General features: G+C 40.5%; 1 protein-coding gene across 1 annotated transcript; it reads right to left on the reverse strand.

The window, feature by feature from the left end:
- Positions 1–1,475: 1,475 nt before the first annotated feature.
- Positions 1,476–52,030, reverse strand: LOC126463915 (uncharacterized). The gene is made up of 4 exons (XM_050096195.1): positions 51,758–52,030; positions 38,823–38,997; positions 18,946–19,127; positions 1,476–2,806 (listed from the first exon to the last, which is right to left on the reverse strand). The coding sequence occupies exons 1-4, from the start codon at positions 51,902–51,904 to the stop codon at positions 2,627–2,629; spliced, it is 684 nt and encodes a 227-aa protein (XP_049952152.1). The 5' UTR covers positions 51,905–52,030; the 3' UTR covers positions 1,476–2,626.
- Positions 52,031–72,089: the final 20,059 nt, after the last annotated feature.

Below are 72,089 nucleotides of genomic sequence, written 5' to 3' on the forward strand. Positions count from 1 at the left end.
CCAAGGACATGCTTGTCCAAGTATGGGAGGAATTTGAGTATTGATGTGACATTGTTCGTGTTACTGATGGAGGGCACACTGAACATCTGTAATCTGAACTTGAGAGATTCATAAATGTGTGTGCAAAGTTTCATATTTGTATGTCTTAATGTTTAATAAATATATGCATTTGAAATACGTATATTCTTTTTTAAACACCCTGTGCTACTAATTTTAGTCACAGATAGACCAATCAATGACTATGCCGCTGCAAGTGATGTTTAATACGGGTGCTTGTATACAGAGAAAGTAACATACATTACGACAGCTACCTTTTTATTGTTGTTGTTGTCTTCAGCCCACAAGACTTGTTTGATGCAGCTCACTATACTACTGTATCCTGTGAAAGCTTCATCATCTCTGAAAAACTACTGCAACTACATCTTTCTGAATCTGCTTAATGTATTCATCACTTTTTCTCCCTCTACAATTTTTGCAGCCCCCCCCCCTTTCCCTCTACTACTAAATTAGTGGCCCCTTGATGTCTCAGAATGTTTTAATCTAGTCAGGTCAGGCCACAGCTTTCTTTTCTCCCCAATTCTGTTCAGTACCTCGTCATTAGTCACGTGATCTACCGATCTACCTTTTTAATATTAAATGAAACACAGGAAATTAAATGCTAAATCACATAAACAAAAATATATCTCTTCCTATAAGAGGGAGAAGTAGTTGGTACAGATTTCTCACTCTAAAAGACCTAATGCAATTATGAATCATCATACTTCCAAACAAATCACTAAGTGACAAATTTCATTATGGTTTTGTAACGATACCTTTCTCCGAGTCCATTAACTGACTAGAATTGTCTTGAACTTGCAAATGGAATTAAATAAGAACATGCACAATACTGAGCAAACTTCCCGTAATTACATTCTCATACGGTAGCAAGTGACATTTCCACTATAAATCTAGCATTTATTGATGCCCTCTCAATGACTTCACTACCACGATTGTGCACTGAAGTATTTTTTAGTAATTTTTTATATAGTTAGTTCTTAGTAATTTCAATTCTGACATATTAATGGGTGAATTTACCAATAAATTCTAATTTTGAAATGTTTAAGTGAAAATGCAGAATAATGTGAACAAAGCTGCAGGAGCAACACCAAGATGAAGTGTTTATTGCTCCTTACATGGATGTCATGGAAAGAAGGAAGGGGATGGAAAGGAAGAGGATCTTAAAATTTGAGTCACAACATCAATAGTTATAGTTACAACTTTATCTTTGGATAGTTTTTCACAAGATAATGTTTGTCTGCAAATAATGATCTACGAAATCAAAGCTGGTTAAAATGCTGCAATCTATTAGCTCAACCTTTGAGATCTGTCACAAAGGCATATGATAGTGGACTGGTGTAATGTGATAAAATTTATATAGAAAGTAACTAAAAGCATTGAGTTTATGTTGAACATTTTCAGATATATAAAACACACAATACAGTAAATGCATTAGTTTTTATTATAATGATATACATTTACAAAATTAATAAATAGATATTTTAGATTAAATATAAGAGACTGCCTGTTACCAGACATAAGGCAAGAAGGTACTGATAGAATACCTCAGGTAGTTTAATAAAAATTTCAAAGTACTGAGACAGGCAGTCAAGAATGTTACATCAAGTCATGTTTACAGGACCGGTAATTCTCAGTCTCATCATCAGTTTCTTTCTCTATTATATATTTACAAAAACTGAGATTCAGTAGGCCTATTACACAAAGAACTGCAGAATTGGTTTGAGAGACCCAAGCTGCTGGCACAGACTGAATTATTGGAACTGAACTTAAGACTCGTAAATTCTGTGAAAGTCACTTGAAATTAAGAGATTCGATAAAATGGATTTAACACATAGAAATGAATATTCTAAAAAAGGAGTACAAGAATTGACAAAGAAAACTATAAATTTAATTCATCAAGCTCAGATTTTACTCCGTCTCTCTCATTCATAGCTACAACACTTTTTCCTTATTTTATTTTACTTGGTCTTTCCTTATTTTTTTCTTAAAATTCAAAAGTTATTTGTTGAAATAATCAGTTTTAAACATTAGCACAACTAATTTTATTCATCTTGTGCATACTTATATTTTGGCTGTGGCAACATAAAGGAAAACAATCACCATGTTTCATTTTGCACCAGCAGATAATAGAGACACAGCAGATAATTCCAAAGCACTTTTATTATTCTGAGCCTCAGTTGATGACAAAATGATTCTGTAAAACGAAGTCTTACTCTGACAGAATCCTAGGCCAAGAATTGCTCATACAGTGACATATTTACCAATCAAAATCCTGTCATTACCAAAATCACACATGTCCATAGTATACATTTGCACACTTCAGACACCCCGTGGAATGTAATCTAAATAATCAGCCTTGAAATTTCAGTTTTACACACACAAGAAAGTACAATAAATCTCATTTGAAAGAGTGGCAAATGCAATAGCACAAATGTCCTATTTCCAATAATACGAAATCATTATGTATAAAACATCTAGTCTACACATAAAAAAGAACAGCAGGATACTGTGAAATACTGTCTCACAATCAACCCATTTATTTTAAATATACAAAAGAAATTTATTTTACTTAGACATTTGTCATGCTGAAAAGAGCTTGTTGCACTTCCAAAATTGAAGGATGCCTCGCTATTTCAGTTGAAGGTATGGCTGTAGTACCCACAACACGAACTTTATGTTTTGAAGCAGGAATGCTGTTCAGGTCTAAAATGTCTGCAATCTCCTCACTGTTTTTTGCATTGGGGAGATCCTGCAACACAGATAAGAACCAGTTATTTTGTACATATTAGGACATGGTGCCAAGGACCTGTAAACATGTTTTTCCTCTTTCTTTTCAACCCCAGTTACACAAATTAGTTGACACCATGGGCTTGGTATTTGTCACACATCTTTTGCTGCATATTTTTTTCGTATTTGTCCATATCATGTCTTTCTTTATCATTCAAACTAATTCTGCCTCGCAAGCACTGCCCTTTTGCTTCATAATAACATGCCTGTCTTTTCTTATATACATCTACATACATAATCTGCAAGCTACCATATGGTGCATGGTGGAAAGTACCTTGACCACTATTAGGCATTCCCTTTCCCGTTCCACTCGCAAATCGAGCAAGGGAAAAGTGATTGTCTAAACATTTCCCTATGAGCCCTAATTTTTCTAACTTTGTCTTCATGGCCGTTAACACAGAATGTACAATGGTGACAGTATAATCTTTCTGCAGCCAGCCACAAATGCCGGTGCTCTAAATTTTCTCAATAATGTTTTGCAAAAAGAATATCATCTTCCCTCTACGGACTCCAACTGAGTTCACAAAGTGTTATACTCGCAACCTGTTTGAACCTACCAGTAGCTAATCTACCAGATATGATTACCTCCACTACTGCAATTATTTACTGCCTTTGATTTTATGTATTTATCTGAACTATTAATTTACTGACAGCACCAAAGCCCTTTCACTATGCACTTCTTTAAGGTGAACAAAATTCCCTTGCTTGAGGTAACTGTGATGAATACAGATAGAAAAAATTAAATGTAGATGATGATATTTTGATAACAACTCAATGTAGTTCAGGGTGTATACGTGGACAACAAAAAAATATTCCTGGATTTTTCCCGGATTTCCTGGTTAAAAATACACATTAAATTTGAATTCCATCAGACACCGCATGTTACTTTCTGAAGCATTGAAATAGAGAATGCGAGGCACTTTGTAAACCAGTCACAGCTCATGTCACGTGATCTCGCCAGCCAATGACAGTGGATATTCAGAGTACAGGACACGTGATGTAGTCAGCCAATAGCAAAATCATTGTTAAGTAGCAAGAAAAACTGTAACAGGGAAAGTTAATGGTTTAAATTAATATGCACAGTGTTGCTACAAGAAAAGCAAATTTCTCACGTATAATATTTGTCTCGGTAGATTAATAAGCTGGAAGAGAAGCTAAGCTTTCACTTATATTGTTCACCTTTTTTGCGCGTGTTAACACTTTAAGATACATCACACAAATGTGCCGGTAAAATTGTTTTAATACCAACAAAAATCTCTGATATTCTGGGCTCAAAATTCTTCTAAATAGCTTGACATCAAAGAGCTGATTCTTAAATGAGAGTCAAATGCTCTATGATTTAAGAAATTCATCGTACATTCACGCACATAGTTCATCTTGTGGAAAAAGATCTTACATTATGCCATTTTTTGAAACAAGACATCAGAGGATACTCCAAGAGCGTCGGAATTTCGTGAACCATATTAAAATGCATAATTCAGCTTCAAGTGCACATTCGTATGTCCAGACTCCCAATTAAGTAGGCCTCGACCTGATATTAAGCGTTTCAGTGCGGTTTTCGGGATGTAAATTTTCTTAGAGTACCAGTACTGTATTAACTCATGTTTGGTTCTTCATTATGACATAATACCATACATGCTAGAAGATGAAAATATGCACTTGAAATGAAGAGGATGGTTGAAACTAGCCAATAGTTAGGCAAACTGACAAATATAACTTCATTGCCCTGCAAGGCATCTATGCTTGACTGTCAGGGAGTTGGAAATAAAATAAAATCTGAAACAAATATCATATTTTAGCCTTCCATAATTATGTGACTGTTTTAATTCACCTGATAGCTCCCAGCCACAGAAATCCGTTTTGTTTTCCTTTGATGTGAGAGCAGTAAACAAAGAGGAAACAGCAAAACCACCAAATGTAAATACAGATCACATGAAGACTACCCCCCTTCCCCCTCCCCCTCCCCCACTATAACTCAAGACTGCTCTGCGCATCAGCCCCGGATCTACGATCTTTCCGGGCAATACTAGATAGTGCCCCCCCCCCCCCCTTTCCCTCCTCACTTGAACGTTTGAGATAGGACATCAAAAATTTGAAAGGAAACGACTTTACAAAAATACGTTCATTTTGTAGTGCACATCTTTCTGAAGAGTCTGATACATAAAACATATATGAGGGTTGGAACTTTAATAGTGGAAACTATTTATTTACAGCTCGTACAAAATAAGTACATGTTTCAAAGTTTTATTGTCCACAAAGTAGTCCCAGCATTGTGTATAACCCGTTGCCAGCAATGTGGAAGTCGTAGGATACTCTTAGCAGTGCCAGTTGTGTTGACAGTTCGAGCAGCGCGATCTATTGCCTGACGAATTTGTAGTAGTTCTAAAGCGACTGCCGTGAAATGTTTCCTTCAGTTTAGAAATTGAGTTGAGCTCACGAGGGCTTAAGGCAGGGGAGTGCAGTAGGTGGTATAGCACTTAGCAGTCCCATCAGTCAAACAAATCAGTAACAGCTTGCACTGTACATGCTTGAGCATTGTCCTGCAAAATCATGGCCAGGTCCTGCAGAAACTGTCATCACTTCTGTCTCTATGGTGTTCATTTTTGGAACACAACCATACAGTGCAAACTGTTACTGATTTGTTTGACCGATGTGGTTGCTAAGTGCTATACTATCTACTGCATTCCACTGGCTTAAGCCCTCGTGTGTTCATCTTGATTTCTAAACTGAAGGAAACACTTTAGGGCATCTGCTTCAGAACTGCTCCAAATTCGTCGTGCAATAGACCGCGCCACTTGAACTGTCAACACATCTGGCACTGCTAAGAGTATCCTACGACTTCCACATCGCTGGCAATGGGTTATACACAATGCTTGTGACTACTTTGAAGGCCAATAAAGCTTTGAAGCACATACCTATTTTGTACAAGCTGTAAATAAATAGTTGCCACTATTAAAGTTCCAACCCTTGCATCTTCGAGGAAATGTAAGACATGTTATTTGGTATTAAGTTAGCCAAGATGCAGTGCCATGCTCTTCACACAGCATTCTTCAATCGCACATCAGTGTATTTCACTCTGTGGAACTCAAACGTGTATATTTAGCAATGGATACCATCAAGCTACATTCAGGACAGTGGAAGTTAAAATGTCCTGTGGTGTCTCTCCTGCTCCCAGTTGGCTGGTTTGACATTCTGCCCCTCTTTAAAAAAATCTCGCAGTTAACACTGGATTGGATTATTTGTAACCAGGAGAACAAGAACTCTTCAGAAAATTTGCACTCTTTATTGCCTATTAGCTAATAACTTAACCAGTAAAACAAGAGACTAGCAAGACATCAAACATTTCTTCAACCCTTAGGTCCTAGCGTTTTCTTCTCTCTTATCTGGCTACAGCTTTAGATGGTGCGCTTTCCTTTGTGCGAAAAAATCTATTAGCTCACTAAAATTTGTCAAACTTTTGCTACATGAAAAATTGAAATGTCATTGTCTAATACCGGAAAAGCTGTTAATACAAATAGTACCCAAGACTGGTATGGTTTCTCAATCTGACTACATCTATTTCGTCACAGTCTGCTAGAAAAAACAAAATAGGCTTTTCTAATATTTCAGCAACTGTAACACACACCAAATAAGCGAGACTATTTTGGCAATAATGGTAATTTTGATAACACGACAGAATATAATTCACGAAGTACCAATATGAAATGCTTATTTGGTCTATTATAAGCAAAATGCTTTATGTTAGGAAACAGTTTCACATTTAATTCATACACTCCAGTTTCTCAGGCATGAGATCAAAAAGTAGTAGCATGAGATTTTTGTATAAATTTGGAATCGTCATATTCTTCCATAATTTGTGTGAAGTCCCCATTTCTCCGGGTAGAATGTGGCTGCTTACACAGCCAACAGCCACATTACTGTAGCCAGAGGCAGGTGAAGGTACTACTCACACACGACTCAACTGCGCATGCACACGAGGGCGCTTGCAACTGCTGAAATGAATCTAATGTAAACAGTTGTAACGTCAACTCATCAGAGGCAATTTGTTGTTATAAAGCATTGCATTGTCTTCCTAAAGCCTTTGACACATTTTGCTGTTGGCAGACACTTGTATGAGCATGGTTTTTTTTATATGGCGCATGTCATTTGCAATTTAAGTTTATTTTCATTTATTTTCTCGTCCATGTTTTATTGCTGCAGTATTATTCTGCAGTAGCAGGACACAGTAATATCCTTTGTTAGAGTATTGGTTCTTACCAGTCAACATTACAAAAATTTAGCTAAAACAATGAAAAATTCCCGGAATTCTGAAAAATTCTCGGGCTTTTCTCGGTTTTCTCCTGGATGAAAAAATTCCTGGGTTTTTCCCAGATCTCCCGATTGTCCTGGGTCATATACACACTGTAGTTAAACAAATGAAAATTGTGTGTAGAGCATGACCAAAAAATTAATGATTTTCTGAAGATAATTTTATTTAGAATAATGTGCATAAAGTGAAAAGATTGTTGAAAACAGTGGCATATCACACCTTAGAGAAAATAGGCAGAGCCATTAGCAGGGTAAGGAATGAACATTAATTCCCAATAAGTACTTACAATGGCTTACAGTATTAGGAGATGACTGAAATGACATCTCTGGCCTGATAAATATACTACCACAGCATAAAATTAAATAAAGGGAGCAATAAAGCAATACTGTAATTAGTGAAAAAGCAAAACCAGGGAAAAGATTACCCAAAAGTAATAAAAACTAAATAACTACACAATGAGAAAGTTTTGTGTGTGTGTAAGGGTCAGGGAAAGGGGGCAGGGGGGGGGGGGGGGGGGGGGGGACGGCGGCACGCACATGCATGTGTAATGCGCTTGATGATCAAAGTACTGTCTTCGAAGAATGCGTATGCACTATTAATGGCCACTTGGGTGGCACAGCATGAATGAAGTATACATGTTCTGTTTTAAAATTAGGTAAAACTACACAATAAAATAATGCCATTTGAAGACCGAATCACTGAAACTGATCAAAGAATACAGATGGAGGAAAACATGCTGAAGCAACTGTAATTAACTGTCAAATAGTTTACAGAAAAGTCCCAGAACTCTACACTCTCTAAGGAAACTGTTGTGCTCGCATAAAACTATGAACTGAATTGGCTCAAACCAGAGGCAGAAATTGGGAATATCACCCGGGAAGACAGGTTAGACTCTTCATGAAGCTGAGTGTTTACAACAACAAACAGCAAATATTAGGCCCAACCGATATCAGTGTACATGGACATTTCTATTAGCCACCATATTCCACCATATCAGTATTACAAAGACAGTCAAAATTCAAAAGTAATGAATATCCCAAACATATGGTAGCTGTAGAGTGTCACTAACTCAACAGGTAATCTCCATAGTCTAGCAGTTAAACATTACTGACCACTGTTACATAGGTCTTTTGTTACGCTTGTGGGGATTATTTCATATTTTTCTGTCTTGCTAATACCAAGAAAGGGATCCACTGAACCACATGAATCCAAGGGAGAAGCTTGGATTAATAACCTACACAAAAAATCGAAATCAATGGCTGGCATCAGCCTGGACACCGCACAACCCTACCACAAAAGGGAATTTACAAAAACTGATGAAACTCAATTACAACTTATGCATGTTATTGTTAAGAAGGCTCTGAGTGAAGCCTACAACAATTTATATGTTCAAATCTTCACAAAAATCTTTCATAAAATCCTAAGAAGTTGTAATTCTTTATTAAGGTCAATGGATGGATTAAATCCACACCACGAGTACCACTGATCATTTTGGTGTGGGAAACTAAAGACAAGAGGCAAAAATCTCTTGTTTAAAAATACTATCATACTGAAGAGCCTACTAACATAAATACACCATACAAAAAATTAAGTCAACCCCAGAAAACATCAAACTAAAACTATAACATCAGCCTCAATGACCACAATTCGGTGAAGAAGAGTGTCACTTCGGGTATGCCATATCGATCCTGATATTACAAGTCGATGATTATATTCCACAGATTCAACAACGAGAAACGTTGATTGCTACATTCCACCCACTGTTCCGAATAAACCCTAGTATTTTCTATGTGGTTAAGATCGGATGATTAGTGGTTGAGATGATGAAAGACATTCATGACATCCTGTAGAAGTAAATCTCTAGACAACCTCCTTTGTGAGATATTGGTACAATATATGCGGATGGGAGAATGTCTTAACTCATCGCATCTACAAGGTGGGGTAGCAAGTGAGCATTTCCACGTGCTGTCCGGGGCCACATGTTCCTTGGTGTCATTATTTGAAGGTGTTTCGCCGAAAAGGAGAAAAAGAGAGGGCCATGGCTACAATGAATGCCATGAAAACTGACATACTTCTTGTCCATATCTTACCCAAGCTACATCAGTTTTAAAACGGCCTGTCAACCTACCTTGTACATAAGGTTGTATATTGAGACACAATGCTTTTGTTAGAGAAAGTATTAATACAGAATGCTTAAAGATCAGTAGTTTACATCATTTAAGAGAACTGACTTGGAAGACAACTGACACTCTCTTGCAGCATCCATACAAGTAAAAGTATACTAAGTCCTGTGAAGACTACTGCAACATTGTTAGGTGGAACTAGTATCAAAAATTGTGACCAAGATAAATTTTGCTAAGTAGATCTTCTGACATTGAACACAGGAGAGTTACAGAATGCATACAGGAAATGCACCATTGATACCAACTATTTTGCATTTCACTATGTTGACTGTGATGGGACTCCAATAGTGGTTCTAAATTTAAAAGGGAATTAAAGATTAAATATTTTGGCCCATTGCAACATGGATGACGGCAGTAAATACAACCATGTTCGAGTCAAATAGGACACAGGAATACAAAAAGATTTCACTGTTTGTCTAAGATGATTTCCCGTCTTGGGCCAGAGGGCTACAACCGATTTGGCTGTCCATGACACCACTACAACTGCTGTTGATCGACGCGATGGCAGCTCATCTACAGTCAATGTCCACAGGTGCAGCAAGCTGTTTCCATCATCCAGTGAGCTATACTCAGTACATAACTGAGATTTCTTATGCTTTGTCTGAGTTTAAAACTCCCAAAGAATTGAAATGGTGTAGACATAAATAAGAAGTGACATTTAAGTACTGTTAAATCTGCATATTTATTTATAATATGCAAAGTGTGGATTTGTAATTTGGCTAAGGAGTTACAGACTGAAGTAAATAAACAGTGTGACCTAGCAAGAAACAAAATGAATGTCCAGTAGAAATAGGTATATGATTGACTTAAAGACATTAAATGATCAGATCTTAGATAAAGAAGTGTTAGAGCGGGGTCAGAATTTAATGAAACACCAAATGTTCAGAAAACACTGACTATTTTGGACGAATGCTGCGGCAATGTGAGCAAATGCTGTTACTGTCAGAAGCAAGCTGGAACAGTAGGGGAAGGCGCTTTATTATGTAGGTGAAGAGCTATAAAGCTTCTTCAAAATACTACCCATTATCGAGCCCTTGTGAGCAAGCAATGAAGGAATTTAGGCGTTTGTGCAGAACATACTGTTCTGCAAACATACTACATAGGCTCAGATGATTTCGGAGTGTCAAATAATCAGAAATGAACTACTGCACACATCTACAGGACTATCTCTCGTTGATGTGGTAATGAAAAATTTTAATGGTGAAATCCTATTAAAATTATTTAAATGGCCAGCTGTAAGAAAGACAGAAACAGAAGAACTACAGAAAATAGTGGCTAATAGTTTTCACCAGCAAGCAGAAATCAGAGTTAAGAGATACAATGAGAATGTGAATACAACAATATTCCATATCGATGAGCTACAACTGATTTAGCATCATCACCACAGTCCAAATATAAAGAAAGAGACTCGCAATTCCCCCCCCCCCCCCCCCCCTCCCCCAAGATGGTGTGGACAATTTACAATAGTGGGTATTCCACATCCGTATGCAGTATTCTTAGTAGACCCCAAAATGGAGTAAGAAAAACGTTTATATGCCGTTGATATGGTGAAGAAGTAAAGTCCTCAGGGGACCTTCATTCTACGTGGGTTCGGCAGTTTGATGTCTGTTGGGTTTACAGAGTTAACTGTTTCAGTATTTCCCGTTCAGTTTTTCCTTGAAACAGTTTCTTCACCTTTTGCTGTTCTGTTGCCTTTCAATTTTACCTTTTACTGTCCCTGCTGTCGAGACATCTTCGCGGGTACGGGGCGCGGTTGGGCTACCCTCTCCCCAAGGAGAGTGGCAGGTTCAGCGGCGTTCGCGGCGCACGAGGCGGAGGGAAAATGTGGACGCTGGCCGTGTGGCATGGCCCGCTCTGCCTGTGAGTGGACATGTGGCTGCTCTTTCAGCAAGGTCCAAGCAGGCACACGGGGGGAGGGGTTTATTGGCTATTGGGAGCTCCAACGTTAGGCGGGTGATGGAGCCCCTTAGGGAAATAGCGGAAAGGTCGGGGAAGAAGACCAGTGTTCACTCTGTCTGCTTCCCGGGGGGGTCTCATCCGAGATGTGGAGGAGGCCCTGCCGGCGGCGATAGAGACCACTGGGTGCACCCGACTGCAAATTGTTGCTCATGTCGGCACCAATGATTCCTGCCGTCTGGGTTCAGAGGTCATCCTCAGTTCGTACAGGCGGTTGGCGGAATTGGTGAAGGTGGAAAGCCTCGCTCATGGGGTGGAATCTGAGCTAACTATTTGTAGTATCGTTCCCAGAACCGATCGCGGTCCTCTGGTTTGGAGCCGAGTGGAAGGCTTAAACCAGAGGCTCAGACGATTCTGCGTAGATCTGGGGTGCAAATTTCTCGACCTCCGCTATCGGGTGGAGAAATGTAGAGTCCCCCGGAATAGGTCAGGCGTGCACTACACGCCGGAAGCGGCTACAAGGGTAGCGGAGTACGTGTGGAGTCCACATGGGGGTTTTTTAGGTTAGAGAATTCCCTCCTTAGGCCCAACAAGATGCCTCCTGAGACGCGGCAAGGTAGGAGTAGGCAAAATGCAACAGGGAATAACAATATTAATGTGCTAATAGTAAACTGCAGGAGCGTCTATAGAAAGGTCCCAGAACTGCTCTCATTAATAAACGGTCACAACGACCATATAACACTAGGGACAGAAAGTTGGCTGAAACCAGACGTAAACAGTAATGAAATCCTAAACTCAGACTGGAATGTATACCGCAGAGACAGGCTGGACTGTGAAGGGGGAGGCGTGTTTATAGCGATAAGAAGTGCAATAGTATCGAAGGAAATTGACGGAGATCTGAAATGTGAAATAATTTGGGTGAAGGTCACGGTTAAAGCAGGCTCAGGCATGGTAATTGGATGTCTCTAAAGGCCCCCTGGCTCAGCAGCTGTTGTGGCTGAGTACCTGAAGGATAATTTAGAAAATATTTCGAGTAGATTTCCCCACCATGTTATAGTTCTGGGTGGAGATTTTAATCTGCCGGATATAGACTGGGAGACTCAAACGTTCATAACGGGTGGCAGGGACAAAGAATCCAGTGACATTTTTTAAGTGCTTTATCTGAAAACTACCTTGAGCAGTTAAACAGAGAACCAACTCGTGGCGATAACATATTAGACATTCTGGTGACAAACAGACCCGAACTATTTGAAACAGTTAACGCAGAACAGGGAATTAGCGATCATAAAGCGGTTACAGCATCGATGATTTAAACCGTAGATAGAAATATTAAAAAAGGTAGGAAGATTTTTCTGTTTAGCAAAAGTGACAAAAAGAAGATTACAGAGTACCTGACGGCTCAACACAAAAGTTTTGTCTCAAGTACAGATAGTGTTGAGGATCAGTGGACAAAGTTCAAAACCATCGTACAATATGCGTTAGATGAGTATGTGCCAAGCAAGATCGTAAGAGATGGAAAAGAGCCACCGTGGTACAACAACCGAGTTAGAAAACTGCTGCGGAAGCAAAGAGAACTTCACAGCAAACATAAACATAGCCAAAGCCTTGCAGACAAACAAAAACTACATGAAGCGAAATGTAGTGTGAGGATGGCTATGCGAGAGGCGTTCAATGAATTCGAAAGTAAAGTTCTATGTACTGACTTGGCAGAAAATCCTAAGAAATTTTGGTCTTATGTCAAAGCGGTAGGTGGAACAAAACAAAATGTCCAGACACTTTGTGACCAAAATGGTACTGAAACACAGAATGACAGACTAAAGGCCGAAATACTAAATGTCTTTTTCCAAAGCTGTTTCACAGAGGAAGACTGCACTGTAGTTCCTTCTCTACATTGTCCTACAGATGACAAAGTGGTAGATATCGAAATAGACGACAGAGGGATAGAGATACAATTAAAATCGCTCAAAAGAGGAAAGGCCGCTGGACCTGATGGGATACCAGTTCGATTTTACACAGAGTACGCGAAGGAACTTGCCCCCCTTCTTGCAGCGGTGTACCGTAGGTCTCTAGAAGAACGTAGCGTTCCAAAGGATTGGAAAAGGGCACAGGTCATACCTGTTTTCAAGAAGGGACGTCGAACAGATGTGCAGAACTATAGACCTATATCTCTAACGTCGATCAGTTGTAGAATTTTGGAACACGTATTATGTTCGAGTATAATGACTTTTCTGGAGACTAGAAATCTACTCTGTAGGAATCAGCATGGGTTTCGAAAAAGACGGTCGTGTGAAACCCAGCTCGCGCTATTCGTCCACGAGACTCAGAGGGCCATAGACATGGGATCACAGGTAGATGCCATGTTTCTTGACTTCCGCAAGGCGTTCGATGCAGTTCCCCACAGTCGTTTAATGAACAAAGTAAGAGCATATGGACTATCAGACCAATTGTGCGATTGGATTGAAGAGTTCCTAGATAACAGAATGCAGCATGTCATTCTCAATGGAGAGAAGTCATCCGAAGTAAGAGTGATTTCAGGTGTGCCGCAGGGTAGTGTCATAGGACCGTTGCTATTCACAATATACATAAATGACCTTGTGGATGACATCGGAAGTTCACTGAGGCTTTTTGCAGATGATGCTGTGGTGTATCAAGAGGTTGTAACAATGGAAAATTGTACTGAAATGCAGGAGGATCTGCAGCGAATTGACGCATGGTGCAGGGATTGGCAATTCAATCTCAATGTAGACAAGTGTAATGTGCTGCGAATACATAGAAAGATAGATCCCTTATCATTTAGCTACAAAATAGCAGGTCAGCAACTGGAAGCAGTTAATTCCATAAATCATCTAGGAGTACGCATTAGGAGTGATTTAAAATGGAATGATCATATAAAGTTGATCGTCGGTAAAGCAGATTCATTGGAAGAATACTAAGGAAATGCAATCTGAAAACAAAGGAAGTAGGTTACAGTACGCTTGTTCACCCACTGCTTGAATACCGCTCAGCAGTGTGGGATCCGTACCAGATAGGGTTGATAGAAGAGATAGAGAAGATCTAACGGAGAGCAGCGCGCTTCATTACAGGATCATTTAGTAATCGCGAAAGCGTTACGGACATGATAGATAAACTCCAGTGGAAGACTCTGCAGGAGAGATGCTCAGCAGCTTGGTACGGGCTTTTGTTAAAGTTTCGGGAACATACCTTCACCGAAGAGTCAAGCAGTATATTGCTCCCTCCTATGTATATCTCGCGAAGAGACCATGAGGATAAAATCAGAGAGATTAGAGCCCACACAGAAGCATACCGACAATCCTTCTTTCCACGAACAATACGAGACTGGAATAAAAGGGAGAACCGATAGAGGTACTCAGGGTGCCCTCCGCCACACACCGTCAGGTGGCTTGCGGAGTATGGATGTAGATGTAGATGTAGTTAAAGTGGTAAAATGACTTAACGAAATTATCTCAAAGAGAGGTTGGACTATGGTTTTAAGCAAAAATATATTGTTCTCTCTTGGAGACAGGAAACGCAAAAAGACTAATAAAAGCATGTAATTAAGAGGGTTTATATGACATCTTTAGTCACAGTGGGCGGGATATGAAGTGTGACATAACGTTTTTTGGAAAGTGAATGTTCCACTCCCAGCATTCCAAGACGATGAAATATGTTCATGATGTTTTATGTGCTGGGACTTCCCACTGTGTGAGATATTGTTACAACATGTGCAGATGCAAAAAGTCTTGAACCACCACATCTACAAGGTGGGACAACAAATGAGCATCTCCACCTGCTGTGTGGGGCCACTTGTTCCTTGACATTGTGGTTTGAAGAGGTTTATAAGACACAGAGAAAAAGAGAAGTCCATGGCTACAATGGACACCATGAAAACTGTCTGTTGAACAGGTTTGTGTAGAAAATACTTTTTGCCTTTATCTTATCCGAGTTATATCAGTTTTAAAAAGATCCATCAGTCCATTTTTACACAGGATTTCAAACTGAAACACGATGTTTTTATAAGAGAAAGTGTTAATACATGAGGTTCAAAGTTCAGTAGTTTATGTCATCTGAGTAACGTGGAAGACAATTAACACTCTCTTTAAGCACCCATGCACACACAAGGAGATGAAGTCCTGTGAAGATTGCTGCAACACAGTTAGGTGGAACAGAATAACAAGGCCATGTCGGCAAACATAAATAACGGTTACCAAGAGAAGTTTTATTAAATAGATCTTCTGACACTGAGCATAAGAGGGTTACAGATGCATAAAGTAAATTTAACACTGACAGCATTCCAAAAAACCATTGATGTTATTCCAGTCCCTCTCACTTGAGTTATTTTTACGGCCACTGTTCTTATGCCGTGTTACGTGATTGGAAAGGATATTCTATTCCTTGTAGATATGATGGACAGTCTGCATATACACCAACAACTCTGTCATATTTATTCATAGTATGTTCATGGACAAAGTCAAACACAATAGCTCCTTTCTACCACTCTGTTATACTCCTTGCCATGAATGACAATAGGTGAAGGGGTCCATGACTGCCTACACTACTTCACAAATAAACAAATGTGTGAAATTTTGCAAAAGCCATTGGAACTACACTAAGTTAACACAATGCAAGGCCCTAAGAAAATTTATGTTAGATTTAACATTAAACTTGTGAATAATATTAATGCTTCCGTTACTCAAATCTCTTGTGCAACCAAGAGTCCCACAGACAGATAAGGAGCACACATTGCTCCTGTTTATAAGAAGTGTAAAAGAAGGAATGCACACAATTACAGACAAATATCCCTAACAAGTTTTATACATGGAAGACACCCGGAGGCACAGAAAGATTTCAGGTAGATTATGTAAGTGGCAGACAGAGGTTTCAAAATAACGTTTTATACTGCAAAACATATCCAGGGACAGATAAGGGGACCTGACCATAATTTATTGGTTATCAACTGCAGATTAACACAAGATATTTCAAGATGGTAGGAAATTAAGGAGATGGAAAAAAGTTGAAAAAAATCAGAGGTTGTTGAGAGCTTCAGAGGGAGAATTAGGTGCCAACTGACTGAAGCAGGGATAAAGAATATAAAATAAGTTGAATGCAAAGCCTTGAGGGATGAAACAGTGCAGACAGCACAGGATAAAATAAGCAAAAAGTCCAGTAGAAATCCTCAGGTAATGCAAAGCATACCCAACCTGACACCTGACATAAGGGGAAAATGTAAAAATGCAGTATGCAAAAGGGAATATGGATATCTATAAAATGAGATTGACCAAAATTCTAAAATGTTAAGCAGGAATGGTTAGAGGACAAATGTGAGACATAAGAAGTATGTGTAACTGAGAGCAAGATAGATGCTGATGCTGCCTATGTGAAAATTAGAAAGACCTTTGGGGGAAAGAGAACCACGACCTCAGATGGCAAGCCATTGCCACGTAAAGATGGAATGCTGAAGGGTTGAACAACTATGCAGAACTATTATACAGGGGTAACAAACTTTAAGTCAGTGTTATAGAAAGGGAAGCAGAAGTAGATGGAAAAGAGTTGGGAAATATAATACATCTAGGAATTTCAGTTGTTTTTATACTGTGAAGAAAGTGACCATGCACTGGAATGCTGAAAAAAGTGACCAAGCACTGGAATACCTAAGTGGAAACAAGGCTACTCGAGTAGATGACACTCCCTCAGAAATACTGAGGTCCTTGGGAGAGTCAGCCATTAGACAGAACTATTTTCTCTGCTGTGCAAGATATAAATGAGGCAAGTGAAATACACATGGACTTCAAGAAGAATGTAATAATTCCAATTGCCAGTAGGCAGGTGCTGACAGGTGTCAAAAGTATTGAATAATCAGTTCAGTAAATCATGATTGCAAAGAACTGACAAATTATTTACAGAAGAGTGGAAAAACTGGCAGAAGGCAATCTTGGTTATGATCATTTTGGTCTCTGGAAAAATGCAAAAACACGCAAGGCAATACTGACCCTACAATTTATCTTTTAAGACTGGCTAAATAAAGGCAAACCTACATTTACAGCATTTTTAGTTTTACAGAAGGCTTTTGACAATGTTGAAAAGAATATGCTCTCTGAAACACTTAAGATAATAGAGATAAAATGCAGTGAGGGAAAAGTTATTTAGATTGTATTCTGTCTCCAATCTGCAAGCTGTGAAGGAAAGCAGGGACAAATTTGGGACGAGGAGGTTTGCCAATCAGACTGTAATTCTGTCAGAGACAGCTAAGGTCTTGGAATACCAGGTGAATGAAATGGATAGTGTTTTGAAAAAGATGACATATGATAAACATCAACAAAAGTAAAACATTGGAAATGAGATACATTCCAATTATATCTGGCAATGACAACCGTATTAAATTAGAAAATGAGATGCTAGAAGTAGATGAGTTGGATAGCAAAATAACTGATGATGGCCAAAGTAGTGGTGATAGAAAATGCAGATTGCCTATAGCATGAAAAGCATTTAAAAAAATATATATTTAATATAAATTTAAGTGATGCAAATTGTTTCTTCCTGTCTGGAGTGTCACCCTATATGAAAGTGAGACACGGATGGTAAGGCATACAGTTAAGACAATATGATGCTATAGAAGAATGTTGAAGATTAGATGGGTAGATTCAGTAACTTATGAAGAGGTACTGATCAATTTATAGGAAATATCCTGAGGCATGACAAATGCATCAGTGTCGTAATGGAGGGAAGAGAGAGAATATCTGTGTGTGTGTGTGTGGGTGGGGAGGGGGGGGGGGGTGTAAAAATTTTAGGAGACCAACGGATGAAATACAGTTAAGTAGGTTCAAATGGATGAGGGTTGCAGTAATTATTTGATAACAAAGAGCATCGCACATGACAGTACATATAGAAAATAATAAACACAAATAAAAATAATAGGGTGAGTCCTGAAGTATAACAGGATTATAAATGAAATCAGTATACATAATTTATCACAAATGGTCAGCAGCACTCTCACATTGTTCCAGTATGTTGCTGTTGCCTATGGCAAATTACTGTTACTGAATGATTGCAAGAACATTTAGAAGAAATTATTTCCACTTCAGGTGTTGGTTGCACCTACCCTTAAATATGGGTAAATTCAAGGTAAAGCATAAACGAGGGAAAGCACTTGATAGCACCCTATTATAACTTTAAAGATTAACATTTGGAGCCTGCCACATTCTTCAAATGCCTAAAAGTAATAACAGAAGTGATCAGCTGAAACATGAAATCAATAATAGGGAAAGAAAATAGATCAGATTTATTTAGGGGATTCAATAAAAGGACAGTTCATCTGTTAAGGTAATCTCACGCTGCATTAGTTCTTAGTATTTAAGAAGTTCTCCAGGATTTGAAGAAAGGAAAATATGGGTTTTATGTCCCATGACTGAAATATCATTAAAGATGGAGCAAAAGCTCAGATTGGGGAAGGGTGCAGAAGGAAATCAGCTGTGTCTTTTTGTATCACTGTTTGGCACCCTTCCCACGACCATGTCACGATTGTCAATACAAAAGTGTATTTTATAGCTCATAAAGGCTAGAAACAATTTAAATGAAGCATTCAAATGTTATATATTAGAACCTCGGTAGGATAGAAAATGTAAACAAAAATAAGACTAACAATAAGGTTAATATTGCATCTTAACATGCCATGTTATGTTATGAAATTTTATCATGTAATGCCACACAATCACAAACCTGCTTATTAGCTAGGACAAGTAGAGGCACATGTGCTAGCCTTTCATCTCCTAAAAGGCTCTTAAGCTCACGAAATGCTAATGGCAAGTTATGGTCATCTGCTGCATCTACCACGAACACCAGGAGGTCTGTGTCCTGCAAGAAGTTACTCCAGTAGGGACGCACGCTTGGTCCACCACCAACTGTAAGAGAAGAAAAATGTGCATCGTAAAGTACCAGCAAGTGGTAACACTCAAACAACAAGGACGCCACGTTACATGTAAGTGAAAATAGATATCTTAGATTAAATTAACAGTTTTCATCCCACTCAGATTTACTTTATTCCTTTTACTATCAGCTGACAGTTTCGCATGGCAGGCTTTAAACAGACCTAATCACAGGGATTTCTACCAATTTTGATAACGCTGACTCACTGCAAACGTTGGTAACATTTGCGACATTCCAAAAACATTCAAGTACCTGAAATAGAAGGAGCTTCTGGTCATGAAAATCCCCAACGTGAATTAAATAAATGCTAAGCTGTTGTGGAATGATGAGCTTATTCCAAACATTCAACCATCTGTCTCCTTTCCAGTGGACTACATTCTTGGAATGTTTAATCTGTCATACCAGATGTTACCTACTTAATTGCCGTAATATTCATACTGAAGTTCCCGAACTTGCTGCTCTCCACGAAATTTAAAATTTTCTGACTAGGTCATGACTGTAATTATCAATTACTGTTACACACTGATTTAAGTAACCCCCATTTTGTGTTTGCTGTGACTGCCCTTTACACAAAGGAGCAGTAGTCGTACCATTAGCATCCATTTCTTACAGAACAACCATCTTCCTTGAAAAGTAGATAATGGAATATAGTTTTAGATTCGACTACCTTCAATGTATCTTAACAATGAGTTTAATGTCTGCAGTCTACTAAACGATTCAGTTACTTGACACAAGAACTCCGATATTAGGTCCTGATAAATTAGCTCATGTCTACATGTCGTAAGCCTTTAAAAGTCAATGCAGGATACAGTTGCCAATGAAAGTGACCAATTTTCATCCTAAGTGCTGGGCAAGTTCATTCGTTTGTTCCGGAGGGGAGGCTGACACTTGTCTGCAACTTTTGGTTGGTCGGCGATGACAGAATCGAGGCGCACACCCTCAACCTTTCTTAAATGATTTTACAAGAACTATAAGATAAAAAAAATCATATTTGATTTACTTGTAGCTTTATATGTCAGGGTCATTATGATGTGCAGATCATTTTGTTGATGATCATAGTTACTGTGATATTTATGTGGGCGTAAGACACTGAGCAAAATTCAAAAAAATTTGCAATGTAAAACAGGGGTTGTTATGATTTTGCAGCTGTAAAGCCAGAGTGAAATATCCACAACATTCCTCAGATTTCATAAACTGTTTGAGATATCAAAATAAGATTTTGGCAAACTGCAAAGAGGAGACTATTTTGCCATACAGCTATTATGCAAATCTTCATTATCTACAATATTATTCCACTATCTACAGACTTTTTCAATAAAAGAATGTAATTTTTACGGTTCATCGATAGAGGATGAAAAGTGTAGACACTAAAAGTTTATTTTGTACTGAGGATGTGCTTTTTCATAAGATACTGGCCTTACTTTTCCTCAGTTCCTATCTTAATAAACTTAATAAACCACTGTTTCAGAATTCTCTCGCCATTACATCTGCACAACATGTTCGTGAGGTGAGACCATGTAAACTCCGCTATGTTTTGTCAAAAGAAGCAAATTTTATCATAGCAACAAGAGAAATATGTAGGTTTTACTCAAAATTTGCCACTCGTGGCACTTCTCTGAAAGTTACAAATGGTTAACAACCCAGGCAAAAATAAATTGCTGCATTTTTGGTGGAATTCTTTTTAGACGCTAACCAAAGCCAGGGTGACATATTTTTGAATGGTCGCAATGCAACCAAGTTTGGGTGTGGAGGGGGCCTGCTTAGTATTTACTAAAAAATATGAGTGTAGGCTTCACTTTAGAATGGCAATTCTCCTCCAGTGCTCAGCATTTCTCCTACAGCGCCTGCCCACAGCCCTCATCACTACCGCTCTCCCTGTGCATGCCCTTCTGTCTGTGCATCTACCAGCCATGGTTTACTATGTGAACTTGGCCATGGTTTACTATGTGGACTCTACAATCACTTCAGTAACTTTGGAAGTTGGGTAATTTGGCTTACATCTCCAAAACCCATGGAATGTGATATCTACTCCATCCATCATGCACGGATTCTGTCTGCTGTAAATGACAAACTATGGATCTCCATTTTGATAAGAACCCTGACTAACGTCATGCATAAGTAAATGCTACCATATTCCTCTTCTCCCATTTTGTAATGATCTCCAACTCATCTCCAGTACCAACAGCAATATCCGCCAGTAGTTTCACCAATTTATTTTTTTATTTTTAGGGTGTATAAACAACTAGGGGCGTACGCACCCATATCAAAACTGTAGAACACGAAGACAAAGAGAGAGGTTAAAAACAACTACACGTCAATCCATATTGACGGAAGGGAAGGCAGCTAAAAACATGGATGTGAAGAAAGGTCTATAAAATATGCCAGAGAGAAACCGAGGTCCAGAACTAAAAATTAAATGGCCCTTACCATATTGCTAGGGTAAAACGCGGTCGACAGCCCCCCGCACATCGTTTGCTAAAATGGCCAATAACTCAGACAGCAAAAATAAACGGGGTGTAAAAAAAAGAAAAGGACATTGCATCAGGAAATTGCAGACAGTCTAAAATTGGGCGCAATGTGCAAAAAGTGGTGGGGGAGCACTACTTAACAAATGGCGATGATATGAAGAGATAGTGCCCAATAGGCAACCTCGATAAAATGATCTCCTCGCAGTGAGAGGGCCAAGAGAAGGTCGTCCAAGCCACTGGGAGAGGCTTCATAACCCAAAGCTTGTTCCCATGAAGGAAGGACCAGTGGTGATGCCAAAGTGACAACCACCTGCTGACAGACGGCAACATTGAGGTCAATGGAGGGAATATAGAACAAGCAGGCTGAGATACAAGGACTGCAGCCTTGGCAGCAACGTCAGACCGATGTGATCAGCAATCCACAAACAGCACAGTGGCTCCATCAAGAGTTAGCAAGTGACAGCTTTCCTGGACCTATTGCACTAAGGGATCGATGGTGTGCAGCACATAGAGGCTTTGAAGGGCACTGAGAGAGTCTGAGCAGATGACACAATTGAAAAGCCTGTGTCGCCAGATGTACTCCATGGCCTGATACAGGACAAAGAGCTCTGCTGTAAATAAAGTTGCAAATAGCATGAAGTTGAGCTGCCGGAGCAAGAGCCAAAAGTGAACTCCAGGAGGTAACAGAGAGAAGGGACGCACTCCATACTGGCGATCAAAGGAGTCATCGAAGAAGGAGGCATAGGATGGCTGGCCATGCATGGCGTACAAATGGCAAGCATATCTGCTGAGGAGAAAGTCAAAGAGGTAGGACAGCGGTGGTTCAGCAGCTTCTACATACAGACATTCAACCAGGATAGTGCAAAAGGCACCAATGGGCAAACGGATGCCACAATGATGGGCAGTATTGAAACAGCGTTAAGAGGAACGGACATGCAGACACATAAATGAAACACCCACACTCTAGTTTTGAACTACAAGGGACCGATACAAATGGAGGATGGTGGCTCGATCTGCACACCTGGAAGTACCACTGAGGGCACGTAGAACAAGACCACATACAGCAGGCTGCCAGGTAAGACGTGGGAGGACCAAGAGTGTTTCCTATCGAGCACGAGCCCCAAGAATTTTGTAGTTCCAACGAAATGGCGACAGCAAGGGGATGCTGCTCAGGACGGAACCCTGAGGTTTCCTGGTTAAAGGTGTCCAACAAGGCAGAACCCACACGTACCTTGAAAACTCAGTCTTTTAAACAAATTTCCTGAAAGAAACAGGGCACACGGCCATGGAAGCCCAACATGTAGAGAGTATGGAGAATACCAGCCTCGAGCAGGTGTCCTATGCTTTCTCCAAATTGAAAAACATGGCTGTAGTCTGGGATTTCTGCAGAAAACCATTCATGACATGGGTGGACAAAGTGACATGATGGTAAAGTGCAGAACGCAGTGCTCAAAATCCACACTGTGCAGTGGTTAGTGAATTACAAGTCTCAAGCCACCATACCACCCAGACACGAATCACACATTCCATTGCCATGCAAACACAGCTGGTGAGAGAAAGGGGGCAGCACATACGAGGAAGATGTTTGTCCTTACCAGGCTTAGGTATGGGTATGAGAGTGACACCACCATCTCGGTTGTACCTATTAAGCAGAAAGTGCTTGCCCATGAGAGAAAGGTGCTGCAACATCTGAAAGTGAACAGCATCTGGCCCTTGGGTGGAGGATCAGGATAAAGTGAAAGCATGATCTAGCTCCCTCATAGTAAAGGCGGCATTGTAGCACTCTTGATCACCCGAGCCTCCTCCGCTCATTTCCGATGGAAGAACGCAGGGTGATAGTGGAAGGAGCTTGAGATCTCCGCAAAATGGTGGCCCAAGGCATTGGAGATAGCAACAGGGTCCACGATGACATCGTCTGCTACAGTCAGGCCGGAAATTGGGGAATGGGAAATGGGGAATTGGGGAGAGCCGTCAGAGGTTGGCCCACACGACGGAAGAGGGAATGGAACTGTTAAAAGAACTAGTTTTTTTGCCATCCCGAAGAATGTGATGACATGTGCATGCATCTGTTTATAATGATTGCAGTTTGCCATTGGAGGATGACTGTTAAAAACAAGGAGCGCACATCTCCGTGCACGAATTGCATCATGGCACACCTCAGTTCACCAAGGGACTGCGACACGGTATGGTAAAGAGGAAGTGCGAGGAATGGAACATTCTGCGGAGGTAAGAATAACATTTGTATGATATTCCACCTGGTCATCACAACTGGCCTTAATAAGCTGCCATTTGATTTGGCACAGAGGAGGGGTAGGAGTCGGCAAATGGATAGTACACGGGAAATGGTGACTCGAGCATGTGTCAGAGGGAACGGACCAGGGAAAAGGTCAAGTAAAGAAGGAAAAGGTGAACTGCAACAGCTTGAAGACGGGTAGCCATGGAGGTGGGTTGACTGTGAATGCCATCCCGTATGAGCAGCATGACTCCCCCATGAGATGGAATGCCGTCCTCGGGGGGGAAGGTCAAAATGGACCACGAAGGAATGCAAGCGCTCAAAGTGGTCAAAAGGATGCAATTTTGTTTCTTGAAGGCAGAGAACAAGTGGATGCTGTGATTCTAAGAGCATTAGTAAAATCTCCTCGTTGGATCAAAAACGGTGAACGCTCCATTGGAGGAGAGTCATGATGAGGAAAAAATGAAGGGAAGTCACCGCAGCAGTTGCTGAGCTGTTCTGGAAGCCGATACCAAAAAATGTCAGCGCCAATGATGAAGGCACATGCGACACCACGGTCAGTCCAAGAGCCATCAGTGAATACAAAAGTACTATCGCAAACTGAAGGCAAAAGAGTGAGGCTGGTGTAGTGTCCTTAAGAAGCGAATGAATGCCAAAGTGAACACAGGGTGCCGCATGAAGCCAAGGTGGTGAATGTTTCACGCCCACCGGGAAAGACTTGCTGCTGCAGGGCAAAGATGGAGGGGGATCCCACTGCATGAGGTCTACAGAAGCCTCGGCACTCTTCTGCTGTCGGCCTGTGGAGTCCAGAGCAGATAAACGGTTGGTGGTGCACACCGGGGACACAGAGGTCAGCCAGGAGAGGGTATCACGTGGCGACACCATCGAAGAGGATCTCCGAGTCAGCGAAGGAGAAGACCTTTTGCCTTTGTTTCACTTCTTTGAGCCTTTCCAGTTAGGAGAGGAAGACTCAGGTGCTGGTTGGCTGGATGGACGTACAAATTTCTCGTGAGAGTATTCCTTCTGTCCCTACCGGCCTGCTGGTTGCGTAGATGGTAACTTCGCCCCATGAAGCGAGAGTATGGTGGCATGTTGTACAGCTGGTGGAGGATACGAGGACACTACCATGACGGTGGGCGATTCCACAACTGCAGTTCTAAATTTGAGGTCGTATGTCTGCGGTGCTAAATTTGAGGTCTCATATATGAGTGGCCATGTCCTTCGTGGAGTGGGATGTAGCAAGAACAATACTGTAGGTGAAAGATGGTAGAACGCAGGGTTTTTGACTAGCCAACAAGTTGCGAACGACTGGGTAAGACACTTTTTCCTTCAGCCGGATCTACTGGACAGTTCACTCATAAAAATACAAGGGACAATAGTAGGTGGAGGCAGCGGGGTCACCACTGCAGTTGATGCAGCGGGGAGAAGGAGGCGGACAATCAGCCTTGTGGGCATTCCTACCATAGGTTACACATTTAGTTGGTTGTCGACAGGACTCTCGAGTGTGGTTGAAACAATGACACTGATAGCAGTGCATCGGGTTCAGAATATACGCCATTCAGGAGAGCACAGGGACGAAGAAGAAAAAGAGGAAACTCAAATGCCGAAGTGGAGGAAGGATAGTACAAGGTGAATGAAGAAACAGAAAAGGAACAGGGGAGCGTATCCTGATACTGACGCCAAATACGCAGAATACGTTTCCAAAAACAGTCCAGACATGTTCCCCAAGGGTGGGAAAAAGAACAGCAAGAGGATAGGCATGTGGCACGGAATGGAAAAGATGCTACAAAGGTCGGGGTCCTGTGGTAGCCAAGCACAAACCCCCCAAAGAGCAGTGAGCCCACCTGGGGAACCTATTTTTTTACTAGCGTCTCGATATAACTGTATTTTGAACAGGTCTGGATGAGGTATTAATTATTACAGATGTAGGGTCCATTCTACATTATTTCGCTTTCATTTTATTACATCCTCCAAGGCACCCTCTAATGCTCATTGGTTGGAATGCTGTGTATTCATACCAACAATTCCTAATGCATGCACTACCGAGTAGGCGATGTCACCACCCACCACCAGCGCATTCACCTTATATCTACATCCCACTGCCCAGCTGCCGCTTCACTAGTTTCTGAAGCCTGGTTTATGCAGACAATTTGCACAATATAAAACCCGTTGTTGCTGTGTCCCTGCCTTATCCAATTATACATTTTTGTGCACTTATGTCCTTACATCAAAAATTTCAGATTCTTTAACAACCCCCCCCCCCCCCCCCCCCCCGCCCAAAATAGTCTGTAAGTCCCCTATTTGGGCAAGTTGTCTTTGCAAAGGAGTGTCTGGTAATATATTTTAACACTGTCAGTCACCACTCCTGCAGAAAAAGGGAGGGTTGCGCAAGTGGCCACTTACTTGCAGGAATTCAGGAGCAGTTTATTAATGATTTTGAGTTGTTAAATTTCATTTCACACTGAGTTGTTGTCTGTTCTTGCAACTGTATCCATGACTTTTGCACTGGAATGGCCAATGTTGCAAGTCAAGAGTGGTTCATACTGCCTAAAGCCTGCTTCTGGGGCATGCCTTACAACTGCAATGTAAGGAATGTGGGAATATGGTCATTTGAGTTCTGGGGGATGTGAGCACCAAGTTGGATTCATAGGACTCTCTCTCTCTCTCTCTCTCTCTCTCTCTCTCTCTCTCTCTCTCTCTCTCTCTCTCTGACCTGACAACAACCAATCTTCCTTCCTAACACTCTGCACTTCGGCACACCCTAACGTAGCAGTTGGCTGCTCCAAACAGCTATGGCATGCTCACCTTCCACAGGCATACCCCTTACACCCCGCATATTCAATTATATCATGGTTTTTACCTATTCAGTTCTTATGTTACCTCTCCCTTGTCCTTTCTTTTACCTTTGCAAGATCATCTGGAAGAAAGCAGATACATGAAAGAAGACAAAGATGCAAGACTAAGCAAGAATAAAGATAAGACTTCTTTGTCCAGGTGGCACTATTAATCTGAGTTTGGCAGGTTTCTGAGGTACATAACTGAATTGACTCTTCAAGTTGGTGCTGTCTGAGTTTGTGGTGCTAAATCATATTCATTGGCAACACATCGCTACAAGAGCAGCTGCAGCATTCCACAGGAGCATCCCTCTTATCTCAATCAATGCTTGCAGTTAATACTAATTTACTACAGTAGAAATACTTAGTGACTCAGATCAACTGACAGAAATTGTTGTTCAGTGACTATTGCAATATATATGAACAGACACTATCTCTGAGACATGGACTAGGAGAGGCAATACACAATTATCAGCAGAACTATTAACCTACCCTAATAATAATAATAATAATTTACTTATTGTGTGTCAATAGTAGATAATCATTATTATTGGGTACTTGTGTAGAAAACATATAAATTAGGTTTTTTAAACTGAAACATTCAAATAAGAAACATGAGTTATGGGTTTATTTATCGACTGTCAGTTTTTATTTGTAATTCAATGTTGCTATCTGAATTTACATATTGTCATTGGGAGCTGTGGATGTTACAAAATGGGAGTGCCAAGTGAAGAAATCAGAACACTTCCAAGAGTTCAATACAGTGGGTGACAGCAGTGTGGTGGCAGCCAGAAACATTTGTGCCGTGTATAGAGATAATGCCATTGGACAGAGCATGGCAAGAAAACGGTTTTCTCATTGGAAGGAGGATTGTTTCGACATTAGTGACTCAACGTTCAGCAAGACATTCAGAATTTGATGAAGATAGTTTAAACGATTTAATCAACAATGATCCATGTCAGTGTACTCAAGAACTGGCAAATCAGATGAACTGTGATCATTCCACCATTGTGCAATGAGTAGGGTTAAAAAATCTTGTGAATGGGTACCGCATGGTCTAAGCCAAAATCGCAAAAATAAGCAGGTTGCAACACATGCATCTCTGCTTGCTCATCATCAATTGCCTCACAACCAACACCGACCATTCCTATCCTGTATCATTTCTGGTGATGAGAAACAGTGTCTTTATGCTAACATAAGGAAAAGAAAGGAATAGCTGAGGCCTCACAAATCTGCGAGTGCCCGTACAAAGATCTGAGCACACCCACAAAAGGTAATATTATAAATCTGTAGGAAGAGTGGCAGTGTGGTGTACTATGAATTGCTTCCCCGAGGTGTACCCATTATTGCTGACTTTTATTGTCTACAACTGAGATGTCTTGCAGATACAATCCAAGAACTATGAGCAGGAAAACTGTGTGAAGTGATGCTACTCCACGATAATGCACACCTGCATTCTGCTAGACTGACAAAAAACACTACACAGGAGTTGGGTTGGGAAGTCACTCCACATTCATCTCACTCACCTGATCCTGCGCTCTCCGATTTTCACCTTCTCCGCTCTCTATCAGACAACCTTCAAGGAACTTCCTTTCTGGATGAAAACACACACTGAACATGGGCGACGAGCTCTTTACCTCAAAACCACATGATTTCTACAGTAATTGAAACATAAAGTTACGGCAGCATCGGTAGACTGTTAAAAATAGTGAAGGAGAACATGTTATTGATGACAGAAGTCTGTGTTACATGTATCTGTTGCGTTTTTTAAACTTTTGGAAAAACACTAGAAACATGTGCACCAACCCAATAGAACTGATTAAAGAAATGGGGCACAAGGTACTTAAAGATAATAAAGAGGCAATAAGAGAAATAAAGACTGATATGAAGGATGTAAAAGGAGAATTGAAGATTGATATTTGGGAAGCAAGGAAAAAATATACATTCTGAATGTGAGAGGTCGGAAAGAGAATGTGAGGAGGTACTAAGGGATGAATTTGGTTTCAAAAGCAACGAACTATCAAATAACTTTCCTGTATTTAAACCAGGTAATCATATCTTTCAGAACATTCGAGTGCACACTTCCCACCTGAGGGAACCAAAAAAGAAAGATTCAGTTCGTTACTGGATACCTAGGTGTGGGGTGTGGGGGGTGAAGGGTGGAGGGGGATGGGGATGGAAGAGGTGTGAAGGGATGCACAGAATGGTAAGTGTTGCACATAGTTAGTTTACCAACTGGCAAAAGTTTTGTAAATGATTTAAAAAAAAAAAATAATAATTGGTCTCATGCAGAACAGTATGAACACACTTTAAAATTGATAGACACTAGCCCATATGAAATGAAGTGAGGAAGGAACAAACGGATTTTTGAGTAGCATCTAAATAACGCTAGGGAAAGATGTGCAATTTGCTTTACAACCATTACTAGGTACGAAAGTGTGTCATGGTACCGCGTGTTTCACATGAGAAAGAAAACAATATACCTTTAATATTCGAGCTGACATTGTTGAAGAAAGTTGCTTCATCAGGAAAGAAGGAAGGAGAGGGAAAGACGAAAGGATGTGGGTTTTAAGGGAGAGGGTAAGGAGTCATTCCAATCCCGGAGCGGAAAGACTTACCTTAGGGGGAAAAAAGGACGGGTATACACTCGCACACACACATATCCCTATGAAATCCCCAAACCACCTTCCCTACCCTCTGGCTGCTACCCTTGTAACCGCCCCCGGTGTAAAACCTGTCCCATGCACCCTCCCACCACCACCTACTCCAGTCCTGTAACCCGGAAGGTGTACACGATCAAAGGCAGAGCCACGTGTGAAAGCACCCACGTGATCTACCAACTGACCTGCCTACACTGTGACGCATTCTATGTGGGAATGACCAGCAACAAACTGTCCATTCGCATGAATGGACACAGGCAGACAGTGTTTGTTGGTAATGAGGATCACCCTGTGGCTAAACATGCCTTGCTGCACGGACAGCACATCTTGGCACAGTGTTACACCGTCCGGGTTATCTGGATACTTCCCACTAACACCAACCTATCCGAACTCCGGAGATGGCAACTTGCTCTTCAATATATCCTCTCTTCCCGTTATGCACCAGGCCTCAATCTCCGCTAATTTCAAGTTGCCACCACTCATACCTCACCTGTCATCCAACAACATCTTTGCCCCTGCACTTCTGCCTCGACTGACATCTCTGCCCAAACTCTTTGTCTTTAAATATGTCTGCTTGGTCTGTATATGTGTGGATGGGTGTGTGTGTGTGTGTGTGTGTGTGTGTGTGTGTGTGTGTGTGTGTGTGTGTGCGCGCGCGCGAGTGTATACCCGTCCTTTTTTCCCCCTAAGGTAAGTCTTTCCGCTCCCGGGATTGGAATGACTCCTTACCCTCTCCCTTAAAACTCACATCCTTTCGTCTTTCCCTCTCCTTCCTTCTTTCCTGATGAGGCAACAGTTTGTTGAATTTTGTGTGTACGTTTGTGTTTGTTTGTGTGTCTGTTGACCTGCCAGCACTTTCATTTGGTAAGTCACACCATCTTTGTTTTTAGATATATTTTTCCTACGTGGAATATTTCCCTCTATTATAACCATATCATTAATTTGAACCCAACAATTACGTTTGTTAGTGTCGCTGTTGCATTTCGAAAACTTTCCTGTCGTCTTATTTTCTCTTTATTTTCTCTTTGTTTTTACCAGTAGTCTCACGTTGTATTCACCTTCCCCTTTTTACCATAATACAATTTTATCCCGCCTATATATACTCAATAATACGTAACCCACTTCGAAACCATAACCAAAAAAATTTTTATTTTCCGCTTTCAACACTACCGCTGCTATAAAATCCACCGTTTCTAGTTCAATAACAGCTGCTTTCACGTATTAAACAACCATTTCGGCTAGTTCTAATAACTTTCACTTTATTTCCACTTCCGTTTTTCGCACATCACTGATCATTCTTAGCCGCTCCCCACAGGTTTTAATGTCATTATTTCTTCGTCAGACAATTGTTAGCCCCATTTTCGTAGTCTTTCACCACAACACCACTCCTTTTAATACATTTACACGTTTTTTCGAAATTTTCCCGAATTTCTCCGTCCTTTAACGTGTTTCAGCGGCAACACAACCACCTAACCTTCATGCACATCGCTGTCTACCAACCCAAATTCACCACAGGATCAACTTAACCAACACTTTTTCGCCTTTTTTCATACCAGATCTCCAGTTACTTTCTAGTTCACCCTTATCTCTCCCCATATATTTTTATCTTTCATTTTCATTTCAACCTCATGATACACTTTCCACCTTCTAATACCATGTCACCCTCACAACACCCCCACAACGACCCCATTAAGTTTTATTTACATTCCCTCCGCAAACATGCCTTCACCCTAGCCAGATTACGCTTGCATATTTTATTTCCTCAGGTTGTCTGACATTTGGCATAACCCCCAAAGGCCTCACACTTAAAGTCCCCATCTCTGGCTGTAACCCTTCTTTCCATCAGTCCCTACACCAGCTCCAAACTGAACAATCCATTGCCCCCACCCACCTAATCCTTCACCTACACATCAACTCAGCCAATGAACACACCCGTCAACTCCTATCCTTAATAAAAGTCCTCAATCTTTCCTCTCCCACATCCACACCAGCTATTCAGAGCATCCTCCTACAGGCCAACTGCAAATTAGAACAGCATGCCACCCTTCACCTCAAAAAACTATCCAATCTCCTGGTTTCCCACCTCCGGAAAGGCAACTCACTCACCCTTCACAACCTTTCCAGCAAACCTCAACCACCTCTCATTGCACACAAACCCAGTCTCTCCCATCTACTCAGTCTCCCACTTCCAGCTCCACTCCCTCCAAAACCTCAAAATTCCAATCAACACAATCTGGTACCACAACACCCTAATTCAGTAGTTAACCTTTCCTCCAAACCTCTCTCCCAATCCGAAACCTCTGTCCTATCCAAAGGCCTCACCTTCAGCCCCACTCCCAGATTCAACCAAACAGCCCTCGTCAAAGATTTACTGTCCTACACTCGCACTCTCTGCTGGAAGTATCACTTTGCCATGAAGAAAAATGATCCTAATCCTACCCCTAATGATCCAACTCCCCAAGACACTATCCAAATTGAACCCTGCGTGGAACAGTTCCGTCCTCCGTCACAGCGGGACCCACCTCCTCTTCCTCAAAATCACCCTCTCCAAACCTTCCAGGAATTTCTGACTTCCAGCCTTGCCTCTCAATCCTTCTTAAAAAACCTTAATCCTACTCCCAACATCACCACTGCTGAAGCCCAGGCTATCCGTGATCTGAAGGCTGACCGGTCCATCGTCATTCTTCCGGCGGACAAGGGTTCCACGACCGTGGTACTTGATCGTCGGGAGTATGTGGCTAAGGGACTGCGTCAGCTTTCAGACAACACCACATACAACGTTTGCCAAGGTAATCCCATTCCTGATGTCCAGGCGGAGCTTCAAGGAATCCTCAGAACCTTAGGCCCCCTACAAAACCTTTCACCTGACTCCATCAACCTCATGACCCCACCGACACCCCGCACCCCTACCTTCTTCCTAAAATTCACAAACCCAATCATCCCGGCCGCCCCATTGTAGCTGGTTACCAAGCCCCCACAGAACGTATCTCTGCCTACGTAGATCAACACCTTCAACCCATTACATGCAGTCTCCCATCCTTCATCAAAGACACCAACCATTTTCTCGAACACCAGGAATCCTTACCCAATCTGTTACCCCCAGAAACCATCCTTGTAACCATTGATGCCACTTCCTTATACACAAATATCCCGCACATCCAGGGCCTCGCTGTGATGGAGCACTTCCTTTCACGCCGATCACCTGCCACCCTACCTAAAACCTCTTTCCTCATTACCTTAGCCAGCTTCATCCTGACCCACAACTTCTTCACTTTTGAAGGCCAGACATACCAACAATTAAAGGGAACAGCCATGGGTACCAGGATGGCCCCTTCATACGCCAACCTATTCATGGGTCGCTTAGAGGAAGCCTTCTTGGTTACCCAGGCCTGCCAACCCAAAGTTTGGTACAGATTTATTGATGACATCTTCATGATCTGGACTCACAGTGAAGAAGAACTCCAGAATTTCCTCTCCAACCTCGACTCCTTTGGTTCCATCAGATTCACCTGGTCCTACTCCAAATCCCATGCCACTTTCCTTGATGTTGACCTCCACCTGTCCAATGGCCAGCTTCACACGTCCGTCCACATCAAACCCACCAACAAGCAACAGTACCTCCATTATGACAGCAGCCACCCATTCCACATCAAACGGTCCCTTCCCTACAGCCTAGGTCTTCGTGGCAAACGAATCTGCTCCAGCCCGGAATCCCTGAAGCATTACACCAACAACCTGACAACAGCTTTCGCATCCCGCAACTACCCTCCCGACCTGGTACAGAAGCAAATAACCAGAGCCACTTCCTCATCCTCTCAAACCCAGAACCTCCCACAGAAGAACCACAAAAGTGCCCCACTTGTGACAGGATACTTTCCGGGACTGGATCAGATTCTGAATGTGGCTCTCCAGCAGGGATACGACTTCCTCAAATCCTGCCCTGAAATGAGATCCATCCTTCATGAAATCCTCCCCACTCCACCGAGAGTGTCTTTCCGCCGTCCACCTAACCTTCGTAACATCTTAGTTCATCCCTATGAAATCCCCAAACCACCCCCGGTGTAAAACCTGTCCCATGCACCCTCCCACCACCACCTACTCCAGTCCTGTAACCCGGAAGGTGTACACGATCAAAGGCAGAGCCACGTGTGAAAGCATCCACGTGATCTACCAACTGACCTGCCTACACTGTGACGCATTCTATGTGGGAATGACCAGCAACGAACTGTCCATTCGCATGAATGGACACAGGCAGACGGTGTTTGTTGGTAATGAGGATCACTCTGTGGCTAAACATGCCTTGCTGCACGGACAGCACATCTTGGCACAGTGTTACACCGTCCGGGTTATCTGGATACTTCCCACTAACACCAACCTATCCGAACTCCGGAGATGGCAACTTGCTTGTCAATATATCCTCTCTTCCCGTTATGCACCAGGCCTCAATCTCTGCTAATTTCAAGTTGCCGCCACTCATACCTCACCTGTCATCCAACAAATCTTTGCCCCTGCACTTCTGCCTCGACTGACATCTCTGCCCAAACTCTTTGTCTTTAAATATGTCTGCTTGGTCTGTATATGTGTGGATGGATATGTGTGTGTGTGTGCGCGCGAGTGTATACCCGTCCTTTTTTCCCCCTAAGGTAAGTCTTTCCGCTCCCGGGATTGGAATGACTCCTTACCCTCTCCCTTAAAACCCACATCCTTTCGTCTTTCCCTCTCCTTCCTTCTTTCCTGATGAGGCAACAGTTTGTTGCGAAAGCTTGAATTTTGTGTGTATGTTTGTGTTTGTTTGTGTGTCTGTCGACCTGCCAGCACTTTCATTTGGTAAGTCACACCATCTTTGTTTTTAGATATATTTTTCCTACGTGGAATGTTATATATTTTTTTTATTTATTTTTTTTGTTGTTGTGGTCTTCAGTCCTGAGACTGGTTTGATGCAGCTCTCCATGCTACTCTATCCTGTGCAAGCTTTTTCATCTCCCAGTACCTACTGCAACCTACATCCTTCTGAATCTGCTTAGTGTATTCATCTCTTGGTCTCCCTCTACGATTTTTACCCTCCACACTGCCCTCCAATACTAAATTGGTGATCCCTTGATGCCTCAGAACATGTCCTATCAACCGATCCCTTCTTCTGGTCAAGTTGTGCCACAAACTTCTCTTCTCCCCAATCCTATTCAATACTTCCTCATTAGTTATGTGATCTACCCATCTAATCTTCAGCTTTCTTCTGTATTACCACATTTCGAAAGCTTCTATTCTCTTCTTGTCCAAACTATTTATCGTCCATGTTTCACTTCCATACATGGCTACACTCCATACAAATACTTTCAGAAATGACTTTCTGACACTTAAATCTATACTCGATGTTAACAAATTCCTCTTCTTCAGAAACACTTTCCTTGCCATTGCCAGTCTACATTTTATATCCTCTCTACTTCGACCATCATCAGTTATTTTGCTCCCCAAATAGCAAAACTCCTTTACTACTTTAAGTGTCTCATTTCCTAATCTAATTCCCTCAGCATCACCTGACTTAATTAGACCACATTCCATTATCCTTGTTTTGCTTTTGTTGATGTTCATCTTATATCCTCCTTTCAAGACACTGTCCATTCCATTCAACTGCTCTTCCAAGTCCTTTGCTGTCTCTGACAGAATTACAATGTCATCGGCGAACCTCAAAGTTTTTATTTCTTCTCCATGAATTTTAATACCTACTCCGAATTTTTCTTTTGTTTCCTTTACTGCTTGCTCAATATACAGATTGAACAACATCGGGGAGAGGCTACAACCCTGTTACTCCCTTCCCAACCACTGCTTCCCTTTCATGTCCCTCGACTCTCATAACTGCCATCTGGTTTCTGTACAAATTGTAAATAGCCTTTCGCTCCCTGTATTTTACCCCTGCCACCTTTAGAATTTGAAAGAGAGTATTCCAGTTAACATTGTCAAAAGCTTTCTCTAAGTCTACAAATGCTAGAAACGTAGGTTTGCCTTTCCTTAATCTTTCTTCTAAGATAAGTCGTAAGGTCAGTATTGCCTCACGTGTTCCAGTGTTTCTACGGAATCCAAACTGATCTTCCCCAAGGTTGGCTTCTACTAGTTTTTCCATTCGTCTGTAAAGAATTCGTGTTAGTATTTTGCAGATGTGAATTATTAAACTGATAGTTCGGTAATTTTCACGTCTGTTTACACCTGCTTTCTTTGGGATTGGAATTATTATATTCTTCTTGAAGTCTGAGGGTATTTTGCCTGTTTCATACATCTTGCTCACCAGATGGTAGAGTTTTGTCAGGACTGGCTCTCCCAAGGCCGTCAGTAGTTCCAATGGAATGTTGTCTACTCCGGGGGCCTTGTTTCGACTCAGGTCTTTCAGTGCTCTGTCAAACTCTTCACGCAGTATCATATCTCCCATTTCATCTTCATCTAGATCCTCTTCCATTTCCATAATATTGTCCTTAAGTACATCGCCCTTGTATAGACCCTCTATATACTCCTTCCACCTTTCTGCTTTCCCTTCTTTGCTTAGAACTGGGTTTCCATCTGAGCTCTTGATATTCATACAAGTCGTTCTCTTATCTCCAAAGGTCTCTTTAATTTTCCTGTAGGCAGTATCTATCTTACCCATAGTGAGATAGGCCTCTACATCCTTACATTTGTCCTCTAGCCGTGCCTGCTTAGCCATTTTGCACTTCCTGTCGATCTCATTTTTGAGACGTTTGTATTCCTTTTTGCCTGCTTCATTTACTACATTTTTGTATTTTATCCTTTCATCAATTAAATTCAATATTTCTTCTGTTACCCAAGGATTTCTACTAGCCCTCGTCTTTTTACCTACTTGATCCTCTGCTGCCTTCGCTACTTCATCCCTCGAAGCTACCCATTCTTCTTCTACTGTATTTCTTTCCCCCATTCCTGTCAATCGTTCCCTTATGCTCTCCCTGAAACTCTGTACAACCTCTGGTTCTTTCAGTTTATCCAGGTCCCATCTCCCTAAATTCCCACCTTTTTGCAGTTTCTTCAGTTTTAATCTACAGGTCATAACCAACAGATTGTGGTCAGAGTCCACATCTGCCCCTGGAAATGTCTTACAATTTAAAACCTGGTTCCTAAATCTCTGTCTTACCATTATATAATCTATCTGATACCTTTTAGTATCTCCAGGGTTCTTCCATGTATACAACCTTCTTTCATGATTCTTAAACCAAGTGTTAGTTATGATTATGTTGTGCTCTGTGCAAAATTCTACCAGGCGGCTTCCTCTTTCATTTCTTAGCCCCAATCCATATTCACCTACTATGTTTCCTTCTCTCCCTTTTCCTACACTCGAATTCCAGTCACCCATGACTATTAAATTTTTGTCTCCCTTCACAATCTGAATAATTTCTTTTATTTCATCATACATTTCTCAATTTCTTCGTCATCTGCAGAGCTAGTTGGCATATAAACTTGTAATACTGTAGTAGGTGTGGGCTTCGTATCTATCTTGGCCACAATAATGCGTTCACTATGCTGTTTGTAGTAGCTTACCCGCATTCCTATTTTCCTATTCATTATTAAACCTACTCCTGCATTACCCCTATTTGATTTTGTGTTTATAACCCTGTAGTCACCTGACCAGAAGTCTTGTTCCTCCTGCCACCGAACTTCACTAATTCCCACTATATCTAACTTCAATCTATCCATTTCCCTTTTTAAATTTTCTAACCTACCTGCCCGATTAAGGGATCTGACATTCCACGCTCCGATCTGTAGAACGCCAGTTTTCTTTCTCCTGATAACGACATCCTCTTGAGTAGTCCCCGCCCGGAGATCCGAATGGGGGACACATTCCACGTGGGAAAAATATATCTAAAAACACAGATGATGTGACTTACCAAACGAAAGCGCTGGCAGGTCGATAGACACACAAACACACACAAAATTCAAGCTTTCGCAACAAACTGTTGCCTCATCAGGAAAGAGGGAAGGAGAGGGAAAGACGAAAGGATGTGGGTTTTAAGGGAGAGGGTAAGGAGTCATTCCAATCCCGGGAGCGGAAGGACTTACCTTAGGGGGAAAAAAGGACGGGTATACACTCGTACACACACACACACACACACACACACACACACACACACACACACACACACACACACACACACACACATATCCATCCACACATATACAGACACAAGCAGACATATTTAAAGACAAAGAGTTTGGACAGAGATGTCAGTCGAAGCAGAAGTGCAGAGGCAAAGATGTTGTTGAATGACAGGTGAGGTATGAGTGGCGGCAACTTGAAATTAGCGGAAATTGAGGCCTGGTGGGTAATATGTAATTTACTTTTTTAACATGAGGTTATAATTTTTACAACAGTAGCAATCTAATATAACAAAAAACTACGAAGTGTTTGTCACATATTTCTGTGTTGCATAAGGGGGCGCAACATCAAGTGACAGCTGATGGCAGTTTCTCAGACAGTCGGGGATTTCACGTCATACGATAAAATCTTCACAGAGTCAACAGCCATGTATACTGGACAAGAAGCCCAATCCTATGCCCCTTTTCTCCAACCACTGTTCTAATAATGTAAAAATATAATTAAAAATGTAGATGTTCAATCTGAGATCAGTACTAATCTAGCTAGCTAATTAACCAACTTAAAAGTTTTTAACACATGGCATATGTGGTGTTCTGTGATGCAAACACAGAACTTTAAGTTGTTTTGGTGAAGATCAAATAACTACTTGTGGGGTTATGAATTCTGAAAGTCACTAGCAATGAGCAAATCTATTTTCAACTGTGCTATCTTGATCATTTGGATGATGATTATTTATTTTGAAAAAAGTTAATGAGACAGTGCATTTTTTGGGGAGTACTAAGTTTATAATATCTCTGGTTTTGTGTTATTATAATGAAGTAAATTTATGACAGATTATATGACATTTTATGAAACAAAGGAAATTATAAGTCATCCCATACTGAAAAGGGAAAGTGATCAGAGTGAGAACCAAATCTTAAATTACAACCTGAATTTAGCAGAGAATAAATTATTTGCTTGCATAGAGTACCGCTAGTTGCTACATATGTTTTTCTCTTGTCTCTGATTCTTATGAATACAGACAATTAACTGTGCTGATAGTACACTAATCTATAAACTGAAAATTTTACTGGTTGAAAACAGGATCACTGGCACCATATTACATAAAATTTTAGATTGGAAAGAACCTGCAAACTAAACATTGGAATGCAAAAGTGCTTTACAATCTGGCAGTAGGGAAAATTTTGAGCAAAGAAAGCTGACTCGGTACACCACACAACTCTGCTTATGTTAAATACATGGGCCGTAGTACTTAACACTGTAGTGACTTGTTTTCAATGGTGCCTCTATCAGTTGCCTTTACAATAACCTGCATGTGCTTGGGGAACCACTACTTAATTAGAGTGAACAATAACACTTGTTGGAATCCTGTCATATACTCACTCTCCCAGATGCTAAGCGAAACATCTTTGTTTTGCAGACTGGTGACCCTGAATCCTTCAGTGGGTTTAACAGTTTTAACATCAGTGCTCCCTGTTGTCACTTGATTTAACAGTGTGCTCTTCCCAGAGTTGTTAAGACCAAGCACCAGAACTCTTCTCTCAGGATTGTCTTCCAACTGAAAAGTTTAAAAATCATAACTACTTCTGCAGAAACAAAAATGAAAACAAATTATACAATTCAAAACCTATTTCAACCTCTACCACAGTCGTCACTATAGGTCTGATATCAACCTCATCCTAAGGTACCTGATCGGATGACAAAATGACCTACTAAAACACTGAACACTTGTCTCTGAACAACTTTTCCCAATTTAGTCAACATAATAGAACCCTTACATACTTTAATGCGGTGACACTAATGTTTGTTTCTGAAATTTGCAACAAAAAAGGGAAGCAATATAAAAAGAAAGATATTTTCACTGGCGTCTCATAAATAGATAGGTTCCCTATAAAAGGCATTGTGACTATGCGCCAGATCATGAGACACTTACCTAAGGACTAAAAGATACAATGACACATCAGAGTACAGGGGGTAGAGAAGCTTTAATTAAATCTTCAAATAAATAAATAAATACAATTACATAATTATATTATTGTTTATTTGCAGATACACCGTAGTACTGTGACATGCCACTAGAGCCACCAAAACAAATATTTGCATCCAATCTCCATTTTATCATTGGGCCGCACAATTTTGTTTTGGCCACTTCTGTTGTTGGTGCTGTGACACATGGATTCCAATGTGTACAAGGACCACAGACATGTGCATCTAAATCTGTAACAAATTAATTATGTAACTTTGTTTTACTGAGATGATGATAAAACTTCACGACTTCCATGGTCTATTAGAATTTAGAAATTAGTCATGAACACACGTGCAGCAGTAGCAGCAGCAGCAGCAGCAGCAGCAGCAGCATAAGTATCATTCATACAATTCAGAAATGATAATCCATGGCATGATAGATAGAGCAAATCTCACTAAAATATTCAATAAGATACATTACTAATGACGTCCGTCATGCCGTATTTCCTTTGACAAATATACACGAATCACAATGATGAGAATAACAGCCAGCAGCATGGGCCACAACAGTCATTAAATACGAAAGTTTACAGCAAAATCAAGAGAGATCTGTAGCAACTCATTACAAACAATACGGTAAGGTTAAAAGTAATGTTGGGAAGGTAAGCCAATGACTTATAATTCTCATTAGAAAATCAAAGTATAGCGCAGGTAAATCACATTTTAGTTCAACAGCAATATGAAAGAAGGTTTGGAAAGTGTATTCACCAAGATAACTGTAACATAAAAGGGTGCCCTAAATTTGAGTTTCAATACTGTACTTTCATAAATGGTGTAAACAGTTTCATACACCACATGTAGCGGTCTACAAAGGAGTCTGTGTTCGTACTGTTGCGTATGTATACACGTTTTATCAATTATCTGTCACATAAAATTTTAGTATCCCATGGGTTGACAATTTAATAATATTCTGTTTGTCAAAAATCCTGTCATACGTCCAATCTCGTACAAAGATGGAACATATGTATGATTGGTTACCCTCAGGTTCTGATGTCATTTCTACACATAAACAGACATCAGTGTTCCAACATATAGGAACCATTGCGACTGGCCAGTATCATAGCTGACTTTGCAGTAGTATTGTCCAATGCAAGCAGTGATAAGACACAAAGTGCAAATTACTTGTGTGTCAGTGCAATACTGTAATAAGGTATGTACAGTTTGTTAATGTTTTAACATGGAAAAATATTTTGGACAGCATTTTCTGCTGAAAATTAAAATTATACAGTAAAGTGTTGTGACGTTACAGGTCAATAAAAGTGTTCCTCTGATAATGTGACCATTTTTGCATTTCAGTCATGCTCTCAGTACCATAAGAAATGAATTAGCAAGGTTCTACTGTAGTACAGAAAAATATTGGAGAAATTAAACCAGTATAAAAATTTATCAGATGAAACAATTTTGTTGTTTGGTAGTAATATCATACGACAGCTGAAGCTTAATGAAAGTGAAGAGAAAGATTGCATTGGCAAAAGGTGCTTTTATGACTGAGAAAAATATTTTAAGCAGTAAACATATGAATACAGATGGCAGAATCAGTGATGTGTAACTGCTTCAGATGGTAAAAAAATGTTCTATTAAGTGGGATGAAAACCTTAGTGAGAAGCAACTTGGTGAGACTATATTGAAGGCACTTAGCAGGAGTCTCAACTTTGCGGTGACCCTAAGGAGTGTCACTGTCGCGCCCTTTATCAGTGTGGTTGAGCAGGTGGTTCTCAAACTACCTCCAAGTGAAGCTGAAAATGTCCGACAGGAAACGTGAAGGTAATTCACCAAGACCAAGCTGCCTAAATCTAACACCACATGTGATGAGAAGCTGGTTGTCAAGACAACTCCAAGAGGATGGTACCATTGTGGTGCTACCAGCAGATAAGGGGAACACTGCCACCATTCTACAGAAGACTAACTAAAACATCAAAGTCCGACAACTTGTGGGTGACCCAGCATACAGACCAATAGAAAGGACTGCACTGACAAGATGGACAGGAAGATCAGGGCTCTTTTAAAGGAAACCTGCATATCTGAAAAAGTCTTGAGGCAGCTGAGGCCAAAAGCTCTAGTACCACCCAGGCTTTATGGACTGCCCAAGGGCACAGAGAAGGGGTCCCTCTACATATGATAGCAACATTGGCGTGGTCACCTATCCCACTCTTCAGCACCTGAAGAAGATGCCCTTACCATATGTGGGCAAATGTGCACCACAATCACAACTCTGACAATTTTCTACACCATCTGAAACAGTTACACATCACTGATTCTGACATTTTGGTTAACTTCAACATGGTTTCCTTGTTCAATCAAGTGCCACTGAATGAATCACTAAAGTTGATTGGAGAAAAGTTTGATGGTGCTCTCCTGAACTTGTTTAGGCACATTTTAACTTCAACATACTTCCTGAATGGGGGGTTAATTCTATGAGCAAACAGAAGGGGTGGCAAGGGGCAGCTCACTCTCATCAGTGGTGATGAACCATTTTACGGAGAGGTTTGAAAATGAGGCACTTGCATCGGCCCCGGTCAACCGAATTGTTTCTTGAGATATATAGATGACACCTCTTATTTGGTCCTAAGGCAGGGAAACGTTCTTTGTCTTTCTGGAAGAGCTGAACTCATGCCACCCTTAACATAAAATTCAGAATGGAAATGGAGAACAGCGGACAACTCCCATTCTTAAATGTTCTTGTCCGGAGGAAGGCAGATGGCACTTTTGGTCACAGTATTTACTGAAAACCAACCCACACCAATCTATACCTGCAAGCCTGTAGCTGCTGCCATCTGGCACAGAAGAAAGGTGTACTCAAAACTCTGGCCCATCAAGCAAGAACTCTTTTGGATCCAGACAATTTGGCTACTGACATAGAACACCTGCAGTCTGTGTTCTATAGAAGTGGATATTCTTCCAAGAGATGTTCAGATGGCACTACGCCCTCCTTCTCCACCAGAGAAGTCAGTAGATGTACAAGACGAACAAAGAAGGGTTTTTCACCATATGCCTGGCGAATATCTGCCAAAATCAACAGAAGTCTTCTCATATATAATGTTTAGAGCATTTTCTGCCCACCAATAGAGATTAAGGCTCTGTTAGGAAATGTAAAGGATGATCTGGGCCTACAGAAATTAGGCATTTACCACATACAATGTCATGTATCGGCCAGACCACCAAAACCGTAGACGTCAGGTGTAAGGAGCACCAACAGCACACCAGACTCAAACAAGCTTCCAAGTCAGCTATAGTGGAAGATTGTTTGGAACTCCATCATCTGACGAATTATGAGGATGTCAAGATTCTGACACAGACACACAGATACTGGGACAACATTATTAAATAATCAATCAGAATAAAGATCGCACAGAATCTTATCAACCGTGACACAGCATTTCGACTTAGCTCCCCTGGAATCCAGCATTCTATCTCCTAAATACACAATGGAGGAAACAGCCGAATTCTAAGGGAAATAACTTTGAAAATGGTTATAGAGCAAGTAACCCAGCACAACCAAAGCAGGGCACACCATCAGTGGTACTTCAGATAGCATATCAAGTACCCGAAGACAGTCATTTCGAGAATGAATGGCAATTTGAACACCAGCCGACAGTAAATAATTTGACAGCCAGCAGGCATATACCTCGGAGAGAGCACCTGACGCAGTCAGTGATGATAATGGAACAGTATAGGCCACAGGAAAGGTTAAGTGACAACAGTCAGAAGACTGAAAAGAAACAAATTATTTCATGCAAAACTGCTCAAACTGCCACACCTATCAATGGTCAACTGCGTACTGATCCACATCGCAGCTGATAACTGGGTAGTCGGACCAACTGTTCAATTTTAATTTTCTTAGCTTAAGAGTGTACAATAGGATTGGCAAAAACCTATTCCTTTCTTTTTCAGAGTCTACAAATATTGTGGTGTCACCAGCAAATCTGATACAACCTACCTTGTAATCATGAGCTTTTATTCTCCTTCGAGATCTGAACAGCTATCTCAATAAGTACATTAATTATACATGGGGCAGAGGAAATCCCTGTCTAACTCTTTCTAATCCTGAGCTCTTCTTGTACCTTACTGATGTCTACCTTAGTGCTTCGGTTCTGAAGCAGTTGATTAATAACTCTTCTAGCCTTTCAGTCCAGTCCTATTTCTTCTTAGTTCTGAAGATTAGCTCTCAGTTTACATTCTCATAAGCTTCTTCTAAGGTAAGTTGTTCTAAGTAAAATAAGTTATTCTATTCACATCCATAGCATGGGCAATGCCAACATTACTTCTCAACCCTCTGCTTTCTCTAAATCCAAATTACTCTTCTCTAATATAATTACTAATTTTTCTTATTACACATGTCAAATCTTGTCTTATTGTTAACTTACAATATTATGCCCCTCACATATCGTGGACCTTGCACCAAGGTGGAGTGGCTACTGTGCCTCAACAATACTGATATCTGTACCCATGGTGCAACTTCAATGGAGGGTATCTGCAGGGAGGTGAGACCAATCCACGGTTCCTGGAGAAGGGTGACAGCAGCCTTTTCATTCTGTAGTTGCCGGAGCAACAGTCCGGATGACTGACTGATCTGCCCTTGTAACACTAAGTAACATTGCCTTACTGTGCTGATACTGCAAATGGCTGAAAGCAAGGACAAATACATCAGTTTCCGTTTTTCGCTGAGGGCATGCTGTTCTTTGTACAGCTTAATGACGATGGGATCCTCTAGTCTAGGGTAAAATATTCCAAAAGTAAAATAGTCCTCCATTCAGATCTCTGGCCAATGCTACTTAGAGGGACGATGTCATCAGGAAAAACAAGACATGCATTCTATCGATCGGAGTATGGAATGTTAGATCCTTTAAACAATTTGGAAGGTTCAAGAATTTAAAAAGGGGAAACAGACAGGGTCAAATTAGATATAGTAGGAATTAGTGAAGTGTGGTGGCAGGACAAACAGGGCTTCTGGTCAGGTCAGTACAGGTTGTCAACATAAAATCAAATAGGGGTAATGCAGGAGTAGGCCTAATAAAGAACATGAAAACAGGAATGTAGTAAGCTACGATGAACAGCATGGTTAATGTATTATCAAGGACAAGACAACATCCACCACACTAGTGCAAGCTTATATGACAACTAGCACCACAGATGAGACTGGAAGAAGGTATGAAAGGAAATTATTCAGATAGTTCATGGAGACAAAAATTTAACTACATGTGACTGGAACTGAGTAGAAAGAAAAGTAAGAGAATGAAAAATAGCAGAACACAGAATCGAGGAGAGAGGGTGGGAGAGTAAGGAAGGAAAGAGGGAGTAAGGAAGGAAAGAGGGAGTCATCTGACAGAATTTTGCACAGAATGTAATTTAATCATCAATAACACTTCGTTTAAGAATCAAGTAAGAAGGTTGTAAAAATGGAGAGACATGGGGACACTGGAAAGTTTCAGACTGAAAGTGTAATGGTACGATTTTGAACTATAAAACATTTCCAGAGGTACATGTGGACTAACCATAATTTATTGGTTACTGGCTGAAGAAAATGGGGAAAGGTAGGAAATTATGGAGATGGGAGCTACGAACCAATGGCTGTTGAGCATTCCACAGGGAGCATTAGTCAACAACTGACTGAAACAGGGGAAAGAAATATGATTGAAGATGAGTGGGTAGATTTGAGAAAGTGAAGGTAGTAGACAACCACAATGTTAAAAAGACAAGGCTTAGTAGAAGTCCTTGGACAACACATGAGGTAATGAATTAAATTGATGAAAGGAAGAAATACAAAACTGCAGCAAATGAAATGGAACACAGGTGTCTATTAAAACGAGTTTCATAGGAAATACAAAATGGCCAAGTATGAAAGGTTAGAGGACAAATGCAAGGCTGTAGAAACATGCATGACTACGGGAAAGATAGATGCCATCTATAGAAAAATTGAAGAGACATTTTAAGAAAAAGGAAGCAGCCTTAGGAATATCACAAACTCATGGCAAGCTAGTACTTAGCAAAGAAGGGAAAGGTGGAAGGGATAGATATAGGGCCAGTATAAGGGAGACAAACGTTAACACAACATTATGGAAAGAGAAGACATACTAGGTGAAGATGAAATGGGTTATATAATACTTGAAAAGAAATTGACAGTGCACAGAAAGAAGTAAATGGAAACAAGCTCTCTAGAGTGGCTGATATTCCTTGAGAACTGTTCAGATCCCACTGCTAGTAAAGCAGTAAACAACCACTGTATCATGCAACTGTTCTGTGAACCCCCTGCTTTGGCCTTATTGTGCTGTACATCTGAAGATGGCCACCATGCAGGCCAAAACCAAACATCATTTGTACTGCTGGTAAAGCAACAAATGACTGTGGCATCACCCAACTGTTCTGTGCACTTCTGGCTTCAGACATATGGTGCTGTAAATCTGAAAATGGCCAGCGTAAAGCCTGAAACCAGTCATCATTTTTTAATAAATGATTATTTGCAATCTTAACTGTTTCACCAAGTGATAATGTGCTATAGACTGCTGTAATTTCTCCACCCATGTTATCTAAATTATGAACTCATATAAGCCAACCTAGGGGAAAGTCAGTTTTGCTTCTGGAGTAATGTTGGAGCACACAAGGCAATACTGACCCTACGACTTATTCCAGGAGACAGTTTGAAGAACTGCAAAATAAATAGCATGTGCAAAATAAAGTGAGCAAAATACTATCTACAACTTGAAAAAGAAACCAGACTGCAGTTATAATAGTCAAAGGACATGACAGGGAAACTGAGATGGGAGTGAGACACAGTTGTAGCCTATCCCTGAAGTCCTTTAATCTATACACTGAGCAAGCTGTGAAAGAAACCAGGGAGCAATTTAGAAAGAGATGACTCGGGTAGAAGAAATAAAACTTATGAGGTTTTCTGATGACATTGTAGTTCTGTCACGGTTGGCAAAGAACTTGGAAGAACATTTGAATGGAAAGGGTAGCATCTTGCGAAGAGATTATAATCTATGAATATCAACAGAAGTGAAAGAAAGGTAATGGAAAGTAGTCAAATTAAATAAGGTGATGCTGACAGAATTAGGTGAGGAAATAAGACAAAAAAAGTAGTAGTGAGGTTTGCTATTTGAAAACGGATGAAAATAGAAGTAGAGAACATAAAAATACAGATTGGCAATTGGAAGATAAATCATTGCTGAAAAAGAGGAATTTCTTAACATTATAACATAAATTTAAGTGTAAGGGTGTACTTTGAATTGTAACCCTATATGGTAGTTAACATTGATGACAAACAGTTCACACAAGAAGTACACGGAAGCTTGTGAAACTTCGCACAACAGAAGAACAGTAAAACTTGGAAGGTAGATTTAATAACAAATGACCTAGTAGTGAATCAATTTTGGGAAAAAAGGACATTAATGTATTTCATCAACTGACCAATATGTAGTTACTGTCTCAGATGGCATCCTAAAACACTAACTATGAGAATGGTTTGGAAAGTTCTCGGAGTCACCATGAGATATCAGCACTGGTGCAACAAGTTTTTCACATGATAACTCATTGGACTGTTTCCTGTAAACACGTACCACGTCAGTTCTCTTGGAAGAGAGCTGTGGCAGTGACATGGCTCTATTGTTGTTCCCGCGTAGTGATTTACGAAGATGGAGAGAAATCAACATTCGAGCAGTGATTAAGTACTTCGTAAACAAAGGTATGAAAGCACAGGACATTCATGCCGATTTCCAGAATACACTGGGGGACTCTGCTCCTTCATATTAAACTGTTGCCAAGTGGACAAATGAATTTAAATTTGGTCGGGAGAGCTTAGATGACAATCTGAGCAGTGGTCGCCCAAGATGTGTCACTACTCCAGAAATCATTGCAAAAGTGCACAAAATGGTCATGGAGGGTCACCGATTGAAAGTGCGTGAAATTGCTCATGCTTGTCACATGTCATCTGAAAGGGTATATCACATTTTAAGTGAAGAACTAGAAATGAAAAAATTATCTGCAAGTTAGGTGCCGCAACTCTTGACGCTGGATCAAAAATGCATGAGAATGGACATATCAGAACAATATTTGGTCCATTTTAGAAGAAACAAACAAGATTTTTTGCACTGTTTGTGACCACAGATGAAAATTGGGTGCACAATTATATCCCAGAGACAAAACAACAGTCAAAGGAGTGGAAACATACTGATTCTCCGCCACCAAAGGAAGCAAAGATAATTCCTTCGGAGGGAAAGATCATGGCATCAGTGTTCCGGAATGCGAAGGGGATTCTGTTTGTAGATTATCTCCCCACTAGGCAATCACTGGAGAATACTACACTAATCTCCTGGACAAACTGCACCAAAAGATATGCGTAAAAAGGCAAGGTTTAGCAAGGAAGAAAGCCAGCTTCCATCAAGACAATGTGCGCTCGCACACATGTGCCATCGCCATGGCAAAATCACACAAACTAAGGTATGAATTGCTGCCACACCCTTATTCACCTGATATGTCTGTCAGATTTCCATCTCTTCCCAAAACAGAACATTTTTCTTGGTGAACGAAGATTCACTTCAAATGGAGAAACGATAGCCAGAGTTGACAACTATTTTGCGGGCCTGGAGGAAACTCACTTTTGAGATGGGATCAATGATCAATGCATTGGAACATTGTTGGACCATGCGCACTAATCCACAAGGAGACTACATTAAAAAAACGGTTTCTGTGATGAAGTACTTTTTTTCTATTCCGAGAACTTACGTACTATAATAAGTGTGCTCCCTGAAACACACTGAAATCACATTCTTTCTGCTCAAAATAATAGTCATGTGAAGACCCACATTTTAACTTCTGGACATCAGCTCTATTACATTTATTAGCCTTTTTGTCAAATTGTGCCAGATATGTAAACAACTCTTTTGCTAATGCGGAAACCTGCCTTCATTTACTAACAAGCAAATTGAGATTACATGTTAACAAGTTCCTCAGATACGCTTTTCTTATACTGCCAGTCCGTATTTTACATCTTTCTCTATTCATCAGTTCTTTTGTTGTGCAAGTAGCAAAACTCATTTACTACTTGTAGTGTCTTATTTCCTAACTTAATACTATCAGTATCATCTGTTTTAATTTAATTGCATTCCATTACCTTTCTTTCACTTTTATTGGTATTCATCTTACAATCTCACGACATTATCCATTCTCTTCAAATGCTCTTCCAACTTCACTACCACTTCTGACCGAATTACAGTCATCAGCAAACCTACACGACAAAATTGTTTACTTTGTACCACATTTAACTCCCTGTGTCAGTATGACACTGATGGTGTTAAGGAATGGAGTAGGAAGTGGCAAGATACCCTCAACCGATTTTAATATGTATGTTTCTAAAGCCCACTGCACTGTTGCTATAAATTACATTCATTATTTTGTCTTGTGCTTTATGTTTAATGCACAGAGATGATAAAATTTTGTGGTAATGAAGACAAGCGTAAAGCTGGTCACGTTCTGGAGGTAATTGTGGAGCTCTGCCAATAAACTGAATATGCTCTACAAATTGCATCATCTTATTTTGACTCCAGAAGACAACCTGAACATCATGAATTATTAGTGATGCACATGGCCGAAAATGGCTTTTGAGTGACCAAGAATATTTAAGATTGCGCCACAAATTAGGAAACATATTCAAAAGGACTTCATTAACTAGATGAAAAAGTACAGTATTCAAGCTTTACAAAATATTCAGGAGTGAAAGCTTCGATCGCAAACGTCAACTCTTTTCATCCAAAGCTTTGTAAATTTTTCTAATTATTTATGTGGTTATGGTATATAAAAAAAAACTAATTTCTATCCAAAAGGTAAATGACATCAACTGCCTAGAAGGTGTAATACTGAATAAAGCCATCAATTGTTTTCCTTATGTCTAGGTCTACAGCCATCAAATATATATAGCCTTAGTGGTACCATAACTTATTTTAATCAATGTCAGGATTTTATAATTTGATTTATTTTCAAACAGAGCTTCGTACAATGATATTGGTGAATATAATGGTAGACCTGACTGTGATGCTGACCCTCCTCTTCTGACGTTCTTTAGTTACTTTTCAACACTGACCACTTATCAATAACATGTGACTTGATACACTGGTCTATTTTAAAAAGAAGTGCAACTTCTATGGACTCTTTACATTTTGGCACATAAAATTTTGCTTCAAATTCCCTGGATGCTATTTATATAGCTGTCTTTATAATTGTTTACCACTATTATTGAACCATGGTGTGTCCCCCTCATAATTTGCTATCCCTTGAGGCATATGTCTCATACCTAAATAACAAAGTCTTGAAACTGTGGCATCCTATATCTACTTGCTCTTCAGAACTTTTGTGTTTGCCACTGGGCAGACTGATGGAAGCCTATGTCTTGTCATATTTGCTCAGTAGAAACAATTGGCTTTTTCAACACTAGCAGCCATTGATGCTTTATGGTTACAAGTCCCTATATGTTCACTGATTTGAACTGTTCAGGTGCATTTATTGCTAGAAGATGCAGTTTATACCAAACGCGTACATCTCCCAATTTATTATTCATAAATTGAAATACCCTCCTAATACCACAGTGCAATTGGAGAATTCATGAATGAACCACTCCCAGATTTCTAGACGCATTATGACACTTCCATAATTGCTGCAAGTAGCCAACAGAAACATTTGGTTACTATTTCTTACTTCATCATCTCACATTTTGACTATGGATTTTCCAGAATGAGATTCTCACTCTAAAGCAGAGTGTACGCTGATACGAAACTTCCTGGCAGATTAAAACTGTGTGCCGGACCGAGACTCAAACTCGGGACCTTTGCCTTTCGCGGGCAAGTGATCTACCAACTGAGCCACCCCAGCACAACCCACAACCCGTCCTCACAGCTTCAATTCTGCCAGTACATCTCCTACCTTCCAAACTTGACGGAAGCTCCTCCGCGGTAGAGCACTTGCCCGCGAAAGGCAAAGGTCCTAAGTTCAAGCCTCAGTCCGGCACACAGTATACCAAATACTAATAAACTATTTTTTACAAACAAAAATATAATTTTTACATGTCATTAGTGGCTATCCTCAACACATTAGTGTTATATTTACTCATAAATTATAAAGTACATGACAACTATTAAACACTGGAACTATGGTAAGTTTAACTTCGAAATGTCAAATGTTTACTGAATAAAATACTGCGAAATGCCCCAACAATTCCAGATAAATTATCAACTTTCCCATTTAACACAAACTAATTTTTTGAAATAAGCATCTTATACTGGCACATCAGTGTTACCATATTACTGCAATGCATTCTTTATAATTTTTATGTACTGACATATGAGAAAGGTCTTGTTGTTATACTGGTTCTACAAAATAAAAAAATTAAACAACTGTGACCCAATAACTTCAATCACTCATCCTTTTAAGAGTAGCCTACAATCTTCGGATTCTTTCATAAATATGACCCTCTGTATATAATCTGATAATAGGCTCGATGCAACCAGAAATTGTCATACCAACAATTATTGTACTTGACAATGCCATGTCACTGAGAACTGGATGATGGGGAAGCGCTAGTATAGCCTGTATTGAATATTATCCAACAGAACAGCTGACTTATATCATCTAAAAATATGTCAATTATGCAGTGGCAAGACACGATAAAAATTGGCATGGTGGTAGATCAGTGTATAATTTGTGTTTCTAACGATACGTTTTGAAATATTACGTCATTAAATAGGGTAAATTTTTATTCAGGAGTCAGCCCATTTAATGCGGCATATGTTTAAAAAATGAAAACAGTCCAGCAGCAGCAGCCTGCATTTACCCTAAAAACGAAAAACTTATTCTGGGTGTCTACAGTTTATTGAAGCTCCATCGTCGAATGTTTAGATTTCTAGTCATTTTCGCAATGTATACAAACAATTCTATTGGAAACATGAAGCAACCATGGTATGGAGGTATGAAACGTCCAGATGGGCAACTGATAAAGTTATCATAGCAACAAGTATTTTATAATCATGTGAAAATTACCGCTGTCGTCGTCGCCTTGCCAAAATACCTTTGTTGCACTTAATGTTTTATTCCTTTTGGGTAACGTTATTTAATAGTGCTGAATAATATATTATAAACATCTAAAAAAAAATTAAAAAAAAAATGGGAACCAAAGGGCAACACTGTAGGCCCCAAACACATTAGCATTTTATAGAATGCCAATCTTCTTACGACGCGCTGCCAGTGTAATAAGTTTACGAGCGAAAATATCAGCCACCTAAACTACTATAGCGTTAAATTACGTTACATACACGAGAAACGTCTTCAAATCCTTCGTCGATACTTCTCGCGTCCCTCTGCTTCCAGTATCTGTAGATTAAATAAGCACAACCGCAAACAGCAACACTTGAACCAACGACCACTAGTCCTCTAATTGGGGATGACCAATTACTAGCCATTCTCCTTCAACAATATATCACAACATATTAAATCCCAACCGTACAACTATTAAACATGCTCTCAGTAGCACACACAAAACATGCCTAAAATGCCAAACTTAAGCTACATCTTTGGTTCTTTGCTGTCAACGAGGTTCTATGTGGTCAACACCATTCAACACATTCGATAGTGTACATCATCTAACTTACGACAATCGAAAAGGAAGACATACGAAGAAAGTGTGGGAAAAAGACTTGCTGTGCAGAATAATAAAAGGTGTAGCTAAAACTAAACTTGAAATTTATTTAATAATTGTAGATAAACTATTATATAATCTTTATGATGGTACATTCATTATTCAGAATGTGAATGTAAAATGACTCGTTCTACACCATTACAGTTAATCGTACCAATAATCAATGAAACTAAACAATGATTTTTATAGCTTATCCAAAATTATTTTAGGATTGACAGCTGTGATTGACAGCGAGGACGGAAGCGGTAAGGAGGCAGGAACCCACGCATCAGGCCCGGGCCACTTTCCGCCAATACCACGCTACCTGCTACTGCAGCAAATCCCCGAAGTTGCCAAACCCTTTACCCCAGACAACACTTTCTGCTTGCAGTGGGCTACATTTGAAGCCAGCTTGCTGTCCTGTGTGATTGTTGCACCCTGTGACTTTCTATGTGTTCGGTTTTTACGGATGTAGGAGTTGTTACAGTTATTCGTTGTGTGGCACTCAATGCGGGAAGTTCGTCCAAAGTTATAAGTGGAAAAGTTCGACGTCGTTCTCTTGGCCAGGAGACTGCCAAACGAGTGCAGTCAAGAGAAACGTTTTGCGTGTAACATGCTTAAAAATTCGAGAGTGAAAAACTTAATGGTGACCTGCTCCTCCCCGTTACCAAAGTGTTCTGTCGATCAGAAATGCTGCAGCTCTGAACATAAACAAAAAACAAAAACAAAAAAAATGCTGTGAACAATGGAAAGGAAATGTTCTACGAAGAAGAGGAAGCTGAAGAACCATCGAAACGTAACATCTCTGGGACTAAACGTCATATGGATAAGTGGATTGCCAACATCGATTTCTTTGCAGACTTTTTCAAGGCAATTGCTCATCCCGGTGCACGGTTTTACACAGCCTTGGCTTTCATTATGGGCATTTCTGTGGCCGTAAACTGTTGATGGAGAGGGGAGATATAGCTGCACGGCGATGACGATTTTTAAGGGACATCCCTAGTATAAATATCGACGAAGTGGTGTGGCTTGACGAAATGTGGTCAAGTTGTCAAGACGTTGGACAAACGACACAACTAAAGGAACAATGGCAATGCCTTTTGGCAAGAGTTGTAGACTTATTCTTCTTCATGCAGGCACCTTGCAGAGTAATCCCGCAGTCTCCTGCTTTTCAAATCAAAGAAAATAGGAGATTATCACGAAGAAATGAACCACGTTATATTTACAAAGTGGTTCGAAGATTCACTAATACCAAATCTTGGAAAAAAGTCAAGAATTTTACTATATATTGTTGTTGTTGTGGTCTTCAGTCCTGAGACTGGTTTGATGCAGCTCTCCATGCTACTCTATCCTGTGCAAGCTTTTTCATCTCCCAGTACCTACTGCAACCTACATCCTTCTGAATCTGCTTAGTGTATTTATCTCTTGGTCTCCCTCTACGATTTTTACCCTCCACGCTGCCCTCCAATACTAAATTGGTGATCCCTTGATGCCTCAGAACATGTCCTACCAACCGATCCCTTCTTCTGGTCAAGTTGTGCCACAAACTTCTCTTCTCCCCAATCCTATTCAATACTTCCTCATTAGTTATGTGATCTACCCATCTAATCTTCAGCATTCTTCTGTAGCACCACATTTCGAAAGCTTCTATTCTCTTCTTGTCCAAACTATTTATCGTCCATGTTTCACTTCCATACATGGCTACACTCCATACGAATACTTTCAGAAATGACTTCCTGACACTTAAATCAATACTGGATGTTAACAAATTTCTCTTCTTCAGAAACGCTTTCCTTGCCATTGCCAGCCTACATTTTATATCCTCTCTACTTCGACCATCATCAGTTATTTTGCTCAGTTATTTTTTTGCTCAGTTATTTTACTATATAATGCTCCTTACAATTCAGTTGTTATTGACAAGGCATCTACCATGGCAAATCGAAAGGAGAAAATGATTGTTTGGCTTCAGCGTCAGAACGCCGATATAAGTGATGACATTGAAAAGGAGGAGCTTATGGGAGAACGGCAGTTCCCCCTATACGAAATCGACGAACTGGCAAAAAAAACATGGACATGCAGTCGTTAGGCTACCACCTCACCACTGCCATTTCAACCCAATACAGTTGATACGGGCTCAAATTAATGATTACGTTGCCAGGAATAATAATAAATGTAGCCTCTCTACAGATGAAGCACTCACAAGAGAAGCTGTCAGGAACGTCACCGCTGAAAACTGAAGAAAGCTGTCGAACATAGCAGAACATCGTGGAAAGAGCATGGCAGAATGAAGCTCTAGGCGCGCGGGATTAGCCGAGCGGTCTGGGCGCTGCAGTCACGGACTGTGCAGCTGGTCCCGGCGGAGGTTCGAGGCCTCCCTCGGGCATGGGTGTGTATGTTTGCCCTTAGGATAATTTAGGTTTAGAAGTGTGTAAGCTTAGGGACTGATGACCTTAGCCGTTAAGTCCCATAAGATTTCACACACATTTGAACAATGAAATGCTTTTGGAAATTTATTTGGAGAAGATGATGATTTCATTAAATGACTGCAGTGCCAGTGGCACTACAGGAAATCATCATTGCGAGGAGAGCACATCAGTGGAGTTTTTCTGTTACCTGCGTAGAAATGATGCACAGGCGGATCTAGCTACTTTTCTGGCGTGTGCAGTTTACATCTGTAAACGAAACAAAATTATATCGTCGTAAGTTTTGAAACTTCAGTGATAAGGTCTTAATAGCAACTAATTTCAAAGAATTTCACTTCAAGCATGCAGTACGCACCACACTGCTGTTTACAATATAAAAACAATGAAGTTTGGCCCATTTAAGATACGTTTTCCCGCCATGATAAAAACGCTTAATTTTATTTTTGGTTGCGTTAGAATTACGTTGGTGGATCGCAAAAATTAATAACAGTTTCATTACAAACCTACAACGACCTATTTCACGTGCCGAATCTGTTTCGGCGCCCGATTGGTAGCTGACGGCCGAGCGGACCATTGTGCGTTACATTTAACTCAAATTATCTCGCATTAGAGATCTCTGACAGAGTTCTAGTTTCGAACATATGAAAATATGATGCATTCTTAAGATTTCATTCGCATAATTTATTCACCTAACTTCAACAACAAAAACGTTTCCCGCGTGTCGACAGATCCAATAATGACGTGACAAAATGGATCGACAACTGTCTTACTATCATCTTAATAATTTGTTGCAGCAGATAAAACTAAAATCTAAACGTAGTGTAATTCTTTCAGAACACAATGATGCAAGTTCCATATTTATAAAGTGAATAGTTTGACTGTTTGAGAGAGTTGACTGAAACGTAAGATAACGCTTGTGTTCCGTGCGGTACGAGGCAACTCTCTTCTGCGCCTCCACGTACTCCTGATGGTGTCAATCCTAAAGTAATTTTGGACAGACTATAGCAGAAATGCGTTTCGTTACCGTAACATATTTACAGCAGCATTAGTAGTAGTAGTAGTAGTAGTAGTAATAGTAGTAATCTTAGTTGGAAAGTTACTTTCCAGGAAAAGTAAGTTACAGTTATTGTACATCAAAAGTAACTTTTTCAGTTACAGCTGTCAGCACACTTATTTTTACAGTTAACAATACTTTTAAAATTATAATTGTAGCTCATCTGTAAATAAATAATTAACCCTATACAGTAAGAAAGGAAACAAGTATTAATATTAGTCAATAATTGAATATAGTGTCTACAACTGCTTCCATCTCAGTTGAACTGTTTGTTCATTTCAACAAAAGATTTTTTCAAATGTTTCACCAACCCAATATGCCCCTCGTTGTCGTAACACAATAATCCCTGCATAGAAAACTCTTTCTACAGATGTACTAGTTGGTATTCCAGTATTAGAGAATCTTGATTGTGGGAAACACTTGGAGCATCTCTACGTCTGTTGAAGATTAGATTAGATTAGATTAGATTAATACTAGTTCCATGGATCATGAATCCGATATTTCGTAATGATGTGGAACGAGTCGAATTTTCCAATACATGACATAATTAGGTTAATTTAACAACATACTTAAGTTAATATAACAACTTTATTTTTTTGTGTTTTTTTCCCCTTAATTTATACCTAAAAATTCCTCTATGGAGTAGAAGGAGTTGTCATTCAGAAATTCTTTTAATTTCTTCTTAAATACTTGTTGGTTATCTGTCAGACTTTTGATACTATTTGGTAAGTGACCAAAGACTTTAGTGCCAGTATAATTCACCCCTTTCTGTGCCAAAGTTAGATTTAATCTTGAATAGTGAAGATCGTCCTTTCTCCTAGTATTGTAGTTATGCACACTGCTATTACTTTTGAATTGGGTTTGGTTGTTAATAACAAATTTCATAAGAGAGTATATATACTGAGAAGCTACTGTGAATATCCCTAGATCCTTAAATAAATGTCTGCAGGATGATGAAGATGAAGAATTGAGTAAAAGCTGTTTGAGATCCTGTTGAGCACATGGCGGGAGTGCACTTTCTCTCCCAAAGCAGAAGAAATTTTCCTTCTTGCCTTCAAGTACTTCTGCTTTCTCCCGGGGAGTATCTCGTGCAGCTGTTGTTTGCATCATTTCCAGCATATGGTCTTTGGCCTCACAGGTATGTGGCATTGTAGACTGCTACATTGCGTGTAGGGGATGGTGGGACTAACCCCAGCAAGTCACTGGGATGGCGGCTATGTACTTGCACCAGTATGGAGGCTGTACCACCTAGGTCTCGTTCTGCTGCCATCCAGGGCAGGGATCTGGCTGCTGCTGAAGTGGGCCAGGAGGCAGCCTATCAGTGGAGTCCACAAAGGACTTGGCACTAGCAGAAGGTACAGTGGTGGGAGCCTGAACTTGTAGTGGCTGCGTGCTGTCCCATATGGCCTGGTAATCCGATGTGGCCCTCCTGTCTCCAGGCACTGACGGATTGCTGCTCTCTCTGCTAAAATTAATGGTTATTTATACTAATTCACAGCTCACTTTTTTATTCATTTATTAGTCCATATAAATCTCTTTTTCAGTACATATATTGTACACAGGATATTGGACAGAAAACCTTTTTAGCTATTGGTTTTTCAAATGTCAAATTTTTATGACAAATTGGACCTATACAGTTAATAATTACAAATTTTTGAAATACATTATATTTATAATTTATTTCTACAATTAAAGATACAAATTACATTTTTTCTTGCATAAGATACTGTCAGATCGGATAGTAGCAGTTTTTCAGAAGGTAAGATGTCACAGACGTTTTAAAGCTTTGTAGTTCAGTAAGAGATTTTATATGTCTTGGTAATCTGTTGTAAAGTTTTGTTCCTGCATGATATACACCTTTTCGGCATAATGTGGTGTTACAATGATTTACATGTATGTCACTGGCTGACCTGGTACTGTAATCATGGACACTTTTGTTTTGAGGAAAATGGTTTTCTTTTCTCAGTATGCTTTTTTTGACATGCATGCCTACTTCCAGTATATAAATGCAGGGAAGGGGTAGGATCTTTAGATCTTTAAAGAAAAGTTTGCATGATTTTCTGCTTCTCACTTGTTTCATTATTCTTATAATTGCCTTTTGTTTCCTGAAAACTGTTATGGCCTGATGTACATTTCCCCAGAAAATGATACCGTACTTCTTTATTGAATGTACATGAGCAAAGTATACAGCCGTAACTGTTTCTGCACTAGTACTGTTGCAGAGAATTCTTACTACATAGCTCATTTTTGCTAGGTTTGAATTTAGGGCTGTGATATGAGTGTTCCAGTTAAGATTTTCCTGGATATGAATCCCAAGAAATTTAGTTTCATTGACAGCACTAATGTTCTGGTTATCTATACATATTACAGGTTGTGCCAGATTTTTATTTTGATCAGTGTGGAAATTCAGGAGTACCGTTTTTTGGGGATTAACTATTAGCCTGTTTCTGGTAAACCATTCAGACACTCCTTTTGTAATATCTTTTGCAGATGCAGTAAGATTTTCTTCATTATTCCCTTCAATCAATAGACTGGTGTCATCTACAAACAGTACTGGTTCAGAATCCCTAACGTGTGATGGGAAGTCATTAATGTAGACCAAAAAAAGAAATGGACCTAAAACGGAGCCCCGTGGAACACCATGACTTAGTCCACATGGTTCTGAAAGGTTGTCAACATGCTGTTTCCTGTCATGTAGTGAACAACAAATCAGTGGGCTGGTATTGCAGATATGTCTTAGTTCACCCTGTAAGAGCTACGTTTTAGAATGTTGTTGCATTATTGTGGTGCTTGGTCTAACTTGTCACACGCGGTCTCAACACCCTTCATGCTGCAACTGGCATACCAGCATGTTAGCACCTGCTGGATGCTTTCCAATGCTGTGGTCCAGCTGCTAGTTTCTGCAGTAAGGCCTAAAAAATATTGGAGGGATTGCAAATGTTTCTGGGGATGCATAAAATATCTACATAAGCTTTTGAAACAACGTAATAGATATTTATAAAAACACTCTCATAAAAAACTAAGAACTTCATGGAGAATGACATCTTCTATATCTACATCTAAATCCATACTCTGCAAGCCACTGAAAAGTGCATGGGGGCGGTATGACCTATTGTACCAGTTATTAAGGTTTCTTTCTGTTCCATTCATGTATGGAACGTGGGAAGAATGATTGTTTGAACGCCTCTGTGTGTGCTATAATTATTCTAATCTTATCCTCATGATCCCTATGTGAGTGATACGTAGGGGAGGTGGGGGGGGGGGGGGGGTAGTATATTCCTAGAGCCATCATTTATAGTCGGCTCTTGAAACTTCGTTTGTAGACTTTCTTGGGACAGTTTATGTCTATCTTCAAGAGTCTGCCAGTATCGCTGTATCACTCTCCCACAGGTCAAACAAAACTATAACCATTTGTGCACCCCTCTCTGTATACTTTCTGCCTTGTTAGTATTATTTGGTACAGTTCCCACACACTTCAGCAATATTTTAAAATGGGTTGCATGAGTGATTTTTAAGCAATCTCCTTTGTAGACTGATTGCACTTCCCCAGTATTCTACCAATAAACCAAAGTCTACAACCTGCTTTACCCACAACTGAGACTGTGTGATCATTCCATTTCATATCCCTACAAAGATTCACACCTACTATTTGTATGAGTTGGCAGTTTTCAACTGTGACTGATTGTTGTTATAGGTATAGGATACTATGTTGTTCCGTTATGTAAAGTGCACAGTTTTACTTTTCTGAACATTTAAAACAAGTTGCCAATCTTTGCACCACTTTGAAAGCTTATCAAGATCTGATTGAATATTCATGTAGCTTCTTTCGGACTGTACTTCATTATAGAGAACCTCATTGTCTGCAAAAAGTGTAAGGTTACTATTAATATTGTCTGCAAGGATATTAATATACAACATGACTGCTGTGTCCTCCTTACCAAAAAGTCCTCAATCCAATCACATATTTCACGTGATATCCCATATGATCGCGCTTTTGGCAATAAATGTGGGTGTGGTACTGAGTCAAATGCTTTTTGGAAACCAAGAAATATTGCATCTGTCTGACTGCCTTCATCCAAAGCTTTCAGTACCAGTATGTCGTGAGAAAAGCGTGAGTTAGGTTTCACATGGTCAATGTTTTCGAAATCCATGCTGGTTGGCACAGAAGAGGTTGTACTGTTCTGGATATTTCACTGTGCTTGAGCTCAGAATATGCTCTAAAATTCTACAGCTAATAAGTGTCAAAGATTTTGTACAGTAGTTTTGTGTATCACTTCTACACCCTTTTAGCAATGCAAAATCCTTCTCTCTCACACATATTGCTCCTGATCTGCCTGTGCTTGCTTTCTTTTTATCTCTCACACATGACAATAAACCATGTGGAAACAATTTTATTCTGCACACGTGATGATATATTACACACAAATATACGTCAGTCACAATACTACCCCCTGCCACCAACACGATTCCTTTGACTCGTTAAACCTCTTAATGTTATTTAACTCCCCCTTCAACCACCTGACACCTTTACTCTCCACTTCCAATGCCAACTTCTTTCCCAAGTGTCATTAACCTCGGCCCCGCCCCCTCTTCCTCTGCGATGGACCCCTGCTCTATTTATGTGCATCAATTCAGAAAAGTTTCCCTACTCCCAGCCAAAACCATGTCACCATGTCCCATATCCTCTTCCTTAAATGCTAAGCCTTGGAATCCCCCCCTCCCCCAATGGCCTGACCATAAAAATCCCTATTTCCGGATCCCACCTCTCCTTCCTCAGTGACATTCACCTTTCTTATTCCGTCAGTTCTTTTCCCTCACAAACCTGGTTCTACAAAAAGCATCTCCATGGCACAGGCATCCCTGAATCACCTCCACTCTCTCTGCAAAATTCTGTTACTATCTAATCCCCACTAGCTACACCTGATCATCCAAATTGAAGTCCTGATGCTGCAACACCTAGAAGAACGTTCCAAACACCACCTCCACAAGTTACGCAGCCTGCTGACATCGTACTCCTGCCTTGGGGCGTCATTATCCAACTCCTGTCCTACCCACAATGTTCCTCCTCTTCAACCCATCACAGCACCCAGACCCTGCCTAGCTGACCTTTTCAACCTACCACATCCTCCAAAACCCCCTACCAACACTCAATAAAATTCATAGGCAGAACAATTCAAGAATGCTGCTGTTAACCTCTCCACCAAAATTCTCAGAAGTTTCAGTCCTATCCAAAGGACTAACATTCAGCACTTCTCCCAGGTTTAACCATGTTGGACTTGTGAAAGATCTACTCTCCTTCTCCCACTCCATACAGTGGAAACACTTGTGTGTCACCAACCCAGCCAACTGAAGCCAATCCAATCCCAACATTGAATCCTGCCTGTCCTAATTCATACCATCATCCAACCATGACCCTCCCACATTTCTGCCTAACCATCCCCTTGTCACCTTCTAGGAATTCCTAACTTCCAATCTGGCCTTACCATCCTTCCCCAAGTCCCTCCCTAAGAACTACAACCTTTCAGCTGAAGAAAGGACTGCCCTACATGACCTAAAAATGGAATCTGACCTGATCATCCTCCTGGCAGACAAAGGTTCCACCACTGTTGTGATGAATCAGAGTAAATACCTGGCAGAGGGCCTCTGCCAGTTATCTGACAGCTCCACCTACAAGCTCTGCTAAAGTGATCCCATCCCAGAAGTCCAACATAACTTCAAATCCCTGCTGAAATCCTTAGGCCTTTCCCAGAACCTCTTCCTTGAATCCATCTCCCTACTCATCCCAACAATAGCCTGCACACCCACCTACTAAATGTTCCATAAAATCCACAGACCCAACAATCGAAGGTGCCCCATTGTGACTGGTTACAGTGCCCCCACTGAAATAATCTTGGCCCTTGTTGACCAACATCTGTAACCAACTGTCCAAAACCTAGCCTCCCACATTAAAGATGCCAAACACTTCCTGCACCGGCTGTCCTCCATTCCCACACATTTACCTCCCATGTCCCTGTCACTGTTGATGCAACCTTCTTATACACCAACATCCTTCATGCCCACTGCCTGGCTGTGATTGAACATTACCTCTTTCAATGCCCTGCAAATTCCAAACCCACCACTTCATTCCTCATATGCCTAACCAAATACACCCTAACCCCTAACTACTTCAGCTTTGAAGGGAAGGTATACAAACAAATTCGTGGCACAGACATGGACACCTGCATGCCACTGTCCTATGCCAACCTCTTCATGGGCCACCTATAGGAAATGTTCTTAGCTTTCCAGAACCTCAAACCTCTGGTCTAGTTCACGTTTATTGATGGCTTCTTTATAATCTGGACCCAAGGCCAGGACAGCTTATCCTCATTCCTCCACAACCTCAACACCTTCTCTCCCATCCACTCAACCTGATCTTCCTCCACCCATTGTGCCACCATCCTAGATGTTGATCTCCTCCTCTCAGACAGCTGCATCCACACCTCGGTCCATGTCAACCCCACCAGTCATCAACACTACCTGCATTTCGACAGCTACTACCCCTTCCACATCAAAAAATCCTCACCCATACAGCCTAGCCACCTGTGGTAGACACATCTTCAGTGATGAGACTTCCTTGCCCAGTATGCTGAAGTACTCACAAAGGCCTTCCTCAGACAGGCAATACGCTCCCAAAATGGTGTTTTACTGCCCACCCTACCTCCACAACATCACAGTCCATCCCTATGCCACTCCCTACCCCAATCCCCTGCCACATGAATCATATCCTTGTGGAAGACCCAGATGCAAGACCTGACCAATCAACCCACCCAGCACCACCTACTCCAGGCTTATCCTACCCCATTACATATGAAAGCAATTGTGTTATATACTAGCTTTGCTGCAACCATTGCATAGTGTTTTACATTGGGATAACAACCAACCAGCTGTCAACTAGACTGAATGGCCACCACCAAACTGTTGCCAAAAACAAGGTGGACCACGTAGTGGCACAACATGCAGCAGAACACAACATGTAAGATTTCGATGGCTGCTTTTCAACCCATGCCATCTTGATCCTCCCCAGCACAGGTGGAAGCTATCCTTACCGCACATCCTTCACTCTCATAACCTCCCTGGCCTAAACCTAAGGTAACTCGCTTCCCCCCCCCCCCCCCCCCCCCCCCAACCCTCACCCAATAGTGTGTGTGTGTGTGTGTGTGTGTGTGTGTGTGTGTGTGTGTGTGTGTGTGTGTGTGCGCGTGCGCGTGCGTGTGTGGTTGTGTGCATGTTTTTCCTACGAGCTTGAAAAAGGAAGTTAATTATGAAAGCTAGCAAAGCTCTGTACCTTTCATTTATGTACCTATCGACGATGCAGTGCTTCTGCCTTTCTGTGAGTCATCTGCTTTATTCCTAAATAATTCATAATTCTACTAGCCTTCTTGTAGATGGGTGTTATCCATGATTTCTTCCAGTTACTGGGCACAGTTTTTTTTTTTTTTTTTTTTTTTCAATGAATCTATGACAGTTTATAGTTAGAAGAGGGGCTAACTCAGCCACCAGTTTAACATACAATATGATAAGAATTCCATCAGGCCTTGGAGCTTTGTTCAATTTTAATGATTTCAACTGTTTCTCAACATCACTGACAGTAATACTGATTTCACTTATCTTTTCAGTGGCAAGAGGATTAAATTGTCCAGTACACCATTAAAATTGTTCCAACACACCACTAAAATTTTCTCCCGATAAAATCCAGTTATCCTTATGTATGTCTTGTATAACTTGAGACACTCTAAAATCACTGCAGGCAGTTCATCTCCCTAAAACTTTTCTTTGGGCTTCTCTGTAAAACAAGTGTTCCAGTGTAACATTTTGTAGATCTTTAAATACTTTTACAAAAGAAATTGAAATGAATGTCAGTTAATCTTAACATCTGAAACAAAAGAATTATTTTGTTGTTATCAGATCAGAGTGATTCAAAGGTTATCATGTCATGGATAGTATTACTGACATAAATTAGGCTAAAGTTTGCATTACTTCCTCGAGAATCTCTGTTTGTAAAGCGATTAAAATGTAGTTGAATGTCACAATGTCCTCACAACTAAGTACAATATTACATGGCCCGTTTTTGGACAGTCTTCATTCATGATAATCGCTGGCCAGTTCTGTTATTGTCCAATGAGCAAGCTGCCTAGTACAATTAGATACAAAGATTTTCATAGGCAATATGCCCTACCGTGTAGGGAATGATTCAGTGGTTTTGTTAGCCATTTCTATGGCTCGATCTATAACACAAATAATAGTCTGTAAGCAAATGGTGTAACCATACTTAACAATAAGTTTGATCACTCTTTCACATCTTTCTACAATTTAAAAAATTCTTTGAAAGAAACTGTTTCAAACCAAGCTCTGCAGTTCTGTTATACCTTGTCAAGGGACTACCAACGGGGCATTCTGATAAGCACGTTAACACAGCAAGCCATATATACAAGGAGGGGAGGCAGGGAACCTCATGGCATCAGTGCACTCATTGGTTGTATGCAGAGATTCCACTTGTGTATGCTCTTAAGTAGGAGAAGGGTGAGGTAGGGGAGGGATATGTAGTGCTGCATGAGACACTCACCTCATGCGCAAAGAATTCCACAACATGAATCAATTCACAACATTGTTAAACAAATGAGAACATTTCACTCTATATTTGATGGAAATACTTCTTGTAGGATTGCAGATAGGCACAACAGAGAGACTGTCACAAATAAGCTTTTGGCCAGCAAGGCCTTTGTCAAAAATAGACAACAGACACACATTCATGCAGATGCAACTCAACATACATGACCCAGACCTCTTGCTTACTAGACACGTTTCTCATGCGCCACTCCTTCCAGAAATTATCTCATTGTCTAGATTCAAAACATGAATATTTCTGTATGCTGCATGACAAGTAGTAATGTTCACTGTATGTGGGTCTCTATGGTGTCTGTTAGAAAAGTATCCAATCTTTGGCTGTGGAAAAAAAAAAATATGGCTTACAAGGAGTGAAGGACATCTAATCACCCTCAAAGTAGTTTCCTTGGGATTCCACACATTTCTTCCAAGGGTGCCACCGTTGTTGGAAGCATGCCAAAAAAGCCTCTTTTGGAATACAGTTTATCTTGGCTGTTGTTGCTGACATGTCCTTTCTTGTCTGAAATCGTGTTTCTTTCAATGGCGTCTTGAGTTTGGGGAACAGCTAGAAGTCACAGGAGGCCACATCAGGAGAGTAAGGAGCCTGTTGAAGCACTGGAATGTGGTTTCTCACAAAAAAGTCTGAATCATGTGTGAGGAATGTGCGGAGCATTGTTTCGATGTTGACAACAAGTTCCATCTTTTGCGCCACACAGCATCACTTAGGTGACAGAGGACATCCTTGCAGTACTCTTTAGTGAGTGTTTGAACCTGTGGTGTGTACTCATGGTATACCACACCAAGGGAGTCAAAGAAAGCAGCCAGCATCCGTTTGATGTTGCTGCACACTTGGTGTGCATTCTTTGGTGTTGATGACAAGGAATGCTTCTACTATGATGACTGGGATGTGGTTTCTGGGTTATACCCATACACACAGGTCTTGTTACCAGTTACTATGATGTTCACAAAGTTAGGGGTACTGTTTGTGGAATCCAGCATGCCCTGTGAGACCTCACCACAAAGTTGCATTTTGTTCGCCTCCAGCAGCTTCAGCACGAATTTCGATGACACTCTCTTCATGGGAAAGTCTTTGGTCAGAATGGAATGTGCCAAAAAAGTGCTGATGCCCACCTGTTCTGCAATTTCCTTGACAGCCACATGACAGTCCCGCATCACCACAACATTCACTTTGGCAATGACCTGGTCATTTTGGCATGTTGATGGCCAACAGGAGCATGGCTCACTCTCCACTGATGTGCAACAATCTTTAAACTGTTTGTACCACTCCAAAATCTGTGTGATGTCCATAATATCATCATCAAAAGCCATCTGAACCTTCCAAAAGGTTCCCACTTAGCTGACACCCAGTTTCTGGCAAAATTTGATGCAGTAGTATTGCTCCAGTTGTCTGTCATTTCCCTTAAAATGAAAAACTGACACGAAGATACACACTACCTCACTCATCCCTACCTTGTCAGCAACTGATGCTATGAACAGGCAGGAAAAAATTCACCCATGAGCATGAAGGTTCAAGGAAGGCTCCATGCAAGTGAGCTAGATTCAAATCCATCATTTGTTTGCAAAAAAAATAAGGTTTAATACTTTTCTAACAGATCTCATATTCTTATGACAAGTAGATAACTATTGTTCACCAATAAATATAAATATGATCAATTAGATATTAAATTAGAAGTAGTACATAAACAGCACCTGTTCCATATAATCAAGAAAGTAACAGCATTTTTTCGAAGTAGTCACATACATGCTAAGTTTACTTTGTTAAATTTAATCATAAATAGTTCACAGAAACTTAACTAAAATTAATTATATTATAGGGTACCCATATTTCTGCCTTGTTTTGTTAGTTAATAACTTGTCTTGGTTTGCTTCTTCTAGGATCTCCTCCATAGAGTGGAAACGAGAAACAACAAATGGCAGAATTAATGTAAAACAGGTTCAATGGGTCAAGAAAAGGGAATTACTAAACAAGAAGCTCAGTTCAGTATGTTTTGCCCTCTTAGTGTGTTGACTTTAAGATCAGAGTAGTTGTTTGTTTTGCATTTTTTTCAGTCTTTGTTGTTGTGCAGAATTATCTTCTGGGATAATGCGACTAAAATGAATGAATTGTGTATTCAGCAGAAGGATGCAATAGAGCAGAAATATTAACATCTTGCAAGGGCCTTTTCAAAGAACTTATCATTTCTCAATGCATTCACTCTGTAATGGTAATGAAAGTCAGTTTCAGCTGAATTATGATTTATGCAGTTGCAATATACTAGTGCACCAACTGATGCACCTCTCCATCAGAATGAAATTTCTTTCCTCCCATCACCTCCTTGAGTGGTCCAAATATGTGTTAACCACTTGGGGTGAGAACTGGTGAGTATGGTAGTATAAGGTTGAGCATTGTCATGTTGCAAAATGGCATCTGCAGTCAGATGTCCACATTGATTGGATCTGATTGTAGGGCAAAGATTATATTTCAATAAGCATAATCTGACAATCTGGTTATGATATTTCTCCTAGAAATGTAGTGTTCCAAGACAACGCCTTGTTAATTCCAAAAGAGAGTCAATATAACCAGCAGATGGCTGTACCTGAAACTTCTTGAGTTTTGTTGATAACGAATGGTGGAATGGTGTCATTCCTTTGTTGCTCTACTAGTTCCAGGTTGGTGATAATAGATCCAGGTTTCATCTACTGTAATGGTTGTCACAAGAAAGCCATTATCTTATGCTTCAAAGTGCCACAAAAGTTCTTAACAGACTTCAGTGCAGTGTCCTTTCAGTTCTGGGATGAGATGCTGTCACGTACATTTTGGAGGCACTGGTAAACTTATGCAGGTCTCTATCATGAATAATGTGATGTGCTGAGCCATGACTAATTTTCAGATCTGTGGCTATTTCATCAATCATCATGGGGCAATTGTCCATCACAATGGCTTCAGCTACTGCAGTAGACTCCAGTGTCACAATTTGGTGTGCCTGAAGCCTGAACTGGGTAGGGAGCATCTGCTACAGGAGTCAAGCTGTTTCTGAACTTCCTACACAGTGAAAAACATTTGTCACCACAGTGGAGTGCATTTGATAATGGGTTTCAATAGGTTCTGGACCTTCAATATTATGAGAAGGAAAGTGGGGCAGCCATTGTAAGCTGTTGTTGTGGCAGAGTTTTGCTTATCTGCAGTGTGCTGCCACATTTTGAGTATTCTTTAAAGTGCTGGCACCTGTCCTGTCAACATACTATTGCGCAGTAACCATTTTATGGCCAAATCTATGGAGTATGTAGTGAAGTGAAGTATTGCAGCAACCATGGGTACCTGGTGAATGCATGAGTGTTGACATTTTGGTTATAACAACTGAGCTGCTGAATTATTGTGAGGTGGGCCAGGGTCACTTAGCAAAACATGCCAGCACAGCAGCAATGTGCAGTTCTTGCAGTACAGACAAGGAGATTTCTCCACCAATGGGTTCTTGCGGTACAGGTAAGGGGATTTCTCCATCAATGGGTTTCAGTGGTGTTGACAGATAAGTGAGCAGAAGTGGCACACTGGCATAGTAGGTGTGATGCTATCTTGTATAAATAGATAAACAGCTGTCATTTTTGTAGCAGTTGCATTCGCAATCCACCAGTCTACCAGGACATGGGTGCTACACCAGATGAGGGGACCACATGAAGCTACCAGCAGCAGTCAAGTCAAGAGTTTGAGTCTTTGTTGCAGGAGGAGCTTCCAGCACAAAGGCGTCCTTCCAGACTTAGTGCCATGGCACTATGGGCCTTCCAGGTTCACTCCACCAACAAGCCAGACTCCTGCACATGCAGCAGTGGGTCACATTCCATGCATGACAGCTGTCTTCTGCCATCGGGGGTCGTGTGCCTCAGTGATGCACACCAGTGCCCACTAGGACATGATCATGCACTATACAACTCACTACTATGACAAAATTCTCAACTGTCTTTGTGCACAATTGACACCAGGTATTTGTGGTGTGACTCATGCACTGAGGTCATGCACCATACACTGAGCACAGGTATCAGGAAACTGGGTATGCATGTTGCAACCAGATGGTCAGATGCTAGCTGTCATCTAGCTGGTCAGCCGACTATCCTCCTATGAAGCAGGGGCATGGTCACACCCTGCACCATTGCAGCAACAATGTATGAGTGGAAAATAAAGCATTAATTTTGATGGCCACATCTCTCTGGATCTTCACCAGCCAGATATCCCACCTCAACTCTCCACAACCTGCCTTCCTGATATCCAACCCTTGGGGCTGGCTGTATTACTGAACAGTAGCATGGGATATTGAATGTTTATTATGTTATTGACATTTTCACATGACTCCCTCTTGTATTGCACACTTTTGGACTTGGAAAAAAAATCAGCACACTGTGATGAGTTACCCCAAAATTTATTCTGTATGCCATTATGAAATGAAAGTAACAAAGTGCATCACATAAGACTGACAACAATTCCAAGGCAGAGAAATATGTGTTTAGTCAGTTCTGCAGGTATGTGGCACCATCCTCCCAAATGAATTTATTATTTATATGGAGGGAAAAGTACTCATGAACATGCTGTAATTTAGAAAGATGTTTATTTTAGATGTAACACAAAAGCCAATGTAGTCTTACAAAGGGTTCCAAAAAAGTTTTGTACCAGAATTATAGAAGTTTTGCACTGCCATCAGTATTGTATAGGATTTGACTTTTTGTTTGTTTCAGAAACCTCATTCTCAATACTCTTTTGGCCACAGGAAATTGCTACCACTGCAATGGAAGTCATAATAAACCTGCATGCTCAGGTGTGAGTCCAATGTGCTAACTACTGCACCATCTTGTTTGGTTAAATGCCGTTACTAATTCTAGTCAGTTCACTAGGCGTAACTCACATTCACCAAATTCACACTCACAGTAATATCGTTCACTGATTTTCCTCTAACCACCACACCACTGTTAAACTGGTTAAACAAGCATTAACCATTCATAAAGCTTTATTAGAGTTCAGTACACATAGAATACCGAACTGCAAAATCATCAATATAAATCTTTGCAATATTCACTGCAGATATGTTGCTACACTTCTGATCCTGTTCTGTGCATAAGAACATTTTTTTATCATTTAAATGTCAATTTAAGCTTCTAATAACTTTCACTGAGTTATAAGAATAGTCCTTTTAAGTTGCCTGGCTCATCTTCATGCAACTAGAAAGTTTTAAATTAAGGACTGCCATATCGACCAACTCATGCAACTAAGCTATCTTATTGTGTCTTCTCAGCACTTGTAATGTATGAAATATTCACCAATACAAACAGCTCTGAGACTTCACAACCTTTCAATATTAACTGTTCAACATCAGATACGATTTTAAGTTCATTTATTAGCAAGACATTTTTAATAATTAAATTCAGTCTGGAAAATGTGTTCCAGGTTGTTTGCCACCCACTGATCGTCAGTTGGACCACAGTAGCACCTGGTACACCTGCTGCCGCATTTTCAGAACAGTACTGGAATACCTGTCTGCCCCCAGTAGCTGAGTGGTCAGCGCGACAGAATGTCAATCCTAAGGGCCCAGGTTCAATTCCCGGCTGGGTTAGAGATTTTCTCCACTCAGGGACTGAGTGTTGTGTTGTCCTAATCATGATCATTTCATCCCCACTGACATACAAGTCTACAAGTCGCCAAAGTGGCGTCAAATTGAAAGACTTGCACCTGGCGAACAGTCTACCCGACGGAAGGACCTAGTCACACGACATTTACTGGAACACCTTGCGGAACTCAATTGTGGTTGATGAAACAAATACAAAACAAACATTTGAATACACTAAATCATATAAAAATCTGCTATACAAAATCATAACATACCCTTCTACTTGCCTGGCATCACTCAGCGGAACCTATCAATGTTTGCCATGGTATTTTTATAAACATACAAAGTCTATTCAAAATTCAGGATAATTTGAAAGCTGTGCAATACTGAAACAGGATCCTTCAACATACTGTTGAGCCCCGCTGCCTATGATGTCGTGAACCTAAGTATGCTTGAAATCAGCTAAAACGTGCAGTGTATCATTCCAGTATGTGAAATATTGGACAGCCTCAGGTGGGCCACTGTCAAAGAGTGAAGCAAGCGTGGTCAACAACATCTTGACCACCTTGTGGACACCTTCCTCAGGAGGGTCCAATGCAAAAAAAATGGAGTAATATCGTATCTGCAGTTGATTTTAATTTCACAGATTGCACTTTTGAACAAACTGCATTTAGTTTGGTTAGTACAGTTTTTCTTCACAGGTTTTTCTTTACTTTTTTATGTTTATCCTTTAATTCCCTGCTCACAGTGAATCTAATTCCATACGTTTGCAGATATGTAGGTGATGCAAAATTGTTTTTGAGCAGTTGATGTGGTGGATTAAATTTACACTAATTACTGTAACAAATGCTCAAACTGATGACCATCCCTATCCAGACAGTGCTGCTGCCATAAAACAATGGGGTGGGAAAGTTAAGAAAATAATTACATTTGAATTGATGACACTGTTGGTTAATTTCCTGCTGCAATTTATAGTGTATTTCTCATTTCGTTTCATAAATGTTTTCTTTTGGGTATCCACATAAGAAGTAGTAGTGCATGGGTGTACAGAAATTACAGAAATTCCTAGATGGAACAATATATAAAATAAGGGAAAGGCAACCACTCAACTGTAACAGACCGATGGTGGTGCATAAACACATGTGACTGAAAACAATTTTCATTAGCTTTCAAGATCTCACTTTATTTCTGATAGAAAATACACACATTTCAATACACAACCACACAGGCTCTCCTGCAGGAGAGCTTCTGTAAAGTTTGGAAGGTAGGAGACGAGATACTGGCAGAAGTAAAGCTGTGGGTACCGGGTGTGAGTCGTGCTTCGGTAGCTCAGTTGGTAGAGCACTTGCCCGCGAAAGGCAAAGGTCCCGAGTTCGAGTCTCGGTCGGGCACACAGTTTTAATCTGCCAGGAAGTTTCTGATCATTGCCTTATGACAGAGGAAATGAAACAGAATGACCTCCTCAGATTCCCAGAAGACCATCACCACGAGTTTACTGGCCAAGGATGTAGCTTTGAGCTATTCCTTCAGAAGGGAGGTGATGTGATGCCACTCCATGGATTGCTGTTTGGTTTCCAGTTTGAAGTGATAAAGCCATGTTTCATCACCTGTGATGATTTTCAACAAAAAACTGTCACAATCTCATAATGCACAAGCAATTCTGCACAAATGGTCCTTCATTGCTCTTTATGGTCTTCTGTTAGTTGGCGAGGAACCCAGTGGGCACACATCTTTGAGTACCCCAACTGGTGGAAGAGTGTGTTGGCACTACCAACAGAGACATCCATTTGTACAGCAGTATGTTTGATGGTGATCTGTTGATCATCTTAAATGAGGGTGTCCAAACCTTTCAACACTGCAGTTGTCACAGCTGTGTGTGGCCAGCTGGTATGCAAATCAGACAGGGTTGCACGACCTTGTTGTGACAATGACAGAAACCTCACCCAATGACTCACCGTGCTTTTCTCACTGCCAGGTCTCCATAGATATTCTGCAAGTCCCTATGAATATTTATGTTGCTCTGTTTTTCTGCCAAAAGAAACTCAATGACAGCTCTCTGCTTGGAAAGCATCTCCATGACACCCATCATTTTGAAGGCTACATATAGAACTGCCACCTTTTGGAACTTCATGAAACTATATGGGCTCAAGCAGGAATATTCCATGGTGTCCCACAACAAACTCGTCATTTTTTCAACCGAAACTGGCCAAAAAAAGGCGGTGCATTACTTACTGAATGCCCCTCATAATTGTGGGTCAA

The sequence above is a fragment of the Schistocerca serialis genome, chromosome 1, assembly GCF_023864345.2.
Source record: "Schistocerca serialis cubense isolate TAMUIC-IGC-003099 chromosome 1, iqSchSeri2.2, whole genome shotgun sequence".
NCBI classification, from domain to species: Eukaryota; Metazoa; Arthropoda; class Insecta; order Orthoptera; family Acrididae; genus Schistocerca; species Schistocerca serialis.

Excerpts from the sequence above, each read along its gene's own strand:
- LOC126463915 (XM_050096195.1), bottom strand. The coding sequence starts at position 51,904 with ATGGCTAGTAATTGGTCATCCCCAATTAGAGGACTAGTGGTCGTTGGT. Across the intron at positions 38,998-51,757 it reads GATTTGAAGACGTTTCTCGT|TTGGAAGACAATCCTGAGAG; the intron begins GTATGTAACGTA and ends TAAACTTTTCAG. Across the intron at positions 2,807-18,945 it reads TTGTCCTAGCTAATAAGCAG|GATCTCCCCAATGCAAAAAA; the intron begins GTTTGTGATTGT and ends TCTGTGTTGCAG.